At 36.2% G+C, this 72,089-nt stretch overlaps 1 long non-coding RNA gene across 1 annotated transcript; it reads right to left on the bottom strand.

Annotated features, from left to right (window-relative positions):
• Positions 1 to 28,742: 28,742 nt before the first annotated feature.
• On the bottom strand, positions 28,743 to 54,763 carry LOC106666086. Its single transcript, XR_001340383.1, has 3 exons — positions 54,564 to 54,763; positions 31,854 to 31,954; positions 28,743 to 29,004 (listed from the first exon to the last, which is right to left on the bottom strand). It is a non-coding gene; the product is annotated as an uncharacterized LOC106666086 (long non-coding RNA).
• Between the last annotated feature and the right edge of the window lie 17,326 nt (positions 54,764 to 72,089).

Below are 72,089 nucleotides of genomic sequence, written 5' to 3'. Positions count from 1 at the left end.
ACAAATTAATCAATTTTCATTTATAAAAATTCGGAAAATATCTACGAGCATGATATCTCTTGCTAATTAGAAAAATTACACCTAAGAAGAAGAAGAAAAATAACTTTATTCTGGGACTGGTGTCCTCTAAGAATAATTTACATGAAATAAATAAAAGAAGTTCCTTCTATGAAGTTAAAAGTAAAAAAAAAAAGACAGAAATCTTGGCACAATGTATACCAATAAGGCAGGACAGAAGAAAAAATTACGAGAATATTAAACAAAAATAACAAATGTTAACGTGAGGTCTCTGCTTGGAGGGAGAGGAGGTGGTTATACAGGTGGGATTTGAAGGAGGAAAAGGAGGCAGCGTGACGAATAGAAAGGTGAAGGGAGTTCTAGAGTTTAGGGGCTCGGATCAGAAAGGATTTTTCGAAGGTATGGGTTGTATGTTGCGGAAGGATAAGATCGATTGGGGATGAGCGGGTCTTACGAGTGAGATGTGAGGAGTTGAATTGGAGGGATTGTATGATGTAAGGAGGATGACGAGTGTTGATAGACTGGAAAAGAAAGCAACCTAGGAAATACTGTCCACGGAAGGAGGGGAATAGCCAGGAAAGTTGGGAATACAACCCCGACACCCGGGATCCCCGTGGAGTGCCGTACACAAATCTTACGCAACAATTCATAATACGCTTCAATCGCGCGTTCTCCCCCTCCGAGAGACGACCGTATGCCACACAGCTATAATCGAAGAAGGGAAGTATAAGGGAAGATGCAAGGAGTTTGCGGGTGGAGAAAGATAAGAGAAGCTAGGACCGACGAAACAGGCTGAGGGAGGCAATGGAATGGCGGGAAATTTGGGAAATGTGAGAATGCCAGGAAAGGTTTTGGTCAAAGACTACTCCTAGGTTTTTAACAGAAGAGCAGAAGGGGATGGGTGGTTATTTAGCATGAGAGGTGGGATGCTGGGGAGGGAATGGAGGAGTTGCCTGGACCCGATAATTATGGCGGTGGATTTGGACGTATTTTTTTGGACGGACTAGGGAATTTTTATGGGCCCACTCGTTGATGGAGTTTAGGTCTTTTTGGATCTTGAGAGTGGCCGAGTGAAGATCGGAAGGGTGGAAGGATATGTATTTGGGAGTCATCGGCTTATAGATGATAGTTACAGGACTGGATCGAGTCGGGCAGATCATTGATATAAATGGAAAAAAGGATAGGAGAGATGCTAGAGACTTGGGGCACCCCAGATTTTAGAGGGAGGAAGGAGGAGGTAAGGCCATTAGGAAGGGAGACAGCTTGGTGGCGATTGGTAATGTAGGAGTGGAACCAACGGATGGTGCTGGCGGAGAAGGAAATACATGCACGAGGACGAACCAAATGGATGCGAGAGATTGGTGCCATAAACGCAAGTTTGGACGCCCTGCGGGAGGCAATCTCCACCCCCAAAAATTACAGATTAACTGTAAAAAGGTGGCGCACAATAATGAGAAGAAAAGGATGGCCCGCATAAGTCATCAAGTCATCAAAATGTACACGCAAGTACTCATAAGCAACACTACTGGCCCCCTCCAACATCCCGACCGGACGCCTCCGCGCGGCCCATCCCGGGGGCGCATAATAGCGCCGCAAAGATCCGGTGGAGGGGTGCTAGCCAACCGCTAGGCGACAAATAGCCGCCTACCTCTGTAAGGCTCGGTCTTGGGCTTAGGAGCAGAGGAGAAACAAAGAGAAGACCTAGCGGCGGAGAAGGAAAAAGATTCGAGTTTAGAGAGGAGAGAAGAGTGAGGGACAGAATCGAAGGCTTTAGAAAAATCAAGAAGGACAAGTATAGTAACTTTCCGTTGGTCCATTGCTAAGTGGAGGTCACTGTAATTTTTAAGGACACACCTAAGCACCAGTAAAACGGAATCTCTCTTTACTCGGTTCCAGGACATGTGAAAGTAGGGGGAAACGAAACCGGCTGGCACATAAATGATAAGACATACATATCCATACTATCAAAGAATATCGAAGACAAGAATTCCCAGAATCTTCTTGCGAGAATTTCTACAAGATGCTACAGATTGAATGGACAGGTAGGAGGAAGAGGAAACACTATAAATTTTTTTTAGCAACCTGCGGTGCTACACTTCTCCGGAGAGCGATGTGTTTAGAGATCCGTGGAAGAAGTAAAAGTATTATGATTATAACACAGAACGCACCAAGAAAAGCAGCATGACTGCGAAACAGGTTTCTCCGCATGAAATTCCAGACTCAATGGGAGGTAGAGCAAATGGAAGAAGCTAACTGTAGAATACATCAAAGGAAGCAGCACTGAGTACTGCAGATTCAACGGGCGGGTGTGTATCAAAGATCTACATCAGCCAACATGGTTTCTGTAGATTCTACAAATAAGTTAAGGAAACTATAACGGTTATCTTGCTGATGGGTATACCTCTCTGCAGGCATCGTGCTTTAGGAACTAAGGAGGAAACACAAATATTACAACCGTGTTAAATAATCAAATTCTTCAATGAATTACATCTCATCGTCGTACGGTAGATTCATATTATAAGAGAAAAAGGTAAATGGTCTCTTTCTAACAGCGCTCCATGACCAAATATGTCTATTGCGTTATGCTGAAGGGTTTTTATTTTTGTTAAGGGCTCTCGTGTGTATGCTTCATGATTTGGCTTTTCCTCTCCCTGGAGTAGGAATTTCAGCTTGCCTTTGCATCAATAAAGGACATGTTCCATTATTTCTTCTTCTTCCTGACAATATTTATCTTTATATCAGCTCCCAGCCTATATTTATCCTAACGCAGTCTGCCGTCTCCAGTCAGCAGTCGTACTAACATTCTAGTCTTAACATGACTTTTGTAGGTTTAGTAGTTCTTTGTTGAACGATTTTTCATGATTCTGTCCCGGAATTCATTACCATTGAACCGAGGATTTAGACTTAACCCATTTTCGGATGGATCTATGTTTTGGCAATTCGGTATGCTGCAAAATGTTTCAGGGGCGAGAGGTGTCCTGATCGAACTTTCTCAGGTCTCTGCCCTGTATGCCCTGGTAGACAAACAAGGGTAACGGAAGCTGGAAGATAATCCGAATGGGTCTTCTTTTCTTCACTGCAGACTTAATGGGCTTCTGAAAAAAATGTGAATCAACCAAACGGTGTATGCAAGTTCAACTAACAGGCTGAGAATACCTTAACAGATTTGCTGGTAGACTGTATGCTACACTTTCCTCAGTGAAGTTTTGGTACCTACAACACAACCGTTAAAGAAGTTGGTTTCAATCGAGTCAAATAATCATAGCGAGTTCAACCGAGAAGGGCGTGCTAAACTAAACCACCTGAATTTACAGTTAGTCAACCAAAATCAAATGTACAGGTATTATACGTACGATTCCGAATAATCAAGATTGTTTAGTAGCTGTTCAGTACTTCTGCCATAAAATTGTGTTAGGTTGAATGTTTTTCAGAATAGTTTTACAATTAATTAAGGTTTTTAGTTGAGATAAAAAAGTCAATGGCACGAGCGGGATTCGAACCCACGATCTTCGGCTAGATACGCCGCTGCTCTACCACTTGAGCTATCGTGACCTCGATCCACTCGGACAACAACTTCCCATCTCAACGGCACCTTTTGAATTTTCCCTCCTTTTTGCCATTTTTCAAATGCCGTGTAATCGGATTGGATTCTCGACGACAAATGAAATGGCCACGGAGAGCTTTAGTGAAGCATACTTCATTTCAAATCAGTAAATTCACTAATTTCGTGATCCAACGGTCGTCGTCTCAACGGCACTGGGCAGTGAAGTATACTTCACTAAAGCTCTCCATGGCCATTTCATTTGTCGTCGAGAATCCAATCCGATTACACGGCATTTGAAAAATGGCAAAAAGGAGGGCAAATTCGAAAGGTGCCGTTGAGATGGGAAGTTGTTGTCCGAGTGGATCGAGGTCACGATAGCTCAAGTGGTAGAGCAGAGGCGTATCAAGCCGAAGATTGTGGGTTCGAATCCCGCTCATGCCATTGGCTTTTTTATCTCAACTAAAAACCGTAATTAATTGTAATATATTAATTGGTCAAGCGGACCACGACATTAGTGAATTTAATAGTTTTACAATTTTGTTACAAACACAATTAAACAATTTGTAAACCTCCTGTAAATACGCAATAAATCTTTAACTCGTGATATTTTCCAAACTGAGTAATAATAATAAATTTTTGTTTCAATTTCACAGTACCGTTTACTAAACACGTAAACTCCCAGGATTCAGATATTCATAGAAGCGATAGAAAACGTCTCGAGGGGGCGTTTCTTTAAAATCTTGTCTATTTGAGAGGAGGAAGACGTTTTTGTGTAAAAAAAGCAAAAAAAGTCCCGTCGGAGTGGATGGGCATCCCCTGTTCTTCTCCGAGTCTATCCTAGCATTCCATTGCGTTCCCATGCCTACCTGGTCATTTATATCCTAAACAGTCCACTTGTATGGATGGGGGCTCTAGGATAGACTCGGTCAATTAGTTTAACTTTAAAAACGCACAGAGATTGAGATACCGGCGACGATGCTAATCAACTCAAAGACTAATTGCAGGTCGGGTTTGAGACAGAAAAAAACCAAGTTGGATTTACGCGGGTCGCCGTAATGGAAAACTCAATCGTTTGTATGCAAATGCCTTGAGGTAATCGGTGTATATTAAAATCACATTAGCAAGCCGAGTGTGATTTTCAGAGGTGATTACTTGCGAATATCTAGCATCCCATTCTTTCTAGACATTTTCTATATTACAAATCAAAATTTAGAATTTCGATTTTGCTTTTTTTTCGTTGAAATTAACCTCGGCTCTCTTCAAAAAATTCGCCTTACAAAAATGCAAGGAGGAATTCCTCCGGGTAATTGGCCGGCGCTTAGCCGCGACTTAAGTGATTTCCCTCTCGTGATCCGGTCGCGTGACTCCTTCTCTCTAAGTACCCGGTGAAGTGAGAAATAAAGGTAAACGCGGGTGTGCATTAGGTACGCTTGTGCCTTTGAATAGGTATTTGTCGGAATCGGCTTGACACCGGCAAATGCCGTGTTGTTTGTTAACTCTTAACAAAAAAACAATGCAATCAGCAGTGTCTGTTAGGCCAGGCTGCGCTTACCTGACTGGAAAAAAATCCCTTTTGAAGAAGGACGTGACAGAAAGAGGCGCCTAATAATAAATCGCCTTGTTGGCCAAGACCAATGGGGAGATTATCAAAGCTTTCCTTTATTAAAGTATTACAGCGGTCATCTCATATTTCCTAGCTTAATCGTAGTTAGATCCGATTATAATTTTCTTTAAGATAATAATGTAAAAAATTTTGAATTTAATCAGAACTATCTCCTAATTTACTAACTACTCTGTTGGCAATTTTATTTCCATGCATTTATAACAACCATAATAAAATAATAATATTTCGGTTCTCTTCTGCCAGTTGTGTGGTTAAGCCTCTTTTTAAGTCCTATCCTATTCTCCCTATTCGTTGATTCCTTTCATTATGTAGTTTGAGATGGTGTTCGGTTGGCAGCACAAACATAACACTGAATTGTCATAAGATCGGACATCCAAGCAGCCGTAACACTAGGTCGTAAAAAAAGTCACATCTAAACTAACTAGTGAATGAATCCAAAATTTACAAAACCTGGAAAACACAACAACCCGACAGAATGAATGAAAAGGTAGGAAATTGCCTGAGGAGGATCTGCAAGACCGTATGTAATCCTAGAGCACTTGTGCTAGCAGAATCCTCCATCTCACAATGGGTCCACGTAAAGAAAAGTGGCCGAACTCTAGAGTTGTCAGACACAGTAAACGTTTGATTAAAGAACCCTCACCAAAACTGGCAAACATAATGCCACAGTAAAAAAGGTAAAACTCGGCGGAATGATAGGGCGTCATACAAGTCACTGGAATCTGAAAAAAATCACCTACAACATGGGTGTATTCAACGATGATCAAATTTGAACGTTAGGCAATAAGGAGGAAGAAACTGCCACCCTTATCATCATAGAATTTGAAGCAACTGATCAATGGAGATATAACCTAGAATACCAAGAAGACCAAGGATACAGATTTAATCAGACAATTTAATTTTACTTCTTAAAAGAAGAATCGAGTCAATTGACGAGAATTAAGAACTAGGCAAAATATAATAAGCCAATAGCTGTTATCCGTGGGGTAATACCAAACCCTAGCTTCTTAGTATCCTCATCATCAACATCACCGATCACTGGCATCTAAGAAAACATCTACACAACATGAGTATATTCAATGATGACCTCATTTGTAGGTTTTGCGATGAGGAGGAAAAAGTGCCTCTTATTATCTTGGAATGCGACGTAACCACACAATTTTGATCAAAAAGATGCATTTGGACAGAACTAAGGATCTAGGAAAAGTTCTATACCTGGACGATTGCAGTGCTAGGGAAAAACCCCAGCTTCCTAGCATCCTTTTCCCGCTTTAACCTTGATGATGCTGATGAACGAAGACTAATTGGGACCAATTGTGTCATTGTTGTATAAACCCATGTTGTATAATTGTTTTCCCAGATGGCAGTAACCGGTATGTAACCATACAACACCCCTGAGTTTTACTCTGTTTAGCTAACGCAAATATTTTGCCAGTTTTTTTTAGCAAAAGGTATTTAACCAAAGTTCATTATGTCTAACACCTCTAGAATTTGACAATTCTTCTTTTGCTTTTTGAAAGCCCATTCTGAGATGGAAGAGATTGCCCTCCGTATCCCAATTATATCGTAGGTTCTCGGTCTATAGCTGCTCTTGCAGATCCTCCTCTGGCAAGTTTGAAGGCTTGTTGGACACCCAATATTCCGTTTTCCCCTAGCACCCAAATATCACTCCAGTTACTATGTTAATTAACCTAACGAGTTTGAAAAAATTTATGGAGGTACTCTATTTTCCGCCACAGGCCCGCCAGGAGAAAGGGGCATCTAACAACGGTTGTGGGTTATGATCAATTTGATGTATCTCATAAAGTCACAATCTGTCTTGATGGTCACTGCTGGGCACATCACATTCTGGTCACACGTATTTCCTACACCTGTAGAAGATCCCATTCTCTAGGACGTAACTAGTAACCTCATCACGCCCGAAAACATCTACACACATGAGTATATTCAATCATGATCTAATTTGTAGGTTATGCATTTGCACAACACCTACACTGTCCCTTTTGACAAGCAGATACACATGGATAAACCGAGTGTGACCTATTCGTAGATGAGTCTGCCATTCTTTCTAGCTTCAGGTAGCTCTTATCTTCTTCAATTTATCAGTCATGATCGTTCAGTTGTTTTGCAGGTTATTCCAAAACGTATTCATCATATTATTTTTTACGTCCTCTGGAGCCAAGATTTAACAAGATACTAAGTGTTATGTATAAAAATTTCTCAATTCAAAATACAAATAAAAGTATTTTCGTTTTATGCTTTATCTTTGCCCTAAAACAGCTGGAATAAGCGGATTAGTGGATCTTAGACCCCATACGCATTCATGAAAGTCACGCTCATCGAATTTTTCACAAACTGAAAACTTTTATCCAATCAAGCACCAACTTTGACCTACACCGTGAGTTTAGCTGATGGATACAAGAAATAATCATCACGAAGAAGACGCGTTATAAGAATGGGTCAACTTTTTTGATGTATCAACTTATCAGCTGAACGTCGAGATGTTGCGGACCACGGCCAACAAAGGCCGGCCTAAATATAAGGTCGGACCGGAAGGCGCTTATTAGTCTTCATCAACGAAACACTATGATTCATAAGAGGGACAATTCAACGGAATGTTTCCCCTGCGTTTCTCGATATGTATATTAGAGGAAAAAAGTTAATTCACTTCCTTTCACTACCATTGTTGTCTATAAGGCACAGGGCATTTACAAGTCGTTACGTTTAAGAAGTCCCTTTGGAGCATTGTTACGGCTTATTGTTTCGAATTGTACCGAACCGGCTTTAATTAGTTTATCCGTTTATTTTTTCACGTACGTACTCATAATCAAATATAAAAAAATGTAAAAGAGTTCATCGGGAGAAAAATAGACAAGAATCCTTGTGAGATCCGTAGGGGAAATTTTCCTCTAGAATTGCTATTTTGTCATTTGTCAAGAGATGCAGATTAGTAGAAAATGGGATAGGTGGATAGGTAACTTGTAGAGTAGCAGATCAACATCTTATTTGACATTATGAAAACCATAATCGCAAGTTTCTGGCTTACCGACTTAAAATTAGTTTAACCTTCCATGTCATCGTCCTCTAAGACCTCTTCATCATCGCTATGATGACACAGCAAAAAACCACTCCCTTTCATTTGGTTTCCAATTCTGATATATTACATACGAGAAGATATCCTACTACTGTGTGTAGATTCTGTATTGACAGGGAACAACAAGGTCGAGGAAGGACAAGCCTGCAGGAGTACTCGAGGAGGAGGATTTATTCCCACCTGGCAAACTCTAGTCTCTTCGCAGTATAGGAAATAACATAATAATTGCTTTAAGACATAAAAGTCAATTTCATACATGAGGTACTTGATAGCAGCCGTTCCGTATCAGAAAGCTAACCCTTTTAACAGTACCGCGCTTAGTGAACAGTTCTCTTTTGTTTGGATGATTATTTTCAATTTATTGCAGAATCTTTCTGTCATCTACAGCCGTAGGTAGACTGTTGGATGTATGCAGCCTGACCATAACTGGCTCTGCCGTCTGCGTAAAAAGCCAGTCTTACCAAACTAAATACCAATATCTTACAAAATTTTAACCGACTACAAAGAAGAAGAGAAGAAGAAGAAGAAGAGGAAGAGAATAAGAAGAAGAAGAAGAAATAGCAGAAAAATTAAATACAGTTTTACGGTATACAGTTTGCTCGAAGCTCAATATGTCTCACCATATGAGAAATCAAACTCATTATAAAAGTGTACCTCTGTTTTTCATCATGTCATGGAATACATGCTATCAATGGTTGTGCCATAGTAGTTCTTAAAAGAGGTTACACTGAAATTTCTTTTCGTAAAATCAGACAGCCAAGCGATCCATAAAGCTTGGCATGTAAAAAGGTCACATCCAAAATAGTCGGTGAACGCTTCCAAAATCAAAAATAAACAACAATATTGGTTATTGAACAAGCACATAATTGACGAGAGGAGATACAGTAAGTTGTAAAACCAACTATAGGTTCAGAACCTATAATTGGGATAACAAGACATAGACTCCTCCTTCTCAGAATGGGTCTACCAAAACGAAAAAGTCCTATCTCTCAAAGTGCAGATTTAGTAAATTATTGATTAAAGAATTCTCACTAAAACTGGCAAACACAAAGTTAGACAGGTTAAAAAGTCGAGGAAATGATATGCCCGGCCTTACGACGGTCACTTGCATCCGTGAAAACACCTACACAACATGGGTATATTCAATGATGACCTCATTTTTAGGTTATGTGACGAGGACGAAGAAACTACCACCCATAACATCTATGCGAAGCAACTGCTCAATGGAGACATAACCTAGGACAAAAGTCTTACACGAATGACTTATTATTTCTTTTAAAAAAATCGAGCCAATTGTACTAAACTAAGCAACTAACTAGCAACTAAAACCCAAAAACTACAGTGCTAGGGAATACCAAGCTCCCGCGTCCATCTCTAGTATCCCTATCATTATAATCATCATGTAGTGTGATAGGATGTCGTGATATGTGTGCACTATCGAATAGGTCGGTGCCTCCTCAATTTTAACTGCACAAGCGGTTGGAAAAGTTCTACTTGACAGAATGTATTTATTTGCGTGAGTTGCTAAGTGTGTATGGATGTGTCTGCGGCAAATTATAGAGACTCAAAAAATTGTCGAATCAGGTTAGATTTAGATTAGGGATTTTATCCCTGTTTGTTTTACCAAATGGTGTATTGCATAACGGCCCTTCGCCCTTCGATTAATTAAAAAAAAGTTACACGTCCAAGGTTTTTAAAATTTCAGTCTTAGTTGATAGTTCTAAGTTACAACAAGTTACATGAGGGACCTTTTGAGATGTGTGATGGTGTCAGAAAATTGCATCAACAGCACCGGGAATCGAACCCACGACCTTGTTTTTGTCAACTCGAGGAAATGAAAGTCACAGCGATCCCAGAATTGGTAATTTGACATTTCAAATGAAATAATATAATGATTGTTAATGCTCTAGGGAGTCCATTTTTGTTAGTTTAGAGACTTGACTAAAGTCATTTTGTTGAAAATAAACAAACACCGTTGGGCCTCAACATTCCTTTAACCTGATTCCCTAATCCCCCTCGGGAGCATTCGTCATTCCGTGAGAGTCTTTATAAAATTGTTTCCCATTTGCAGAATGACCCGAAACGGAAATTCTCGCGATCACGAATGGCTAACAAAACGTTCTCGCGTGTGAGACCAAACCTGATAAACCCATTTCATCCCAATGACAGCCGAAAATGATATTCGTTCAGAATGGACTAATTACCCGCACCTCCGATAACGCGGACAATTAGGACTATCTTGGGAATTTTCGGCCGGTCCTGTTTTGCCACCTTGTATCGCGCTATCTCGGTTACCTATGACTGGCCGACGACTGCATTAAACACGCATAACAAAATGAAGAACGTAAACCATCCACTATCTGACAGCGGGGCAATAAAGGCCCCTGGAACATTAACGTGCTCTTTGTGTATGCAGCGCGTTTAGATTGTTGGTCGAGCGTAACATTTTCATTGGTCATAGATGCAAACATGTGGTGATGGAGTTTAGACCCGACGAGATAAGATTGGAGATTTTTTTTCGCACGCTGAACTATATCGGTGACCACAAGCCTCTGGCATCTCTTCCGCAAACTCCATCGTCCTCGCATTATCGTTTTTTCCAACGACTTCTTCCTGCGTATCAAATTGAGCAGGAAATACTCCCACAGTCGCTCAAAAATTGATTGTGACATTTGGAAAATTGATGATAACTGGTATTTGCAGGCTTTCCAGCCTTAAAACCTACCATGAGTAGGTTAAATAAAAACAGTTTCTACTGAAGATTATTTTTAATATTAAGAATGTAACAATTTTGGATAATAAGAATCACTCCAAAATGAAGATCTTTCATGGAATTGTACAACCCAATTTGTGAGCCAAAGCCCGCGCATCCGTCCGGCATGCAGAGAAACCTAATTGCACGTTGCAATTTCTTGTCTCCATGTAGAGAGCGCGTAGGAATGCCACCACATGTGAGAATGGTGCTTGAGCACGGCAGCGAGTATTTGGGACCGATTCTTGGAGGAAAAGTGTTGTTTTATTGTATACTGATAGTTTTGTGTCCACTAGTTACTGTTAAGTTATTTATTGTTATTTATTGGCATGAATGCGTAGTGTGAGAGAGCCGATGGAAGATTAAGAAGACTATCTCTCAATTAGGTTAGTTGTACAATAGATGAAAAGAGTGACGGAAAAATATCTAGTACTCTACCACCCTAACTGAGTGAATGGTATTTAAATAAGCAAGAATGTGTGTAAGAATGAGTGAGAGTGTGAATGGGTTTGGAGTGAGTGTTGGGTGCTGAAATGACGTAGCTGGGCGGCTGGACGGAGGGCACTGGCAACACCCGGGGTGGGTGATTCTCGAGGCCTACCAGTAATTCATTTTAATGTACGAAAGCTGGAATCGGTGGACTGAGAGATGATAGGCTCAGCTCTGTACATGCGTGTGCAGATATGACCTTATATAAATGAGTAATCAGTAATCTAGTTACCTGAGTAGTAAGTTCATTGCTAAAGAACTCTTACCAGAAGTAGCAAGAACTGAAATGGTTGGTTCAACTATGTACACGCGGGTATATAGTACATGCAGATTTAAGCTTATATTTATAAATCAGTAATCAGTAATAACCTAATTTGATTTATGTGAGGTCTTATCTATCACTAAAGGTTTTTAAAAAAGGAAAATTCAAAAGGTGGGGCTGAGATGGGAAGTTAGTGCCCGAGGGGATCGAAGTCACGATAGCTCAAGTGGTAGAGTACCGGCGTATCAAGCCGAAGGTCCTGGGTTCGAATCCCGCTTGTGAAACTGACTTTTTTATCTCAACCAATACCTTAAATACAGATTAGATATAATTAACCTTTAAAAAATAACATACAACCCAAAAAACTTGAATCTGCTAGGAACGTAGAAAGTCATTAAAATGTTACATTTAAGAAATTCAGAGGTACATATTAGAATATTAGTTGTTTTTTCTTCCAATAGTTCAAAGTTGGGAAAGACTAGTCGGGAAAGCTCTCAGAAAGCTTCACTTGTTACTGTAGGTTTTCCTAACCTCTTCAAATTAAGAAGCTTTCATCAGAAAAACTACCAATATTAAACTTTAAAATCTGCATTTCGAAACTAACCTAGAAACGTAAGTCAAATTTAAGCGTTTTGAATTAATTAAAAGCTAACAAAGAAAGGCAGCGGTGGAAAAAGACCCAAGTTTGCATTCGTGTATCTTTCACAGTTGGCAAGTATGAAGTAATCAATCAGTTTATTTTTACCAATCATAGAGTTGACAAGAATATGACATGTAAAAAGCTGTAGTAAGTAAAAGAGAGTTTTTACTAATCACCAAAAATCTTCAAATTGACAAGCATCACTCAGAAAAACTGCCAATATTAAACTGTAAAATGTGCACTTGCAAAATTCTCTAGAAATATAGGTCTACTTGGACAAGACATGTCGTAAGAACATGCTAGTTTGGAAAAGTGAGTTTTACATGCCTTCCTAGGGTTCGAATCCCGCTCGTGACACTGACTTTTTGATCTCAACTAAAACCTTAATTAATTGAATGTTTTTAAAAACAATTCTTGAAATCGCCAGCTTTAGCTTTTTCAAAAATGGATGAATGCCTAGTATAAACGTACTTATGCCTAGTATGGCCCTTCTAGAAGGTTAAAACCTTTCAAAACTGCTCTATTAATAGGGCTCCGATCATTCACAACACTGTTGCACAAACTAACCAAGATAATTCATTTCTAATTGCCAAATTTCTAAGATAAATCCACAATAAGAATCACTCCTTAGGAAGTCCCGCTCACAATAAAAGAAAGTACAAAGCTACATCGATAACAGTCTGTATCAGCCTGACCTTACTTACCCCAGAGAAATTTATACAATTTTAAGTTCTGCAAAAACAATAAACTCCTGGACTTAATCTGAAAGATGCTTCTTAAAAATCTACCACAAACATCCAAAGTTCACGCAAGGAATATCTTCAATCGGATACTGTTCATATCTCTGGACATCATTAATAGCTATACATACTCATTTTGAAACCTGGAAAGTCTCCATTTTTTCTCCAATGTTTCTTATCCCAGTACTCTTGGCTGTTAATCTGGTCCCTGCCTAACTTTCTTATAAGAGACTGGTTGCCGTTTCTACTCAGCTAGTGGAAGAAACCTGCACCTGGATAGACCACCACAGTACACACGCTTTCTCAAGTGGTAGTGTCCATTCGGCAGGTCCTAATTCCATTTCAGTCGCGATCCAGATCCTTTTATGAATTTCTTCCTTGTCACATCCCTGGTTGCTGTCCACCAGGTTTTTGTCTCATTGAGGATTCATTTTGAATGTGAGTTTTTTAAAAGTTCTTCTTATGTAACTAGGTAAAATAGGTACTCGAAAAAAATTGATGAAGCTTGACAAAATTGTTGAGTAATTGCACCATAATTTTAATCAACAATTTTTTTTATACATGTGTGGCTTACTGCATAATATTTAAACAATTTTATGTGGCCGGAACCGATCTTTAGGTCTGCCTGAAGGTTATGTACGGTAAGACAAATCTCCCTATTTAAACTAATTAATTGAATAACTTCATATTTGGTTGCTAACTGAAAAACTGTTAATAAAAATTTTATTAGCCTGTCAAAATTGTTGAATCATTGAACCTTAATCCATTATAAAAAAAATCCATTCATATTTTACAGATCATGGTCTAATTTTATCAGGCAACTAAAGACTGCATTTTACATTCTCCTTAAACTCTCGTAAATAAACAGTTCATACTAAACAGGATTTTTCTCTCTCCCTCTCTTTCTCGCTCCCTCTCTTTCTCTCTCACTCACAAGCAGTGTATCAGAGGAAAGATATTTCAATCAATTAATGGCTACAACACATTTTAGAGTTTTGAGAAAACCGACCAGACGAGCAGGATTTAAATGACGGCAACCTTGGAAAGGCCGTTGAAGCATTCCTTCTCAGTCTTCCTTTTTCAAGGAGAAAGGAAAAATTGAAAAACTTGGCCATAAAATAACTAAACTGTATTTCGTCTTCTATAATTTCTTTACCTTTTCATATTTTTATATGTTTTGTTTTTTCTTTATTGTTCTTCTATTTCTGTTTTTGATCATTTCACTGGTCCATCTGTTTTCACCATTTCCTCGTAAAAGGCCTTAAAACAGAAAAGACCAATTATATTATAATGACTTTTATAAAGATAACTGGCGCATAAACAGTAGAAAAATCTTCTAGAAGCAAATAAATAATATTTACATGGATTTTTTTGTCCTTTCTTTATCCTGGTACATGATATCTGATCATCCCGGTCTATTTTAATATTTGATTCATATCACATATCGTTGTGTGAAATATTCAAAACAAAATCAGTTAACAATTTCGAGCTTTATTTTGAACCACACGAACCTTATTGTAGTTATTTGACAGGGATAACATTTCGTACTTGGGTAGTATTAGAGTGGGTGTTCGCCAGGGCTCCATGCTGGGTTCTACACTGTTTATACCTCATTGATTGTTATCTTTGAGGAGAATTAACTATCAACATACCTAACATTTATTATTTTGTAAAAAAAAATTAAATAAAAAATAAATCAATTTAAACAAGTCGAATTAAAAAATCTTTAAAAAATTTGACTTCTTTCTTCCTGGCGTTTATGCTATTGTGCTTTATATGGACAGTGAACAACTATCATAGATCTAATTCGCGCTTACAATTAGTTTTCATAGCATATCAATTAAAATCTGAAGAAGGGATGATCATATTTTGGTGAACTGAGTCAATCAGTCAATATAAACAAGACATCCTGTTGAAAATATTTAACCAATCGTTATTATTTATTACCCTACATAAACAACATCTTTAATCATGATTTCGCCCAAAAAAGCATGATTATCCCAAGAAAAAGGTCAAAATCCAATATGCAATCATCGGATGCAGTTGACATAACTAATATAGTAAAACCATCATAGTTAAAGTACCAAAACACCCGTTATTATCAAGGGACTTACAGGTTTTTGCCCAAAAAACTATAGTAAACGATTATTTATGATTATGTGCAATAATAAATGCTTGATGGAAGGATGAAAGGTTGACCATCGTCAATACACAATTTTCGTTTAAGTAACACGAAACGACACACATGAAATAAAATTTGGAATTCAACCAATAAATAAATTAACATTTTAGCATATAATATTATTTAACTTTTATATATAAAATATAAAATAATTAATTAATGATTCATTTTTTAAGTAAGATTTTCTGGTGGTGGCCGTGATTTCTGGCGAATTAACTTGTCCTCTGGGGTTATGCTCTTAGGGAAAACCAATTCAAAAATTAACAATGCATATAATAATCAGTTGACTATTTAAATAAAATTAATTTGTTTATGTTTTTTATATAAATAAATAAACCTATGGTTCTGTATTTGCCTATATTTTTCTGAATAGAATGCAAGTTGTGAGATTCGTCCTTTTGATCTTTGTTCCTTTCGGCTTAAATCAATTGAAAAAATAACATCATTACACAAAACCTGTTAGTTGTTTATAAAAAAAATACTACAACTAAAAAGTTTATATGTATATAACTATGGGTTCGTTTTTATGTAGACTTTTCTGAAAAGTCTGAGAGTTATTGGACTCGTCTTTTGGATCTCTCTTCCTTTGGATCGCTCCTCCTTTGGACTTATACCAATGGAAAAAGATCGTTGGTTATAAAACTTTAACTAAAAAATTTATATGAAGAATGAAGAAATAATTATATTCTGAGCACGTTTATACCTAGACATTGTTGGGTTGTCAGCAAGTTGTCGGACCGTTTTGGATTTTGGCTGTTTGGGATTTAAACCAATCCAAAAATAAACACCTTTACCCCGAACTAGTTTCTTGTGAAGGCACATTTATAAAATGAATACATAATTAATCAATAGGTTCGTTTTTACCTAGGCTTTTCTGCATAGTCTGCGAGTTGTTGAACTCGTCCTTGTCTCTTGAACTCGTCGATATGACCTCGGACAAAAAATAAAATTAATAAAAAATAAAATCAATAGAAAAGTCAACACCATTACACAAAATATGTTCATTGTTTATAAAAAGTTACTTTAACTAAAAAATATTATGTAATGACTAAATAATTAAACTTGGTTGTTACCTAGTCTATTTCTGGATAGACTGCGCGATGTTGAACCCGTCCTTTGGATCGATCTAAAAGTATTTGAACTTAATCCAACTAAAAAGTTGGAAACCATTGCACCAAACCCGATGGCTGTTTATAAAAAAAAACACTAATTAAAAAATGTGTACGTAAGTATATAATTATAGGTCGGTTTTTATCTATTTTTCTGAATAGTCTGGGATTTAGTTATTGGATTCGTTTTTTGTACTTGTACCAAATGAAAAAATAAAAGTTAATGAAAGATTGTTTGACTAAAAAATTGATGTAATAAATAATCAAACTTTGGGTAAGTTTGTACTTAGACTATTTCTGGATAGACTGCGTGATGTTGAACGCGTCCTTTGGAACTATCTAAAAGTATTTGAACTTGATCCAAATAAAAAGTTGGAAACCATTTCACCTAACCTGATGGCTGTTTATTAAAAAAAAAAAAAACTAATTAAAAAATGTATACCTATATAATCATAGGTCGGTTTTATATTTTTTTCTGAATAGCCTGGGATTTTAGTTATTGGATTCATTTTTTGTACTTATACCAAAGCAAAAATAAAAGTTAATGAAAGATTGTTTAACTAAAAAATTGATATAATAAATAAATAATCAAACTTTGGGAAAGTTGTACCTAGACTATTTCTGGATGGACTGCGTGATGTTGAACCCGTCCTTTGGATCTATCTAAAAGTATTTGAACTTAATCCAACTAAAAAGTTGGAAACCATTGCACCTCACTAAATGGCTGTTTATAAAAAAAACACTAATTCAAAAATGTATACCTATATAATCATAGGTCGGTTTTTACCTATTTTTCTGAACAGTCTGGGATTTAGTTATTGGATTCGTTTTTTGTACTTATACCAAATGCAACAATAAAAGTTAATGAAAGATAGTTTAATGTAAAAATTGATGTAATAAATAAATAATCAAACTTTGGATTAGTTTGTATCTAGACTTTTCTGAAAAGTCGGCGATTGTTATCATCCTTTGGATATTTGCTCTTTTGGCATCACACGAAACCTGTTTGTTGTTTATAAGAAACATATTTTAACTCAAAAATTTATCCGTATGTGACCACGGGTCTTTTCTTACCTAGTCATTTCTGGAAGTGTACGAGTTGTTAAATTCTGAATTTTTGTTCTTTTAGTTTTAAACCAGTTTAAAATCCAAGCTATTGTTAATTTATTGCTTAAAAATGACTTACAATAGGTAATTTGTCTGGTTTTATCGATGGTTTTCTGGTTATAATACTCACAATTTTTATTGGGTTTTTATTGTTTGTTGTCGTTATACATAAACTTGGATCATGTTTTAGTTGGTTTTCATATCTTTATTTGACGATTTTTATTACCCTCTGTTAAAAGTAACATCAGGTGATTTTATTTTGCTAGTTGTCCAAAGATTTAAACTGAGAGAAATCTTTTATAAATATTTATTATTAGTAAGATAGGAAGATATATTAACAAATAATGTCTGAAAGATTAGATTGAAAAGTGAAATGATGAAAATCCGATCGCTAACGACCAGCTGACAGACTAAATTCCATAAATTGAGGATATGCACGACTTCCACGAGTTACAGTTGGATGTATGTAAACATTAAAATCCAGTCAATAAAATTTGCATGTCGCGATTTAACCAGCTGATTGGGTTACGTCAATACGAGAGGTCATTCACTCAATTAAGACTCAAGATTTTTTTTTTTTTTTTTTTGAGGGGGACTCTGGCGCCCAGACTTCAAAAGCATTATTCCGCTTGTTCACAACAATGCGTCACTGTCCTCTTATTGAAGATTTCGATAAACACCTCTGTTTTATCGCCAATTCGGTGGCGATTTGTCCGACTTTTTTTTTCAAAATCTAAGAGAGCCGACAGTCGGTAAACATTAATCGAAATTAATCCTATTAGTAAACAATAAGTGATAGTTACAAAGAAAAAAAATCGGTTCAATAATATTGAGAACGATTTCCAGCATGTTCCGTAAAAGAAATTAAATAGGGCTGTGGAGAAATGGTGCAGTGTCATAACAATAGAAGGAATGTGCTTAGTTGGTAAAATACTTATGAGAACAATGAAAACGGGCAAGTTATTGGCAAATTGCATCGGTTTGTGGGTCTAAACTGTCTTAATGCTGATTTCAGAAAATCCAGAAACGTCCGGCTTCTGGAAGCCTGGAATTGCTGTCGCGCGGAAAATAATTCAACCTTTCAGCCAGCATTGCGTTAAAAAAATATAGTTACATTTCTATATAATTTTTGTAAGATTACGTTAAATAAAAGATTAAACATATTATTTTATAACAAGCTTTCACCCTTCGAAGAAAAGAGTAAGAACGAAATATTTTCTTTAATTGTGAGAAAGGTTTTCGCGACTTAAATTTGTGCGATTTTTAAATAAAACTATATTCATTCATTCATTCCTACTCTCTCACTTACACTCTCTCTCTCTCTCCCTCTCCCCCTCTCGCAATCCCTCCCTCCCTCAAACTCTTTCTCACTCTCTCTCTCTCTCCCTTCCTCCAACCCCCTCCCTCCCACACGCACTCAATCCCTCCCTCAAACCCTCCCTCTCTCTCTCACTCTCTCACTCCCTCCCTCCCTCAAACCCTCCCTCACTCTCTCTCCCTCTCTCCCTCCCTCTCTCCCTCCCACTCTCTCTCCCCCTCCCTCCATCCCTCAAACCCTCTCACTCCCCTCTCTCCCTCACTCCATCCCTCAAACCCTCTCACTCTCTCACTCCCTCCCTCCCTCAAAACCTCCCACTCTCTCACTCCCTCCATCCCTCAAACCCTCTCTCTCTCTCTCTCTTTCCCTCCCTATCGCACTCCCTCCCTCCCTCAAACCCCCCTCTCTCCCTCCCTCCCTGCCTCCCTCAAACCATCTCACTCTCTCTCTCTCTCTCTCTCTCTCTCTCTCTCTCTCTGTCTTTCTCTCTCTCTCTCTCCCTCCCTCCCTCTCGCACTCAAGTCTTTCGCGACCTAAATTTGCGAGAGTTTTAAATAAAACAATATTCATTCATTCTCTCCCCCTTTGAATGAATATCTCTCTTGTCATTCTACCTACGTATTTTTATATCTACGTGCGTATTTAATTATTTTCGATATTATTCTGCTCGAACAGTTGTTTTGATTGTGATTTTACTAAGTTACATATGTGAATAAAAAAAATCGATCGTTTATCAAAGGGTTCCTATTAGAAACATGATATTTTTTTTGTCAGACGGAATTTCCGCTTAGAATTTTATGACCAAAATATGCGAAGTCGTGGTCTTGTTGGCGGTAAAAAGCCGGAGACACACCCTGAAAGTTAGAATCGGGATAGAAAGCGCTGGTGCAAGGAAATTAACGGTGACATCTAACTAAAATTCCAATTGATTGAATTATTGCTAATTTATTCTCTTTGAAGCCTTGCCAACCGTTGAACGAGTAATTCAGATGTATTAATGAGCTACATTTGTTTTCACATCGGACAAGACTGAATGATTCTTTAAATAAGATTTGTTTGATCATTTTCGTTTATTTTTTATTTTATTTTATTTTTTTTACGACGTTGTTACACTATATCTGTGGAGTTTAAAGATGGTCCTCTTTTGATTAAAACTTAAGGGACGTAATTATCGTGATGCTGTTGAGTTCTCTATCAATTTGTCTATGACCTTATATCCGTGGCGGCCAGGAAGAAGTAAAAGTCGTGAAGTTCCAGTAGTAAAATGAGGAAGCGACGATTCGATCCCGAGGGATAATTTACTCGTCGGTACGTAAAATGAGAGCCCATTTGGCGGTAGTGGTACCGACCGGCGAAAGGGCTTCTTGGACAGCGCATCGTGACATTAAGGAGCCACGATTTCGGGCCGAGAGTGAGAAATTACTGTAGAAGAGTACTTGTAATCATGAGGAGTGAAAAGAGTTGTCACGATTCTCGACACTCACGGGCTAAACTATCTACTTACTCCCTCACAATTGAAAATTACTTTGAAGCTCCATATTGAGCCAGTCATATGTGGTGGTTTCGCCTATTTTCTCCCTTTTCGCATCACGTTTCCGCAAAAATAGGGTTGAAATCTTGACGGGGTGCTTTGTCAGATGGATTCATCCACTTCAGTTTTTTTATTTATTTATTTTTTCTTTTTGAGCCTACATATATTGTTCATATTGCAAAGCACGCTGAAAGACTGATAAATCTCTCAAAAAAGAAACCTGATGAAAATTTGCAAGTAGTCAAGTAGATGGTTCCAGAACATTTTCAATTTTTTTATTTATTTTTTATTTGTAACCTATACATATTAGTGCATATTAAAAATGTAATCGCAGTACGGTTTTTTCACACGGTCACAGCAGTAACACTAGTGCCAGTGCTGTACCCGGACACCCCCCATGAGAAACCAGCCAATGCTGGCACTCAGTGTGTGTGTGTGTGTGTGTGTGATGAAGGGAGGGCGTACATCGTCGATTAAAGCCATGTCTCAGGATGGGAATTTGTAGAAGTTTAAGCAGTAGGGTTAGGATGGATCAAGACCTTGGATTTTAACTTATGGAGGCTAAGCCGGATCTCATATACCTAAATTAGGTATCAGCATCTCCTCCCCTCTTGGCAATAAAACCTCCGTTTTTCAGGCGGAAATCTGGGCCATTAATGTGTGTTGTAGAAATGAAAATAAAATCAATGGAAAAATATTAGAATATTTTCCGACAGTCAGGCTAGTCTTAGGTCATTACAAAAAGATTTGTCAACATCTAGACTGGTGGAGGATACTGTAGATCTTATCAATTGAATCACTTCCAGGTTTGATGAGAATAGGGTAACCCTTATTTGGATACCAGCACATAAAGGACACTATGGCAATGAAGAGGCGGATAGCCTGGCCAAAGAAGGCTCAAATACTGCGTTTGTCGGGACACAACCGGTATTACCTCACTCTATGAGCACAGCGAAAACTGGGGCATGAAACAATTTCTTAAGGAATGGAATCTATCCCCGGGACATAGGCAACGAAAGAGTTTGTTAAGGAGATTAAACCAGCAGAATCGAAATGGCTATTCTCTAACTCAAGGAAGGGAATTAGGATAGGTATCCTGACGGACCATTGCCCACTGAGAAGACACCTCTTCGTAATGGGTATTCTACCAGACCTCTTTTGCCGCTTTTGTGAAATAAAAGAAGAAATGGCAAGGCACTACCTCGCAGAGTGTGATAGGTACGCTAGGTCTAGATTCGAAACTTTTGAAGGAGAGGAGATAAAATGGTCCAAAATCTTGGGGTTTGTGAACAAGTCCAAGAGGTTTATGCAGGACACGTGACCCGACCAAGTCCCGGATCCTTCAGGGAGTCTACCCAGGCATTTAACCTCTCTGGTCTTGGTCGCCCACCTTGCATAATATATAGATCGAATCTGTTTGTTGGCAAAAGTAACGTATAGATCTTTGAAGATAGTGAGAACAATTTTCCTGAGGACTGTAGACTGGGAGAGATGGATTGCTTAGTGAAACACCACATTTCCACGCCGCATGTCCAAAGGTTGCAGTAATGATTTGTATAGCGTTAGATGAGCTTTCATGGTCAAAACAGACATCGGTATATTTAGGGCGAGAAGTCTGGAGACCATCGTCGTTTAGAATGGGACGATGTAGAGCGTGCTTGAGCAGTACGGTTAAAATGAAAATTTTGGAGGGGGGATCGAATCAGTTCGTAGACAAAAGGTATGTTGAGGCCGTTGTGGATTGTAAGGTTAAATATGTAGTAAGGAGCTTTGACAATTGTCTAAGGACTTTTTGTTGGAAGAATTTAATACGTTCGATATAGGATGGCTTGGCAAAACCCGACAGTTTCACCCAAAGTGGTCGTATTAACGTCTTGTATAAACAATTAATTCGAGCGGGATTCGAACCCACGATCTTCGGCTTGATACGCCGCTGCTCTACCACTTGAGCTAACGTGACCTCGATCCACTCGGACACCAACTTCCCATCTCAACCCTCGTGCCATTGACTTTTTTATCTCAACTAAAAAACTTAATTAATTGTAATATATTAATTGGTCAAGCAGACCACGAAATTAGTGAATTTAAGTCTTGTTTAAAGTTAGTAGAGTTTTGACAGACAGAACAGATTTGGATCCTAACTTTTTTTGTAGTTATGCAAATATTCTGAAAAGTTGTTTTCTCTTAAATCTTGTGAGTGGATTCCACGTCAGTCTGCAATCTATGCATCGTCCTAGTATATGAGTTGAGTAATATTAAAGTTTCAAAAACATACGAAAGTCAGTTGTCGAAGGTAAGACTGTTTTTTCCAAATAAACACTGAGTACGTTTTTTCTTATTCAGTCATAGCTTTAATGTTTTGGATCTGACTTTCTTTAGGTCAAAGTGGTCATTGATATCAGAGGTTGGATTGATGTTAGAAGACAAAATTGCGGTACTGCATAGGTGGATGTTGAAATGTGTAGAAAAGTTAGTAGGGAACAAGGCATACAGGATGGGACCAAGAATTTTCCCTTGTGGGACTCCGGCGTGTGCGAATCCGATATCAGAGTATTCTTTGCCGCACCTCACTCTACATAACCTGCCAGTTAAATAGAATTCCAGGATGAAATAATAAGTTTACAAAGAAAATAATATTATAAGGTAGAATATACTGAGCTTTTACATCTTTTTTTGAAAATCAATTTAATTTTCAATAGCATGATTTCTAGACAAATATGGCAATATTATTGAAGTATACCAAAAATATACATTGATAATTTTACAGCGTAACTAACTAAAGGTCGATAAACTAAGAAACAATATCTTTCTCTCTTAGTAAACTGAAATGTATACAATTCTTGTAAGAACGTTACACATAAGCACGTTCTTGTGGGTCGCCAGTTGTGACGGTTTTTCAGATAGATGTATGAAGTTTCAACAAAATTATATTACTACCCAGTTTTTAACAGGGCATGGGTAACTTAATAAATATTTATATAATTACAAGTTAAAAAACACCTATTTATGCCAATGTGGGGAAATAGAAAGTGCTGAACATATTGTGACGAAATGCGAAATTTTTAACCATAAAAGAAGAATACTAGAAATGGAAATAAAAACAAAAATAGATGATGAAAGTAAATTGGTAGAACTGACAAAGAACAAACACAATTATAAAGAGTTTATAAAGTTTATAAAGTATGTCTATGAAAAAAAAAAAACTAAACACAGCTCACAAAATCAAAATGAAAATCATCGATAATAAAAAATTCCCACAAGGGCTTTTAATTTTATGTATGTAAATAAAGAACTTCAATGTACAAATTTAATTACTCTTAGTGAACTGTTTATTTGAACTGATTGTGTAAATTATGAATGTATATAGTTAAATTATTTATTTAAAATGGTAGTTTAAAAATAAATGTATATGGTTTAATCATGTATTTAAACTGGTAGTATTAAGTAGTTAAGTTTGTTATTCATATGTTTTTATGATCACTATGTTAATTCCCTAGTCAATATAGTCATTTTATTAATAACTGTATATGTATATAATCGAATTATTTAAATAAAATGTCTTGTTTTTTATGTTAATATATATGTACATATTTAAATTGTATATTTGAGAAGTTGTATTTAAAGTTATAAATGTATATAGTCCGTTAAGGTTATTTAAGCTAGCATGTTTTAGTAAATTAATTTATTTTGTTTTCATTATTCTCATGTTTATATGAGTATACAATTGAATTACTTAAATGAAATATCTAGTCTAAGTTTTAATGTATATATATAAATAATTTATATGAAATGTTTGTTTAGATTTATAAAGGTATATAGTCTAACAGGTTTATTTAAGCTAGTAAGATCTATTTAACAATCTTTTTATTTAATTGTTTCATTGTGCTCATGTTTTTATTACTAGTCAAAATGGTCTATTTATATTGTTTAAAAATGTTCTAACCGCCAAAGATTCTCTTTAAAAATTGTTATAAAACCTCTCAGGGAAAAAAAATCCTTGTAAAACCAGATCGCCGCCCAGCGGTCCATCCCGGAAACGTTATAATATAATTATAATTATAACGGCTAAAGATCTGTGTAAGGGGACCTGCTGTGGTTGAAAAAAAAATTAATTTGGAAATTTATTAAAACAAATAATGTGATCAATAAAAAAATAAAATAAAAGCAAACGCTGTAAGAGGTTTACACCGAAAAACAGCAAAAACACAAATAACAATGAAAAATGAACTGTGAATATTATATCAACTTAGGCTTGTTGAATAGAGTAAAACCTCAATAAAAAAATTTCAATAACACAAAAATTCGGTCTGAATAAAGAATACTTGAAAGAGAAGGAAACTTTAAAAGAAATGTATAAGATTCAATCTAATAATTTATAATGTTTTCTATATTCTGCCAGAAGATGAGCCTTTTGTAGCTTATGACGTAACGAAGCGTCCAATTAATTTATTTGTATAGTTTATTTTATACGATATGAAAATTTGCGATTTTGACGGGCATATTTCTCCCGTTCTCGATCCGTTTAATTTATCTGAAATAGCGACCGGATTCTTTTTATTGCTCCAGCCATCGGGATTGCTAATCTATATCGTCAGTTATTTTTATATAAGGTTCTTTTATTCTTCTTTTGTTTATTTTTGGCCACAGGCACGATTAGGCATTTATGAAACAGCCTTCTCTCCATCCGGCCGTGGAACCCGTTCAATTATCACGCCGAACCCTCCTCTCCTCCACTCCTCTTTATATTCTTCTCTCACACCCGACTCCATCCTGATGGCTATGCACCGATATATCCCGGGTCTAATTTAGAGTTGGTACCGGATTTGTTATTTTATGGTTAGACGGGATAAAACTTCGGCTGGCTCCCGACCAGACCAGCTTTCAGAACGGTCATACCGCCTTTTGTGCTCAGGACGTTTTGGAAAACTCAAGAATATGTATAAAAAGTTTAAAAATTAAAAATATTATACTACATTTATTTGTAATTATCGTGATATCTCTTTTACCATTATACAACTGGAATTTTACATAGGTACATATACCAAACATAATATGATAGGAAAATGGACCATCCATTTCTTACACATTCCATTGTTCAACCTCGTGTATTATTAATACTTTTTAGCCTTAATGGCCGGGCTTAATATTTTGGTACAACTACATAGATAAAGGACTAAATATTTAAAATAATGAAATAAAATCCCCCATAACTTTGCGCCAACTTATAAACAGACTAGAGGAGAAAAAGAAATTTGTAGAAAATCAAATACGATTATATGTTAAGAGACCGAGCAATCGAACTCATTAGGGAAGTACTCCTCTGTCTTTCAAGCTGAAATACAACAAAGTTTATAAGATCGGGCACTCAAGCAGCCCTAAAAGCATTAGCATGCTGACAGCCAAACTAGTAAATTAGCATCCAAAATCACCAAAACCTGAGAACACATAAAAATCTGACAATACAACACTGCTTTGGTGACAGAGCAGAAAAGAATTCTGAGAATTGTATACGCAGATAAACTTTTCAACGGAGGATGCGCAAGACCCTTAACCTATAATTGTGATTACATGATCATACTCTGACTCTACCATCTAAATATGGTCCACACAAAACAAAAGAAGTGGGCAAACTCCAAAGGTGCCAGAAACAGTAAACTCATGATTAAAGAACCCTTACCAAAACTGGCAGACACGTTGATACGGTTAGAGATAGTAATATTCAGGAGAGATCTGAAAAAAAAAACACCTACACAACATGGGCGCATTCATCGATGACCCCATTTTTATGTTAGGCAACGAGGAGGAAGAAACTACCTCCCATACTATCTTTGGATGCGAATCGTCCGCTAAATCTGGTATACATAACGTAGTGAACAAAGATGACCTAGAAACCAGAATTGTAGTAATAACCTACTTCATTAAAAGAACGATCTGGTGACTTGAACTGAACCAAAGATCTAGGAAAAGTACAGTAAACCAAAAAGCTGCAGTGCATAAATACCAAACTCTAGCTTCCTAGTATCCTTAAATTATAATCATCGTTCAGTGGCATCTGAGAAAAACCTACACCACATGGCTGTATTCAACAATAACCCCATTTTTGGATTATGAATTATGAAATGAGGAGGAAGAAACTACCTCCCTTATTATCTTCGATTGTGATGCAACTGCTTAATGGAGATGCAATCTTGAATACAAAGGAAGGCTCAGGCTAAACAGTTGCAGCATTGACATTGACCTATTACTTCTTAAATGAAGGATCGAGTCAATTGCACTAAGAAACTAGCAAAAGTACAATAAACCAACAAAATGCATGACTTCGGGAGTAGCAAACCCCCGCCTTTACTTCTAGTATCCCTCTCCTTATCATCATCATGCAGTGTGAAAGGATGGCGAGACTCGCCGATCGAATACGCAATTGGCCAATACTGTTTCAAAGGTTCTACTTGCAAAAATACATATTATTTTCGAATGCGAAACAACCTCTCAATAGAAACACGAACGTACGGGAAAAAGAATCTCAGCAGTCAATCAATGCCTTACTACTTGTAATGGAACCGAACTAGGAAACTAGGAAAACTATAAGCTAGAAGACTGACGTGCTAGCTGCAAACCACCGATCGCTAGCATTCCATTATCGTCAATAATGTCCAAGTGTTTTTAAAATGATTCAAATTTGATTTTTGAATCTTCTTAATTTGCGTATTGGTCTTTATGTCTTTCTCCTGAAGAATAGCTAAGACAAGCGACAAGTGTAAAATATAATTTTTTACTCTTTGAACTAGCATGGCCCGCCTGAATTCCTCATAGTCTCCCAGAGTTAATATAATAATCAGGGGTGTCTCGGTAGGGGATGGGAATGGTAGATAAAGGGTAACAATTCATCCGGGTTAAATGAGGATTCCGCGCACGTACGCTCGAACATGATCCCGGCCTAATAACTCGAAAACAATAACTCGTCCTTATTTTTTCGATTACCATCTCCACTGGTATTTACACAAAGCCAGGCGACTTCGGTGGTATAGAGGACATCCTTGACCCCTAGCGAAAAAGAGACGAAAAGAATTAAAACACTCGGGAAGTATAATGAGGGAGGCCGGTAATAAATGTGGGTGTCGACCGGTGCCGAGATAAATGAAACAGAAACAATAAAAAGCTCTTTTTGCCGGTGGGGCATCCATGAGAAGAAGGCTACGCGCCTCTCCCGCTCACCTGACGACGTCCATCTGTATCATTTCTTAACAGCGCTGTGCCTCTGAAAAACGACAATTGGTGAAACATTTTCCATATTTAGTAGAGGTATGTGTGAATTCGTTTTATTCCTTTCCTTCTAGGCTAATCGAAATTTTGTACAAATTGGACAGCCAGAGGTGGTTTTCGTTAATTACAGGAAGACTTACAATGTCATAGTACAAATAAACTCTATAAAATAACCAAAACAATTCCATAACAGCCGAATTTTAGAGAGATAGGATTGTTATAGTGTCTTTATTTAAAATTTCAATTAATTAAGGTTTTTAGTTGAGATGAAAAAGTCAGTGTCACTAGCAGGATTCGAACCCTTGACCTTCGGCTAGATACGCCGCTGCTCTACCACCTGAGCAATCGTGACTTCGATCCACTCGAACACTAACTTCCCATCTCAACCTCACATCTCGAATTTTCCCTCCTTTTTGCCATTTTTCAAATGTCGTGTAATCTATTTGATTCTCGGCTACAAATGAAATGGCCACGGAGAGCTTTAGTGACGATATACTTCATTTAACTTTAAAATTCACTAGTTTTCGTGGTCCGCTTGACCAATTAATATCTTTCAATTAATTAAGGTTTTTAGTTGAGATGAAGTGGATCGAAGTCACGATAGCTCAGGTGGTAGAGCAGCGGCGTATCTAGCCGAAGGTCAAGGTTCGAATCCCGCTCGTGACACTGACTTTTTCTTCTCAACTAAAAACCTTAATTGGGGACCGCGGTAGCCGAGTGGTTAGCATGAGAGACTCTCACGCCGCGGTCGTGGGTTCGATTCCCATCGTCGCCTCTGGCCCTTTTTTCACAATAACCCTCCTAAATTTGAACACACATATATGAATTGTCACATGGCTAATATGCATAGTTCATAACGCAAAAAAACAACTTAATTAATTGAAAGATTAATTAAAATTAGATATTAATTTGTTTTTGCTAATAAATTTGTTGAAAATTACAGAGCCTCAATAAGTCTGAAAAATGAAGACAGCCGAGGTAGATTTGGTTGGTTTGTTTTTAAAGCGTAGAAATGAAAACCTAAATAATATCACACACACACACAAACAAATAAATAAACATTAAACTTAAAAGCCCGTTATTAATGAAATATATTCAGTCTGATCTCATGAAATGAATGTCCCGGCATCTCGTCCATGGACGTCTTTATGTAATGGTCTATTTTGTGTGTTTTATTTTATTTTATTTATTTGGTAACCACTTTTTGTTTATTTTCCCCACCGGGATGGTTTTAATTTGGATCCGGAGTCACGCTTTGATGTAGGCCTTCTTAGGGGGAATAAGGATCCTATTAACTTGTCTGAACCTCTTTTTCGTCTGTTTACCGTGGTAGCCTGAAATCGAATAAACGTGGAATTAAAAGCAACAAGTTGCCTGTTTCCCACGGATCCACTCGGACCGAGTGGTCTCGTTACGTTTCTTTGCAGACCACATAAAATATCCTTGGAATCTAATGAAAAATATGCAAATGATAAGTTAAAAATAAACAATATCAAGCTCCTCCACGCCGAAACATGTTAATATAGAAAATTATTGGAACAACCAGGATATAACCCTTTATATGAGTGCGTAAATTAGGCACTGAATTCATCGCTGCATCACAAAAAATACAAGAACAAGCGACCTCAATACCATGAGGTAATGACTAAACATATTTGGAAGTTCGACTGCATTTTACAAAGTTGTAATGGTATTTTACAACGCTTTAACGATATGTGTGGAACGTACCTGGGAATTTTAATGGCACGTGATAATTGAACTAACAGAATCCAAAATATATATTCTGGGCTTAATTACCTGTGAAATAAACCAGTTTATTGAACTAATTAAAAGATTATTACATGCATTAGGTTTTAATGTTACTTAGCTATTTGCAGTATTTTGCAAGGAATGATCTTTTTTTAATCACATACGATTATCTGAAATAGTTTTATACTTACGAATACATAATTATTTATCTTCTTAACATTCAATTTTATTGCCTTTACTAATTAAATTCAAGTACTATCAGAGCCAGCGTACTATCAGCCAGGAATTAAATGAAAGATAAATTTTATTCTCGTACTTAAAGTCCGTTTAAAAAGTAAAAAAATTACACCGTGTTAACAAAGATTCGAGCCTGATAAGTCTATTTGCAAAAGCATAAACATACGAAATAAAAATATTTTACTATGGGAATTAATCTAAAAGGGGGCCAGTTAAAAATTTATGATGCTAAGTTGTAATCACTAAGTGATCAAAAAGAGAGGGCTTAAAGATGGATGGAGTGAGGAAAGGAAGGAGCCTGCGGTAGAAAGTGTATTGCCACATAATGTCGGTGTACACGTTGTGTCAAGTTGGACATCCTTGAGGAGCCGAAGATAAAACATACGAAACTATCTATTAGACCTTTAAATTCACTAATTTGGTGGTCCGCTTGACCAATTAAATCATTACAATTAATTAAGGTTTTTAGTTGAGATGAAAAAAAGTTTAGGGCACGAGCGGGATTCGAACCCACGATCTTCGGCTAGAAACGCCGCTGCTCTACCACTTGAGCTCTCGTGACCTCGATCCACTCGGACATCAACTTCCTATCTCAACCCCCTTATTAGTTTTCCCTCCTTTTTGCCATTTTTTCATCTCAACTAAAAACCTTAATTAATTGTAATATCTATTAGACGTACATCTTATCTTCAAGCTCTTTTGTAAGACCCATGCACCCAACATCTCCGTAATCAAAAAGGGAGAAAATAAGGGATGACACTTGGCAGTGGAAAAGCATCAGCGGAAAATATTATAAATACGGGCTACCGGGGCAAGTTCAGATCAAGGACAATTGAAATAAAAATTCGGCAGGAGCTTATCCGACCAAGGAGATAGAGAAAAGAAATTCAGAGAAAGAAAAGTAGGATCAAGTCCTACACGAATTGGATGAGAGATGGGTGAATAGTTTGGTAAGTAACGTAAAAGGGAGGGAAGAGGATATGATGGAGGACTTTTGATTGAGAGGATTGGATTCTTTGGCGGAACTCCAGAGTTCGACTATTAAGTTCTAATATGCTTTGAATAGAATAAATTTGTATTTGTACATGTGCACAACAATATATACAATAATTTTAAAATGTAGGGATAGTGACATTTTACTTTGACTTCCTACTATTTAAACTAATCATTTTGATATTTAAATAGTTAAGAGAAATTCCATAATAGTTTGTGGGAAAAAATTTATCTTAAAAAAAACCACAAGCAGAGGGATGAAGTCTATATATAGAATTAAATAAATGCATATAAAAAGTGTAGATGAGAAGTAAATAAATCCGACGGCTCCCTAATAAACGATAGGGCCGGCTTTGCATTGTACGACCCGATGCTCAGGGTAAACAAGAAATTGGCCCTTCCGGAAAAATGCTCCATATTTTCGTCCGAATCCTTGGCAGTGTTAAAGGCATTACAGTACGTCCAAGAAAATATATGAGTTCAAAAAGTCGCAGTTTTGACAGATTCAAAGGGTGTGATCTCTAAAATAGAAAGAATAAAAGTAAACTGTAAATGCGATCACATAACGGCCAGCATTTTAGTGATAACTAATAATTTACTCACCAGGGGCATAAATGTTACCCTAGGCTGGATCAAAGGTCACTCTGGAATAAAGGAAAACGAGAAAGTTGATTTGCAAAGGAAGAGGTCATTGACGGTGAGCCGTGCGACTACGCAATGACCAAAAGTGACTGCCAGAGTGTACTGAACCATAGGTGGATTTCAGATGGGCAAGAGTTCCATAATTCCGTTGATGGAGGCTCACTATATAGAAGCAGATTTCCTTTGGTGCCGAAAGAACCGTGGTTTCAAGGGGTCAGGGTACCTCGACATTATTTCACCGTATTGTCTTAAATACGAAGCAACCATGGTGTGTGGGGAGCACATATGTGTAGCATCGGGCTTAAGAAGTCCCCCAATTGTGTAACATGGCTACCCAGAAGATTTAAACCATATAGTAATGGAATGTCCAAGGTTTGAAAACGCAAGAGGTAAACTGCTAAACGGTATTGATGTCCTAACGATCCGGACAGACCTTACTCTCTTGAGACGCTCGTTGCCTCAGGGAACAAGGAAGTGTATGCGCTGCTATTTTGGTTTCTGAAGGCATCTAATCTGAAAATATAACTTTAGATATACAGGATCAACTTTTGTTGTAACTTACCAATAAATGGTGGAGTAGTGGCCGGGGGGGGGGAAACGTCGGGTCTCGGCGCCTTATTTACTCGGTCCTCTCTCCATCAATAAAAACTGCATGGCTAATACCTTAAGGCAAAGTAAAACAAAATAAATAAATAAAATAAATAAATAAATAAAAAATAAAATAAATAATAAAATACATAAATAGGTATATAAATATTCTTATAACGATGAATTTGAAACTATGACAAGTTTATAAGCCAGGTACATTGTGTTTGATCCACTTATGTTTCCAATTTGCATTTGTTGCACCTATGGATCTGCAAATGGGATTTGAGGAGACACTCATACGCCTAAAAAAATTGCAGATCTCATCGTATATTTCCTCCTCTACCCATTTCATGTTAGTTCGCTCGTGTAGGTCTGTCAATCTATAATATCTGGGAGAGGCAGTGGCAAGCCGCAGAAATTTATTTTGAATTACCTGTAATTTGTTAAGATTTGTTTTACAGGTAAAATTCCATGCTGGGCATGCTTATAGCAACATTGGTTTAATAAATACTTTATTTCTGAGCAAAGGGAAAATGTTCGTATAGCCGCTTTCCCGTTGCCTGCCAGATTACTTGTGCGAGCACCAAAATTCAATTTGGTATGAAGAGTGATTCCTAGATACCTCACAGTTCTTAACCACTTAAACGACTTCCCCTCGAGTAATATATTGTGGGAGAGCAGGAGGCTACGCTTCGTGAGTAGGATACAAATGGTTTTGGAATTCCATCTAGTACAGAACCATCTTACTCTTTCCAGCTCGTTATTAATGTTTTTTTACCATCGCACTAATCCTCCAGGATGAACTCTAAAGCACGATGTCGTCAGCGTACAAAGCGAGTTGGCAGTATTTGGGAGTAGGCAAAGCATTTAAAAAGATGCAAAAAAGTGTAGGTCCCAGAATTGAACCCTGAGGCACGCCTGCTTTCATGTCAAAACGGTATGCTGAAGATATGCTTTGTATATTGTTAGGTTCAAGTAGGCGTCTGAGTAATCCGTAAATTCGGTTCAGTTGTTGTCTTTATAGTTTAGTATGGGGGTTCCATGCTGTGTAGGTAAAATCCAAGATGGCGGGTCTGGTTGGATGGTCGATTACCAATGTAATGTTTATATTCACTGGAGGGCAGTTTTGTCTTCTGACCTCACCTTATGGTTTTTTTTAAAATTAGCTTGATGTGCCAGCGAGTGCACCAGTCTGTTATGAGGTGTAGGTGTTCTTTGATGCAGGATAGGGTAAGCGTGAGGAGAGGGTGTTCAAGTTAAGTTTTTAGCGGCCCAGGAGTTCAACTTTACTAAATATTTACAATTCAAGCTTGCAAATCAGAACGTAGGAAAAAGGTAAATTGGGAGTCATCAGTAAAAAGGTAGAACATTTGAAAGGAAACAATCTTTTATGGATTTAGGTCGTTAATGTTACTGCAAAAATACGCAGTCGCTTGAGCCATGAGGGACTCCGGAAGTGATGAATTGGGAAAAGGATGTGGGCTTATTTCGGGTGGAGAATACTTGAGAACTGTCCGAAAAGAAAAAGGGGAACATCAACGGAGGGTATAGTCCACTACATTAAAGTTTTAAAAAAATCGAGAATGACAATTGTGATTCCAAAATGGACATTAGTAGTTTAAAGTTCAAGGGTTTTGATCCAAAGGATCTTTTTTTCTGATATTTCATTATTATGGCAGGTTACTATCTATCAGTTTTTATAATTTCGTCTTGCTCTTTTTCTTCTTTGTTACAAGATTGTTGAACAAGAGAACATGAATCTTATTGGCTATTTTTACAAAATATGATTTTTATGTTCTAGGATTTCTACTAGATGTTGAGCCAGTAGTTTGATCGTTTCTGATATTTTTGTCCTTCCTATCCTCATTGGTTTGGTCTGCCCTAGCGCTTCCTCTTCTCCGAAACTTCAGTGATGGGTCTGTCTGAAAGAAACGAAGAAACTACAAAAGTTAAATTGTTCAGAGTATCTCTGCCAATTCCAATAAAATAATGTTATCGGTTTTCTGATGTTGAACCATTTGAAATATGTACAAAGAAAAATGTCGACCTTGATGGGAAAGCGACACTTTTCTAAATGTAAATCAGCTATTTTCCCAATTCGACCCACTTCTCGAGTCGTCAGCCCAAAAAGGAAATTTGGGAAAATCCCTCTTCCCCCGCATACCGAGGAAATGCGATCAGCGAGTGTAGACGGAGTGGAATGCAGTTGGTAGGGATGACCGGGAATGTAGCTCCCAAAGGGGTCTGCTCGGCAACCAGATACTGACCCACCATAAATTCTACCGGTCTTCTCTACTTGATTTGCGACCCAACAGGCTCGGGAATCCAGGTCTTTTCCCTTTCAGAAACACGTCGTTCAAAAAAGGCGTTGCGCTCATTCCTTTTTTTCCCTATCAAACTGACCGAGATATTGCTATCTAAACTGAACTTCTTCCACTTACCTTTCCATGCATGAATGCTTATTTAATATGGTGATTAACAGCCGTTCGATTACATTTACCTATGTATTAGGCAATTATTTGGAGCCCAAAACTGAAAAATGTTAAACATGAATAACAATTTTGGCATGAATCAGTACAATTGCCTAAATCCATATGGACCAGTTGTTTTCTTATTGTTGAATTACAAATTAACAAAAGTACCACATAACGTAAAAAAAAGTCCGTGATTTATGGAGAGATTATAATTATTGTTAAATGCTTGACACGACTTAGAAAAAGCAAAATAAAATGATAAAATTTAAAAAAAACATAATTACATTTTAGATAACATAAATGCTTACAGGCCTTCTTTCTTTTGTTTGTCTTTCACTTAATTAAGTAGAAGGACAAATAAAAGAAAGACGAACTATCTCACTGCATTCCACATCATTATTTACTTCAAAGATAAAAACCTTATCATCGGACTCTGTCCTCAACAACTTTAATTCTTAAACTACAAATTACCAACGCAGAAGACCTTGCATATAAAGGAGCATTTATAAAGTGTGAATTTGTATTTGTGTATTTGTACATGAATATAACATACATAAAATCTTTTTGTTTTAAAGTGTGTATGTGTATGTGTGTGTGTGTGTGTGTGTGTGTGTGTGTGTGTGTGTGTGTGTGTGTGTGTGTGTGTGTGAGAGCGAGAGAGAGAGAGAGAGAGTTAAAATTAAGTGTCATGGACCTTTCTTACATTTGACGAGCATTCGTACATACAAATAAAATTTACATAATTAAAAATGCAAAATACGTATAATACAAATATAATTTTTATCCTGTATACCTATATTTTTAAATATTATTGATGTTGTACAGAGCATGACTGAACGTAATCTCACGAGAGAAAAGCATTTTAGATGTTTCTTATAAATATGTTTAGATTTACATGATTGGATAAATTGTTGTAAAGTTTTATAGGTTTAGGAAAGAATGAATTATAAAAGTAGTGGGTACGACACAACGGCATTTTAAATGCAATTAGAGGACGTTTAAAACTAATTTTTTTTTTAACTTTAAAATGAGAAACAATATCAAATAGGTATAATGGTGTTATGAAAATAGTCAAATTTTTCATTTTAATAAATAATAAATTTTTAAAATGGATAAACTATAGCATTTGTCATAAATTCTAGAATCATAGTTATAGCGAATACACATATTTATAATTACATGTAACTTATGAAGATTTTTAGTAGAAAGAAATTACTGCAAGGGTATAAGTTATGTTTTGAAGCATTAGTGCATTAAAAATCTTTAGCTTCATGTATGTATTATTAATATTAAATAGTTATTTTTAATTGTTACACAATTGAATGTATTTTGCTACAAACTTATCAATATGTGTATTCCAGTTAAATACTTATCTATTACTAAGCCTAGAATTTTTATTTCGTTGTTTAAAATTAATATACTATCATCCATTTTGATATCTACAATATTATCTTTCTTTAAATTTGCAAAATGTTGGTGATGTTCTAATAATATAGTTTTACAGCTTTTAATATTAATTGATAAACCATGATCATCGCTCTATTTTTTAAACGTTTTTACGTCGCTATTTAGTTTTAGTATGCTTTCATTTATACTTGATAATTGTGATTTTTCATACTAATATTCAGGTCATCGACCTACACACAAAAGAGGCAGTTAGTAATTTTTTTAAGGATAAACAGTAAAGCCGATTGCGTTGAACCTTGAGGGCCCAAGATTGGTAAATACCCAATTAGAATAATTGTTTAATTATTAGATCTAAACCAATTAACTACATTACAGGATAGGTTAATTGATCTCAGCAATGAAATGAGTATATCATCTGGTCCAGTGTTTTTGAATTTATGGTATTTACTTTTTTAATAATTTCTACTTTTTTTAATTTTTAAAAATGAATTTTTCTAGATGGGCGGTATAAAGAGTTGTTATAAAAGGCGCCTAATCTTTTATTTGCACCAATGGTTTAAATTTATTTGTTTATTTATAATTTTCACGAAGTCTTTAGGATATTTTGACATAAGGCTTTATTTTGATGTCGTTTATTTCTTATAAGGTTGTTATTTTTATTGCGTAACCTGCAGTATCTATACCAGTTCTTGTCAAACTTGAGAGAGAGAGAGAGAGAGAGACAAAAGAGAGAGGGAGAGGAGAATAGTACGCAAGAGCAAATGAGAGAGAGGTCAACTTACATGTGCATTGTGCATAGGTAAGATATTATATGGCCATAGATAAGAAAAAGAAAAAGAAATTTCAAGAAAGTTCAAAACCATAGAAAAAAATAGACATTAAAGATGAAGATTGAGACAAAGTAGAATAGAGATTTAGACAAGAGATAGTTACATAGCTAGATAAATATATTAACTGAGAAAGAGATAGTGAGAAAAGAAAGTGTTTTTGTGTCTATACAAAAAATGTATAAATCTATGAATTGAGAAAGAGATTGTTTGATTGATAATGCCTTATTTCATTACGCAAAGTTAGGTCTCTTGGATCTCTCTACCACATAAGTGGTGTTTGAGATATCGAAAATATTAAGAGAGGAGGGATCATTTTATATGTCCAGTAAGAGAGTAATTATTGATAATAAAATTTAAAAAAAATAAAGAACAAACGCATAGAAAAAATAAATTTAAAGTTGAAAATCGAAACAGTAGAGATATAGAGGTACAGAGAGCGAGAGAGAGAGGAGGGGAAGATAGATAGATAGAGAGAGAGAGAGAGAGAGAGAGAGAGAGAGAGAGAGAGTGAGAGAGAGAATAGAGAAATAGATAAGGTAGAAAGTTTTTAAGTGCAATTTGAATAAGTGGACTTTTGGCCAATCATTATTTTTTAGTATGTAGTTATAAAATTCTAAAATCAGTGGGTGAGTTTTGACCCAATGTGGTCATTTCTGATATGCAGAGGATGACAAATTAGGCTAATTTTGAATGCCGTTTTGTTTCGTTTTCAGATTTAAAAATTTTGCCGTAAGATAATGGAAAAGCTGATACCATTTTTATACCTAAATGGCAAGTACTTCAAGGGTGTTGCGGGGGCGCGTTGAGCCCGCAGTTAACAAGCTAAATGTCCTCATCCCGCCCAGTGCATTCCACCGGCCGTGATTACAGACTCTACGGATTCTGATTTATCGCCGCTTCACAGATATTTCTTATTTACAGCACCCTTTGGTTGATTTTTTTTATTTATTTTTCCCCCGTCCGTCCGTCCAGGACGTACCCCACAGATCGGCTTATCTCAGATAAAAGCTTTGGAAATTAACTCGTGTTTGTTGTTGATTCCTCGGTGGAATAAAAACGTCAGATTAGTACATTCAAGTGGGGGTTGGGTATTTACGGAAATGTCTTTAAAAAATCTAAGTTATAATCCAAAACCTATATATAATCCTTATAGTTGGATACTAAAATTAAAAAAAAAAATTAAAATCAGATACAAATGCTTTACACTTACTAAATCTTTATAATAAAACAATGGTAAAAAAATATGCACATCATATTAATTTACGTTATCGGAAATATCATAACCCCCCATCCGTCCAGCCAAATAATTTTTTAGACTTTTTCCTTTTCCAGTAGCTTTCTGATTTTTCATATTCCAAAAAAGTCACTTCTACTTGACATTCCTCAGTGACCATTAGCGAGTTAAAAAGTTGTAATAAGCGTCTGGATATTTTTTCTATTGCGGAGAAGACTGGCTTCCTTGAAAAATCTCGAAATACGAAAAAAGAGCCTATTGTTTCTGGGAATCTAAAATTACCTATACCTTGAAATATATATAAAAAATGAGCAGCACAGTCCTGTAACAATATCATATAATTTCTCTTTGATTTAAAAATAAGCAATTATTGAAACATAAAATTAAAAATGAAAATAACTAACAAAATTTTATGTAATTACAATGAATAAGAAGTAATAATGATAATAAATCTGTAATAACACTCAATTTAATTTATGTTATTACATTTTTGCTGGCTAATATTAGGATATACGTGGTTGACAGACAGACAGCATTGTCGAACAAAGCCGAATGGGTCCATCATGTAGAGAAAGGTTGCTCGAGTGTCCCACATAACTAAAGGATGTCATTTTTTGGCCATGAGGCTCTAGAACCATTAACATGTAAAAAGATCATATGCTTGTTATTTATCAATCTTTGAATGGGTCCAAAACTCCAAAACCAAGAAAACACAACAACCTGATAACATCCTGGGTTCCATGGCACAAACAAATTCTAGGTCAGGACCTATACTGAGAGTAAAAAGATCAAACACAGACTCCTTCATCCAAGAATCAGCCAAAAAGTGTTTTATCTCCAGAAGTGTCAGAAATAGTGAACTCATAGTTAAAAACAGCCAAACAAATTACGATATTTACAGAGTATATAACACCGGTGAGCGCTACCTATATATTTACGTACACATGGATATATTCAATGATAACCCGATTTAGGGGTTATGCAGAAGAAGAAACTGCCAACCATATTATGTACGAAAAGGAATCAATCACTGGAGACGAAACCTACGGCAGCAAGAAGAAGAATAGCAGAATGACGGAAAATGGAATTACATCTTAAAAGAAGGATAGAGTCATTTTAACTAAACTAAGGAACTAGGAACAGTACTGTGCTTAAGGAATACCAAACCCACGCTTCTTATTATCCTCCTCTTCCTCCTTCTCATCATCATGAAGAGAGCGTGGGCCACTGCAAAACTTGTACGACCCATTTCCACCTTCTTTTCTTAGTCGAGAAAAGCGACAGGGCGCATTTTCGTGCATAAATATTTAAAGGAGGGAAAATTCAAAAGGTGAGGTTGAGATGGGAATTAGTGTCCGAGTGGATCGAGGTCACGATAGCTCAAGTGGTAGAGCAGTCGCGTATCAATCCGAAGATCGTGGGTTCGAATCGCGCTCGTGCCATTGACTTTTTTTATCTCAACTAAAAACCTTAATTAATTGTAATAAATATTTAACATGAGGCAAGGGCGACATCCATTGAAGTATTTGATGATGTAGAATAGTAAATGTAGTTTTTTTTTGTGTTTGGACAAATCGTACAAACCAAAAAAGAACTAATACACTCTGGTACCTTTTCACGTAAAAGGGGTGGTATTCTTGCTGTTCATTCTTCGGGAGATATTTTACACGAGAAAATCTTCTGAAGCCATGAGCAAAACTAATAATTCCTACACCTTTCCTCTGTTAATGGTAAAATGATATTGTTCGACAGTACTCACTGTCTGTACCATCCTTCGTAGTTGTGAAACGTCCTTCCACACAAAGTCCCCTAAGGAGAGACATTCTGGGCTCTTGTAGAGGGAATTCATTTGTTGGATTTTCTTCCACCAATACCCATCTTTGGAAGAGATTTAATGGTCCTCGAGAATGTGAGATCTAATTAAAAAATTGTTTGCACTTGCTAAAGGACGCAACACATTTATTCCTTTGACGGATCACGGATTTCTCTTCTTATCTATTTAACTTTGGCTTGGGTCTTCTTTCTATTTTAATGCGAGTGTAAACAGTTTCAGCCATTGTCGCTAACGTAGTATGCTGTAGTTTGGTTAGGTAGTGTAGTTGTAATCCACGAGTTAATTATATTTAATTATTAGGACTTTATGATTTGGTAAAATAAAGAAATACAGCATGAAAGTTACGTAGGTAATGTTGCCTCGTCATGAAATAGTTACTTGTAGCATAATCATTCTCACGAAGTCCATGCAATGACTTCATTAAAGGTAAATGGTACTTTCTTAAAACAATTTTTTCAAATAAACCAACAAAAAAACATTTAAAAAAAGGTAGGTAATAGCGATAGGAACAGAGGTTCTCTTTGTAAAGAATGAATAAAAAGAGAGGAAAGTGTTCTAATAATAGGTCTGGCGGGAGGTCTATGATTTCGTAGCGGCATCGCTCTTGTCTAGGAGTGGTTTGGCCGGTAAGGTCTAGGCTCTGCAGTAGGCTAGTGGGCTAGGGCATTCCATTCATTGCCGTAGGTGCCTTCCCCGGTCTAATATTGTCTGGTCTCAAGTGAGAAAGCTCTGCTCCCGGCCCCTCTTCTTCGCGACTGAGGCCCGCCCGTCCCTCTCCAGGCCTCCCTCCTTGCCCTTGACACTGACCCTGCCCGGCTCTTTTCCCACGACTCTCCGCCCCGGGATAACTACTTATATGCGTTAAATATAATTTGGTTAATTGTTGGATTGCGATCCTTTCTTTTTTGCCCCGTGTATCCGTAACCGTTTCGCTTTTTTACTCCCACTCCTCGATAGCGGGTGATCTGATCAATCCTTGAGCCGGTCGCGGCACGCTTAGCAGGCACCTTTATCTCCATCGTCCATTTATTTATCTCGCCAAATTTCCTTAAAGACTGACCACCGTTTATCATACTTGATATTTGAACTTTACAGCTTTTTTTCTTACTTTTGACTATTTTCTATGTCTTTTTCCATTTGCGTTCCTTATTTTGCATGTGTGTTATAATTTATTCACTGCTTATAATAATTCTAATGTGTTTTTCCTAAATCCAGTCACATTAGGCTAAGGGAGTAAATTTCCACCTCCACCCAAATTTCATAGCAGATGTTTAATTTTCAAATTGTAATCATTAACCAATAATCATTTTTTAATAAAATTATATGAATTTTTTAATAAAATTATATGACTACTGATTTTAAGGAAACTTTTTTGGTTATTTTAAACCTAAATATATTAGAAATGTGTCCAGCCATTTTTTCAAGGAGCCCAAGGAGCTGAAAAAATTTTGCAGGTATTTTAAATAGGTTTCTTAAAATTGATTTTCTGCCTTTCTTACGGATATATTTCAAGTTTTGTATATATCAGGCGATTTGTTTTTTATCTTAGTTAAGAAAATAATATGCAGGATAGCATTAAATGAGATTACATATATAAACATTTACAAAAACGAAAACACACTTACATTAAAGTAAGCCAAATAATATATTTAAAAAAATGGATTGACATTATTTCAGGTCCGAAAGGATTTTAGCTTTCTCATTTAAATTTTTTAACCTTAACTTTCTACTTTTTTGTCCTCCCTTAGTCGAATCACTTTGTTAAGCAGGGTTCTAAAATAATAAGGAGGATGTAATAAATTGGAGTAGATGTTAAAAAAACGACAAGAAGCTTCCAGTAAAGTTGGCCTAAAACCTTTTTATTAAAAAATCGTGTTTGTTTTAAACACCATTTAAGACGTTGGATTAATCCATGGTTTCATCCTCATTTTTCACATTCATTATCACATAGAAAGCAAAAGTCTTGTTGTTCAAGAAGTTAGATTGTTAAAGGTTCAAAGAAAATAAATCCTGCTTTCCAACCATTGTAATAACATTGGATAAAAATTATAGAAGTTAAGAATTTTTAAGTGCAACACCGGAACTCGATAAAAAAAATTTTTTTGCCGGATTAATCCAACGAAAAAAGGCAATTTTGTTGTTTGTTATGAAAATTCGTTTTTAAGGGTTTTGTTGTTTAAGGGTGTTGAAAACAAATCCCAGTTTTTATTTAAAATGTTTTTGGCCTACTTTACTGGAAGCGTCTTTTCGTTTTTGTAACTTTTTATACGACTAATCTTATTTAATACAATCCAGCTTATTATTTTATTACCCTACTTTAACAAAATGTTTCGACCGACATATAATATCCTTGAAATTTATGAACAAAACGGCGGAAAATTAACTTTAAAAAAATTAAATTAGGAACCTAAAATAATTTTTGGTTCCTAGATTGACAAGTAAGCTCGTGCAAATATCTAATATTTTATATTTAATATAATATTTAATATTCTATTGACCTAATAAGACCAAACAAGATTTCCTTGAAATAGTTGTTCCTGCATCCGTGGTCTTCCCTTACCTTGTGTTAGTTTAGATATATGATGCCCACTGAGAAGACGCCTCTTCGTAATGGGTATCCTACCCCCCCGCTTCTCTTTTGCCGCTTCTGCGAAATAAAAAAAGAAACGGCAAGGCACTACCTCGCAGAGTGTGATAGGTATGCTAGATCTAGATTTGAAATTTTTGAAGGAGAGGAGATAAATTGGTCCAAAATCTTGGGGTTAGTCCAAGAGGTTTATGCAGGACACGTGAGCCTACCAAGTCCCGGACCTTTTAGGGATGGGGTACGAGTCTACCCAGGCATTTAACCCCTCGGGTCTTGGCCGCCCACCCTGCATAATATATATATAGTTTAGATATCCCAAAGGTGATAATAATAATAATAATAATAATAAGTGTTTTATTGTGGCCATATAGTAAAAAAAAACAATGTTTACAACGTCAAGTTACATTTTGTTTGATCTAATAAGGTCATGTTTTATTTATACATGTTTTAATTTTATTTATACATTTCTTTTAGATTTTATTTACACATTTTTTAAGTTTATTTATACATTTTTTAAAAGAAGTTTCCTCTTCCTTTATTATTTATACATTTTTTAAAATTTATATACGCATTTATAACAATATAACTCCTTTCATTTTCGCTATAAACAAGCGGGGGCCATATTTCTTACACTCTTTTTTAGCAAACCATATGTGACGTTATTAAATTTTTTTATTAAAATGAGAGAAAAAATAAAATAACTTCACAAAAAAAAGTTTAATTTATTGTTAAAATTAAAATTTGATTCCAATGTTTCATGAAAATAATTAAAGATATACAATAAAAAAGTAAATAACTTACAATTTGATATGAGGTAAAATCTCAAGTAACCTTTTGAGCCCTTTCAAATTAAATACTCAAAATAAAATCGTTCTTAATATTTATACATTGAATACTTTCAAATAGTCGATGAAACACCTTCCAAAATCTTTTGTCTCAAAAATTTAAATATTTTCTACTTATTACTACTAATTACAGTTTAACAACGATCCACTCAAAGCCCGAGCAAAATGGCGACTGATGATCCTTCCAATCACTTCCCTCTTTCTTAAAGTCTCCAGCTGACCCATCCACGACGAATCGTATTTGGAGGTTTCCTTATTCGTTTGAAATTTGGAACTTTTAATTGTGATGGGCCAACACATATATTTTTAGGCCAATATATTCTGGATGTACTTATTATTTTCCAATACTTAATTAATTATCAATGAATAGAATATTAATGTAAATAACACTTTTTTTTGTATGGGCCAAAAGTTTGTTTTGCATTATCTATCTGTACTATCTTCATCCACATATTTCGAAGTACACAGTTGTACAAGAGAAGACCCAATGTTTTTGAAGGGGCATCTATAATATAGATACTGTTTTTGTTCTTTTAAAATTAAAAAGGTAAAATTTTACCTGCTCGATCTTTTAGTCCATTATCTTATCAATATAATGACAACTTGACAATTAAAAGGTCAAGAGAATTCTGAAATTTCAACATAAAAGCGGTCGGGCGTGGATGCAACTTCACCCATTTCACGGCGCTCCGGGAAACTAAACCCTCAAGGCAACGTTGCACTTGGAGTAGTTTTCCGATTTGGATTAGTTATTAATTTTTACACGCCGTCCTTTTATTATAGCGCTTAATCCTGTGAGGAAAAAATGAAAAGAAATTGTTTGTTTTGTTGAAATTAAAGTAAAAGACTGTCAATCTGGTTGAGAAAAATTTTTTGTTTTCAAAAATAACATTTATTGACTGATTTTGTAAACGTATTACACTTGGAGTTCGTAACGTATCTAATTGGAAGAACTGGAGGGAGAGAAAGGCAGAGAGAAAGAGGAAGAAGGAGAGAAGGAGAAAGTGAGTGTGTGAGTGAGAGAGGAGAGGGAGGTTTATTATATTTATTTATAAAAGCCCGCAAAATTAGGTCTCATCGACCTTTCGTACATTTAACGAACAATCTTACATACAAAGAAAGGTTACATAATTCCAAATAAAAAACATGTATAATAATACAAATATAACTTTTTTACTGTACACATATACACATATATAAATACTAAATGGTTAGAGGTAGAGAAAAAAAAGGAGAATGGGAGGAGAGAGAGAGAGAGCGTAAGTGAGTGGGTGAGAGAGCGAGAGGGAGGAGAGAGAAACAATAGTTAGAAGTACCAGCAAAAACAGGGCGAATGGGAGAGCGGAAAGAGAAAGAGGGAGGAGACGGACAATAGTGAGGAATACCAACAGAAACAGGGTGAGCGGGAGAGCAAATGAGAGAGAGAGAGAGTGAGAGAGAGTGAGAGAGAGAAGAGAGCAATGTTAGTGAGTTAGCGTGCATGATGTACAGTACATAAATATATAAATATTAAGGAGATAATAAAAAAGAATTAAAAAATTATCTAAATAAATCGTCAGTCAAAACCGAAGTAAGAGGGTTAGAGCGAGATTCATGCATTGGTAGTGAGGAAGAAAACAGTGTGATGTAAATTAAATATAAAGGGTGAAAAATAGATAGAAAGAAAAAGATAAATAAAAAGCCAAAAGAGAGAGAGAGAGAGAGAGAGAGAGAGAGAGAGAGAGAGAGAGGGAGAGAGAGAAAGGGTGAGAGGGAAAAAAGAAAAAGAGAGATAGATAGATAGATAGATAGAGAGAGAGAGAGAGAGAGAGAGAGAAAGAGAGAAAGCGAGAGATAGGTTCTGGAATGTGTATGCTTGAAAAAGAAGAGAATAAGAAAGAAGATAAGGAGGCAGATCCATGCATAGATTGAGGGGATGAGAATGAAGTAGAGTGTCAGAATTGCATGCCTTGTTTGTTTTTTTATCCTTCTCAATGTTTCTCCTCACCTCTACTCTCCATTGTTCCATTGTTTTTAACGTTTTTCCCTATTATCTTTCTTTTTCAATAGCATTAACCTTCCCTAAAACGTATCATTTCAATTTGGAAGAACCGACCATCAGATAGATATTTATATTATTTATTAAATTTCGAAAATAACTTGTAAAAGGTCGAGGGGCTAAATAAAGTATACAAAATACACTCGTAAATGACTTGTCACTCCGATTCAATAACATAATTGAAAACGACCTGTGGAGGAAAACCTCACAAAAAGTCACTCTTTTACAATGAGATTATTTCCATTCTTTCTTTGTTGAGTTGATCGTTCTCCAGAAAAGTGAGTAAAAAAAGCCCCGAGGTGAATAGGATGCAGTTTGTCACTTAGCTCACAATGGGGATTGACGTTCCACTCAAAAGCAACACATTTCTCGCTGATTTAACGCCATATTACAATTTAATTGGCAAATGTCGGTTTTTCAGTAGGTAATACCATGTATATTTATGAAATTAGCACGTGTTAAAACATAAAATTCAATTGTACAATTTTTTTGTAATTAGAAAAGTAAGAGAGACCTGCATTAATTGACCGAACTTTCCTGTTGATGAGAAGCATATATTTAAAGATAATGAATCGTTATGCTAAAAAATGTTAACACGAGAAACGAATAAAAGCTTTTAGGCCGTTAAGATAAAATCAGTACCGAATAGTAACTTAATTTGATAGCGAGGATAAACAGGTTAAGGATAAAAAAATTCAAAATGACTGCATGAGAGACTAATATTAATAGTAAGAGATTAAAAAGATAATATGACACACACAAACAGTAGTTAAATAGATAGAATAAGAATGGGGTAAAATATCCAAAGAGGCATATGATAAACGAGAAAAATCCAAAAAGAGTGAGAGATTATGTGTGCTTATATGTAAGTGTTGGTTATGCGTGTGTTATGAGAGAGAAATGTAAAGGTCGATAGATAGAAAGATGGAGAAAGAGATAGAGAGAGAGAGAGAGAGAGAGAGAGAGAGAGAGAGAGAGAGACAGACAGACAGACAAAAAGAGAGAGAGAAAGATTCGAGAAGAATTAGAAAAAAGTGAAGTCAATGAGAATGTAAGAGTGCGTGCGAATTACATGTATGAGCAGAGAAAGTGAGAGAGAGAATGACATACAAACAGAAAGAGGAAGAGTAGGAACATCGTGATTTTGTGTTTTGTGTTGTTTTTGAACTGAAAAAGAGATAGAATTGAAACAGAAAACAAAAAAAGAAAGATGGGAGAAAAAGACGTTAGAAAAATAAATAACTACTTACAGGATAGGTAAGAGAGAGAGAGAGAGAGAGAGAGAGAGAGAAACACAGACATAGGGAGAAATAGTAAGAACAGTAAAAAGTAGAGAAGTGTAGAAAATAGTACAGAAATATGTAAAGAGAAAGAGAAAGAGAGAGAGAGAGAGAGAGAGAGAGAGAGAGAGAGAGAGAGAGAGAAACACAGACATAGGGAGAAATAGTAAGAACAGTAAAAAGTAGAGAAGTGTAGAAAATAGTAGAGAAATATGTAAAAAGAGAGAGAGAGAGAGATTGTGGGGAGAAAAATGATATCTTGGTACAGAAAAAAGAGAAAGAGAGTGAGGGTGTGTGAGAATGAGAGGGTGGGGGGGCAGTACGATATAAAGAATAAGCTAGAAACTGAGTGAGAGAGATTGAAAGTCAGGCAAAAATACGAACGTATATTATTAATAAAAAAGAAGTAATAGTGCCATAAACATACATATATATAGAGATAAAGGTAGAAAAAGGGTACGAGAGAAAAAACAACGCCATAGTGCAAATGAGAGAAAGATTGAGACAAATAATGAGGGAATGATGTGATTTCTACAAAACCTTTACTTGAATAGCGGGTGGGAGGAAAAAAAAATATTTTGTGTTGGTTATTTGCATATTTAAATAATTTATGCGACAGATATTATGAAATATGGTATATACTTGTTAAATGCAAACGGTCCCTTTTAACCGAACATTTATAATTGTCGAGTCGTGAGGACCGATTAATGAAAGATATTAATACACAATCGATGTTCATCGAATGGCCATTAGTAAGAGACAAGTGAACCATCGACTATTGATAATGGTGATGCTAGGAACAAATGAATGGAGCCAGATTCATTGTTGGGCCATCTACGGATTTAAAATACTCACGGGCTATAAACGGTGGCTGAGATGGTATCCAAGGTAAACATCTGATTGCGTCGGACGCCGGCAAATTAATATTCGGAAGGCATCGCTTTTCGGCCGTTGATGTTTCATTGTTAGACAATTTCGTATAACAATACTTATTACACCTTATCTCCTGAGGTGTCATAAATTCAATACTTTGGGACATCCTGATTTAGTATGGTTTTTATCATACTTGATAAGGACCTGTAGTCATCCTGGTCTGCCTACCTCGTTACTAGTGCGTTGGCAGACCGGACTGACTAAACACAGGTTCATTACCAGGCAACCCTTAACACATCACGTTTTCCTTAAAAGTAAATATGAAATAACTTCTAATTCTTCTTCTACAGAAGAAATTAATTTTTTTACATGATTAGAATAGATATCATGCATTCTAGAGTAGATAAGTCATCTAAACTTTAAAGTCCGTCTACAATCCGCCACACCTGCTACTGAATTTCATATTTTTAACTTTACCAACTGGATTATATATACAAAAAGATTTATATTATTTTTTTAAAATTATGGGATAATTAATTTTTTTAAGCTGTCGACTTGGTACTTACTTTATGAATTGGTATTACTATATTTGAAACACAGCCTTTTTACGCCTTTTCATCAGCGTTAGCCTGACATATTTTGGTTCTTGTGAGAAAATGCGCATTTCTCTTCAAATTCTTAGGCCGATTTTTATCCAATTTAGATCTTTTTACCAAAATTTGCAGGCGGCCGTCAGTATTTTTGTTCCGAGTTGGATTTTGTTACAGTTGTCGCATCGTCTCAATGCTCGTGAGAAAGTTACCTTAAATGAAATTTATCGGCGGGCTAGAGCTGCGAGATTGCTTTTTTGAAAACGTCCTTGGGGTATTCAAAAGAACGAGTTCATCTTAGGCCTCTCGCCTCCTTTTCTACGCGTCGGCGGTCTAACAATAAACGGAATGCGTCACACGTACCTACTTGTTATTTAGGAATTACGAAATCGTTTCTAAGAAAGGACGACAGAAAGAGAGAAAAAAGAGAAGAGGAAATGAATTTTGTCTTTTTAATTCGAGACCCGTGTCCTCTTTCCGAAAGACGCCGCATTCCATAGCGTACTCACGGTGGACATGAATCCTTCCGTTTGAACTTACAAAATCACACGAAGACCTACAAAATCGGTTGGGTGATAAATGAGAAGGCAGACGGATCCCAGGAATGGATAGAAGAAACGAAGAAAAATAAAATTCACCGAGGCACGTGGCCCTCTCCCGCGGATTGAAATTAAATTAGGCAATTTCCTGCCCAACGATATTGATATGTACTTTGAATAGTACCGGATTTCTTTTTTCAAAAATAAATCTTTTTTGTTGCTGTGTTCAAATTCAATATTTAACTTAACCCCTCAATTATTATATTTTAACATACACCTATCCGATGATCTCCCGCTATGTATCTACAGATATGTATAAATATATTACAGCTAACATGATATTAAGGGTCATAGCTACCTACATAAGTGCAAATTATTCTGAACAGAAAGTGAATGGATGAGAGATATAAGAGATATAAAGAAAAATAAACACATATAATTTATAAAAACGATAAAAAGAGAAATGACAGGTAATATGAGATGGATGAATGAGAGAAACAGGAAGAAAAGGAGAGGAGTTGAGATAGTGAGAGAGAGATAGAAAGATAAAGAGAAAGGGCGAGAGAAAGACAAGAACAAAACTATGACATAGATAAATGGAGGGAAAATACGTAGATTAGATATAAAGATAGATAGTTCGATAGATAGATAAATGAATAAGATAGTGAATAAACAGATAGATAGATGAATGGATAGATAGATAGATAGATAGATAGATAGATAGATAGATAGATAGATAGATAGATAGATAGAGAGAGAGAGAGAGAGAGAGAGAGAGAGAGAGAGAGAGAGAGAGAGAGAGAGAAGAACAAAACAGTGACATTTGTAGATAAATAGAGAGGACTCAAAGACAGATAAATACATAGATAGATTGATAGTGAGATAGAAGAGAGAGAGAAAGAAAGAGAGAGAAGAACAAAAGAGTGACATATGTAGACAAATAGAGAGGACACAAAGGTAGATAAATACATAGATAGATTGATAGTGAGAGAGGAGAGTGAAAGAAAGAAATAGAGAGAGAGAGCGAGACAGAGAGAGAGAGAGAGAGAGAGAGAGAGAGATAGAGAGACAGAGAGAGAGAGAGAGAGAGAGAGAGAGGGAGGGAAGGAGAAGAACAAAACAGTGACATATGTAGACAAATAGAGAGGACACAAAGATAGATAAATGCATAGATAGATTGACAGGGAGGAGAGAGAGAGACTCGCGTTTGTGTGTGAAGATGGATGAAACAGAGACAAAAGACAGGTAGTGAGAAAGACTTAGTGATAAACAGAAAGTGAGAGTGAGAGAGAGAAAGGACATAATAAAAAGAAAGGTAGGGAGAAAGAGAAGCAAGAAAAAAAGATTGACAAGTAGATCAACGCATGTCAAGCAAAAGTAAAAAATTATATATATATAACGTAGAAAGGGGAGCAAGATGGAGAGACTGAGAGGAAGAAGGAGAAAGAGAGGAAGAAAGAAGGTCGTTGAAAGAAGGTGACCGACTGAGTAAGAAAGAATGTGAGAGAATGTGTGTGGCATAATTTGATTAAACGAGTGATAATGAAAGTAAGAGAGAGAGAGAGAGAGAGTGAGAGCAAGGTAAATATATATGTAAATGGTTAGATTAAAAGCAGGAGAGAAAAGTAAGAGACGTTTGCGATAAAGAAAAAATAGATAAATAAATATATGAATAACATATAGCATGAATAACATGCAAGTTCGAATTATAAATATACATACACAGAGAAGGTTTGAAATTAGTCATTCGTAGAAATGAATAGACAAAAAGATAATTACGGAGAGATTAAGTAAGTAATGATAGGTATACAGAGATTGAAAGGAGGGAGGGAAATAAGTGAAGAAATAAGAAAAAAAGAGAAATAAATTCTTCTATGCTAATAAATTATTTTTTGATTGATTTACGTAATGTTCTACTACTATAAAATCATACATGTTAGCATTTAATTATTTCTCTAGTTATCATTTTTCTATATCTGTATGAAATAAATAATTGAGATTAAATCTCTTTTTTTCTACTGTTTACTCTACTGCTCTGTCAATATATTGGCACCTACCTTTTGAACTCCTCTTCTACCTCGCCATCGAATGCATAGGCAAGCTTATTTGTTCAAATCATCATATTAATCTTGTTTTTATTATTTTACAACCTTTTTTGAATTTGTATCGTGTGTTCACGTATCGCGCTTTCCTGAATAACTAAAAATTATATAAATTATAGTCTTCGACAACGAAAATATATCGTTTGTATTTCACCGATTCAAAGAAGAGCGAATAATATTAGACCTAGAAGTGGAGGTGTTATTTTGTAATTATTAATTATGCCTAGAATATAACTTTTTATTATTCAAAAAAGAAGTGTATTTTCAATATTTTTGTTGTTGTAAATCTGGTATATTTGAGTGCAAATTACGATAGCCAGGTACAAAAAGAGGATTCCAATTGCCTTCAATCCAAGATCTCTCTTTGGTATGAAATTGGCAGGTTAACAGTGAAATAAATACAGGATTCGAGTCAATCAGAATTGAGTAAAAGCCTAACGCCGCCGAACATACTAAATACACGTTTTTGGTACATTCTTCCTTCTTCTAATAACTCGTTAAGGGATATTTTAAGTAGTTCGCGTGACTGCCTATAGAAGTCGGTCACGGTTTTCGTATCTGGAAAGGAGGAGGATTCATCCAGCCAGTTCTGCATAAATGATTGAAACTTCCTGCCAGGCAACATTCCTGTCCACGGCCCAGCTGGCGGTGGCCCGGCTCGTAGCGCGGTTTCCCTTTTTTTCTATTTTTCCTTCGTTACTAAATAAGTTTCTTCATAGAGATCGAACATGTGTTTGCCTACCATTGGACAAACATTGACACACAAACAGGAATGCCGGGCGGAAGCATTCATCAAGCCTTTTTCATATTCATGTCTTGTAGGGCGATATAGCCGAACTCGCGCTCCAATGAACTCTTATTATTATGAATTTCATAACAGGTCCTAGCCTCGCTCTTTTCAAATAATGACTTTACTCTCATTACAAAAACGAACCGGCTTTGAATTGAATCAAACACGACGCTCTTACACTACACTGTTGATGTTTAGGCGTAAAAAAAAGGTTCTGAAGCCTTATGTATGACAGCTCATGCTTTGGAATAAGTTGAGAGTATAGATGATATTTAAGGCTAGCATCATGTCAAAAACTGAGACCCTGTACTAAACCGTATAAAAGTGGTCTAACTTCACCAGATCCATCAAGTAAAATAGTTATCGAGTTAACGGACATTAAAATTATTCCCGTAAACTGAGATAATCGGGTGTTTTATAATCGATAAAATTTGTGACGCGAAGAAGCTATTTTCGCATTGATAGAAATTTATTGTCAACAGAACCGGTCGACTAATGTTAAGCTTTGGTTCATCTTCCACGTGGAAGTGTTCACAAAATAATACGAAAACAAGAAACAAGTTATGCTTGAAAAGAAAATATAAAAAAGGTAACAAAATTTGAACAAAATTGAATTTCATCAATGTGTGGTGATTAGTGACCATGATTATTCAGAAATCGTGAGATGCGGTCTGGTGTGATGTAGGTTTCAGAAAAACATTTTCTTTATCGTGCCAACGTTTCGATCTTTATTGAGATCATCTTCAGCGCCTGGGATTTACAAACATTTTTTAAATTTAACAAATACATGTAGGATGTGGAAAAAAGTGAATTTATACAATGCAAAAAATATATTTTGTACATTCAATCAAAGTATATCTCACTGGCACTCTCAATACGACACGCAAGAATGGCATACTTACGCAGAAAACAAACACTTTGAGTGAGTAGAAATACTTTCTGATTTCTGAATTTTCATTATTGTATTTCTGTCGGGCCACTTTTTTCATCATCGAGCCATGCTTACCTATTTATCTTTTGCATTTACAAACAAAATTATATACTCGCAAAACCTATGAATCCAGAACACGTTCGCTTATACAAGAGGCATCTCAAAAAATTTATCTCATTAGCATCTCGAAAATTATCGTTTTCTACTATCATCACAAAAGGTCGTTCTGGTAGATTCAGAATAATGTACGTAATAACACAATAGCATATTTAGCATGCTTGTGAATATCAAAGACAAGGTCTTACTGGTGGCGCACTTGCACAATTAAAGAGGGAACGAGTGAGGTAGTGAGTGCGTGTGAGAGAGAGAGAGAGAGAAAGAAGAGGAAAAGAAAGAGAGAGAGAATGGAAAAACAGACAAGGATGCGAACGTATACAAATGAAAATGAAATAATAGTACGATATGTAGATATGTTTAAAAATAAAGGAGAGAAAGAATGCGAGAGAAAAAATCCGCCTTGAGAGATAGATTGATTGAGAGCAGAATTAGGACTGTTGGACTTCTCTTACAATCCAATAGAGGATGAGAGAGAGGCAGAGATAAATAAATATAGAAGATAAAAGAATAGATAAAGATCAATAGAGTAAGAGAAAGAACGAGAATGGGAGTAAGAGAGTGAGCGATACAGAGAGAAAGAGTAAATGAGTGAAAGAGTAAGTAGTTGAGATAGTTGTATTATTTTATAAATTGAGACTTTGTGATAGGAGTGAAGCAGTCAAAAGTGATAAGATACAATGATATGCTGTACATTAAACAAAAAATATAAATAGAGAAATAGCGACGGAGATGGTAATAAAATAAGATATATATAGACAGAGATAGAGAGAAGGAGGGAAGGTGAGAGAGAGGGAGAAAAAGAGATGATAAAGAAAGAAAGATGTAGAAACCGACAGATAGACAGAGGATGATAAATATAGAAAGAATTAAGATAGATGCAGATAAAAATTTGTACCCTCATACATCTAGCTCAACCATAAGACCTCACTTTTATACTTTTACTCTTTTCAAATCAAATTATTCCATTAAATTCTGTCTCCTTCAAAAAATTGAACAATATCGAAATTATTTTTCCTTGGTGACTAAATATTTCGTACTATGAGGATCCAAAGGTTCTGCTGAAACCTGCCCTTTGGATTTTCTTACAGACCAATAGTATGTCTTTAACCGTGATTACAACTCAGCATGTTAAACACAAGGGCAGAGGTTCCGTGAGATTAGAAATCCACTGGTAATTCGTGTGTGCCCAATTCTAAGCCTTGTGAGTAGATAAAAATCTTCTTTTCTTGAATGCTTAGTCAGCGGGATCCACTGTTTAACGTCTGCTTTAATTTTTTTAGTGTATTTCTCGGAGTGTTAAAGTAGTTTTTGTTTTTATTTCACCTTTAATACAAACATCAAAATTCAAGTGTGTAAATTGATGAAATGGGTTTTTCCCTTAGGATTACTTCATGTAATCATATATTTGTTTTTGTGTTTAAGACATTTTCATAGTCTGTCGGATGTCGGTTTATTTTGGAACTGATGAAGTAACAAGAATGCCTTTTAAAACGACGTCCTTGGATTGGTATGTCTTCCGGCGAAATTAGACCTATAATTTAAATTTTGAATTCGCTCCTCTTCGGCTTCGAGGGCCAATTAGAACGCGCGGCACTGACAGTTATTATAGGACCTGTGGGGGGACATTCGTACCATTAGCCTAGCAAAACTCTCAAAAGGCGTAACACCGCTCATTATTCAATCGTCAATTACAACAATCCATTTCGAAAAAGTGCGAGAAAATCTGACAAGGCAAAAGAGGCAAAAACACGCGAAGAACTCGTTGAGCAAACTTGCGAGCAAATGTTTGAATTACCCGTGTAATTGTTTTCACTTGAATGACTCAAAGGTTTTGACTTGTCCTGGCTAAAACGTAACCAGCTAAAACTATAAATTATTTCCCACTGCTACTTTATATTTTTAAACGTAATTCATGCGTTCGTACAAGAAATGTATACATTTCAGTTTACTAAGAGAGAAAGAGATTGTGGGTCTTAGTTTATGGAAGTTACGTTTTAAAATTATCAATGTTTATTTTTGTTATACTTCAGTAATAGTTCAATATTTGTCTAAAAAACATGCTATTGAAAATGAAATGGATTTTCAAAAAGAGGAGAAAGTAAAAGCTCAGCATGCATATATATATAGCGTGCATATATATATTTAGTTTTTTTTTTAATTAATTTTTTTTTTAACTTATTACTTTATTCTGAAATTCTATCTAACTAACTCACCGCTGATGTAGAGAGAGGTGCGGCAAAGAATACTCTGATATCAGATTCACACACGGCGGAGTCCCACAAGGGAAAATTCTTGGCCCCATTCTGTATGCCTTGTACCCCTAACTTTTCTATACATTCCAACACCATTCCACCGATGCAGTACCGCAATTTTGTCTTCTAACATCAATCCAACATCCGGTATCAACGAACACCTTGGCCTTGCGCCATCGAAAAAAGTGAGTTTGTAGTTATTAACAGTTACCAATCCAATATTTTAAAGAAATTCACAAATTTCAACATTTTTCTTTTTTCTGAATTTTTCGTGCTGAATTTTTCCATCAATTGTGCAATGTAAATAGGTTACTTACAGCAAATTTAACGTTCTTTCAGATGGCACATATCAGATTTTTCTACAGTCAGTAATTCTGAAGTTGTAAGCAATTTAGTGGACCTAAGTTGAAAAAAAAAACCAAAACCTTAAATTAATTCTTTACCGTTGAGATTTGGACAGGGGTTTATAGGAAGTTTTTTTGTTGCATATGGTGAGTAGAAACACCTGAAATTTTCGACACTTATCGCCAGTCACCATATATGTAACGCACATTCCTGCAAAAAAAGATTTATTATTATTATTATTATTATTTCAGATTTTTTTCTAAATAAAGGGGTCAATGGCATTTTTGAATTTAACCTTCAGCTGTTCTCAATGTTTGCCGATTTGGGGATTGTCTCGAGGACTTCGTCATTCGTGATTTAACGATATGTCTAATATCCGTGAGAAAGGGAGCTGGCGAAATTAATTGTTTGGACAATAGGAGGGGACCCGTCTAGACTGGGGCCAAATGACCGGGCGACAATTTTCTGCCGCTGCTTAATCCGACTTCCTCTTCGTCCAAATCTCATCTGCAGAACCAGTTTCCATTGAGATCCCTTTCTTTCCATTCAAGCCGGACCGGCCTCTCCACCGGCATAAAACACATGCCGAGGGGTTCTCGAGGGGCCCCTTTCAAACGCAAACTAGCTGCCAATTCGCACACGACTTTGTCGTAACGATTTCTTGCCAACCAGTTAGTCGCCACGCTTCCTATTCGCCCGCTGATTTCTTTCAGATGTTCCAGTTTAATTTATTGTTAAAAACCATAGGTGCATTATTGAGTGGGATTGAGAAATGCTGAAAGAAGTAAGAAGGGGGATAAATGACGGACAAACCATTATTATTTAAAATTGGTTCTGTGAATTTCATCTCTGGATTGAAACTAGTCTCGTTACTTATTCCCGAGTTGGATTGTATAAAATGTATATACGGGCGTGATCGAAACCAGCTGTAGAACAAGAAATATCATCTATACTTTACGTACCATACTTACAGTAATACTTTAATTTTTCATTACTCAGACAAATCTATTGTTTTTATGTAAGATTTATATATAATTCAATTAATTAAGGTTTTAAGTTGAGATAAAAAAGTCAGTGTCACGAGCGGGATTCGAACCCACGACGTACGGCTTGATACGCTCAAGTGGTAGAGTAGCGGCGTAGAAGTGGTAGAAGGTCGTGGGTTCGAATCCCGGTCGTGACACTGACTTTTTATCTCAACTTAAAACCTTAATTAATTGAATGATATTAATTGGTCAAACGGACCACGAAAAATAGTGAATTTATATATAATCTTGATAAAGCGCATAAAAACACAATCCAAGAGAAGAAGATTCGGTTAATAGTGGTCAAATTTAACACAGGGAACACATTAACGAATCCTAGGATAGGTTTAGGTTACTAGAAGTAACTAGCTCTTTACGACCTTGCTCAACCCGAATCGATAAGCTTCCATTTTACAAGATCCCAATTCTTTGTTAGGGGCCCCGGTGTTTTCAGGCTTTTCCAATGACACAATAAGTGTTACAATTACATAAATAATTTAAGCTAATAAGTTACGCTTATAGTCAAAAAGCGTTCGAAATAACATGTTCCTCAGTTTTTCTTCTTTCTGGCAATAACTGCACAAAGTTGTTTCTACAATTCCGAGTCTGTACATATGGCTCCGGCTGCAGGGTACTGTCGTTTTGGTGATAACACGATCTAGGTTTAGTAGTTCTGCTGTTAGTTCCTTCGATGGTCCTTTAATGAGGTTTTAAGTATGAATCTATTTTGGAATACAATCCCATTATACCGAGGACTTATTCGTAAACCAGACGGAATCCTAACAGATACCCAATAAGAAAATATTTTTCGGTACATAGAAGAAAAGTAAAAAAAAACATAAAATATGACTAGATTCCTGAGTGAGAATGAGAGATAGATAGAGGTAGAGATAGATAGATAGATAGTGAGAGAGAGAGAGAGAGAGAGAGAGAGAGAGCGCGAGAGAGAGAGAAATAGAAAGAGTGAGTGCTGTAGTGTTGAAGCCTTGGAGATGGTGATAGATATTCTCGAGAAAGAGAGGAGGGGTGTGTGTGTGTGTTTTTTGCGTAAAAGGAAGGGAGAAAGAGAGAGCAAGAAGAACAAGACAACATAAAGGAAAATCCATAGTAAAAGAAGAAGTAAAGTTAAGGCCAAGAATTTACAGGGTATGTCCGAAGAGAGGGAGTGACAGAAGTAAAAAATAAAGGACAAAACGATAGAAAAAGAAAAAAAATTAAAACCAAAAAACAACATTATATGTATGTAGAGGAAGTGAGATATATATAAATCAGTAGACACTAGATGAATACATATATATGGATAGAAAAACAAAATATATGGTTAGATAGACAGATAGATAAAATATATAGGTATAAAGAGAGAGACAGAAAGAAAGAGACAGGATAGAGAGAAAGAGAAAGAGAAAAAAAAGAGAGAGAGAGAGAGAGAGAGAGAGGGAGTGAGACATATAAATAGAAAGAGCTAAAGCTCTGGAAATGGAGGCAGATATTCTCCAGAAAGGGAGGAAGTGTGTGTTTGCATGAAAGCAAAAGGTAAAGAGAAGCAATAAAAACAAGACAATATAAAGGACAAAACTATAGAAAAAGAAGAAGAAAAAGTAAGGCCAAAAAATGACAGGGTAAGTACGAAGGGAGGGGGGTGACAGAAATAAAAAATAACGGACAAAACCGTAGAAAAAGCAGAAAAATTAATGCCAAAAAACAACATAACTACTAAGAGAGGAAGTGAGATATATATAAATCAATAGATACTAGATAAATACATTAACATGGGGAGATAAATAGATAAATATAATATTGTTACATAGACAGAGAGATAGATAAAATATATATGTAGAGAGAGAGAGAGAGAGAGAGAGAGAGAGAAAGAGAGAGAGAGGGAGAGAGAATAGATATATAGACATATAGGAAGAAATAGGATATATAGACATTAATAGGAATACAGGATGGACATACAGAAATAGATAGGGATAGAAGATGGGTATCAATATGTAGAGATATAGATAAGTAGATAGAGAGAGAGAGAGAGAGATGGAGGGATGGAGAGAGAGAGAAAGAAAGAGACAGACAGAGAGACAGATAAAGAAAAAAAAGAAAGAAAATCACAACCATGAAAAGGAGAGTGTGTGTGTATATGTGGATGTGTGTCCCAGAAAAAGGCGGAATGTAGAGAGTACAAAGAAAGAGAGTATGTGGGTTGGCACCATATTAAATGAAGAACTGCAAAGTACCGTAGTCTCTCACTGAAGATGTCGAAAAGCCGAAACGAACTTAAGTAACATCAAGTGATCCAGTACCGATTCAACTCGAGTTCATCGAATTTGAACTTTTTTTTTTTTTTTTTTTTTGGCGTTATGAACTATGCATATTAGCCATGTGACAATTTCGTATATGTGTGTTCAAATTTGGGGGGTTATTGGGAAAAAAGGGCCAGGGGCAACGGTGGGAATCGAACCCACGACCGCGGCGTGAGAGTCTCTCATGCTAACCACTCGGCTACCGCGGTCCCCAAATTTGAACTTTATATGACATATTTTCATGATAGTCGATTATTACAATTGTATTTTAGTACTAGTGGTATTTTCACTTTTAAATTTTTGTTTTCTGACCCTCTGATCCTGGCTGAGTTATACTAGCAATCCTCTGACCTGGAAGGAGTCAAGTTATTTTTGTTGACATTGTTCGGTTTTTGATAGATAATCATCAGATGAGCTACATTTAAAGGTTTTAGCCTTCATGGGACTACACTTGATATGTCCCAAGTTATAACCGCATTTTGTTTTTATATATTGTTGATTCAAAGTAAATGAAACGACGCCCGGTTCTTACGTCAATTACATCTCCGAGACTATATTAAATATGGTTCGAAATGAAATATTAAGACTATTTTCTATTTACACATGGCCATCACGAAGAGTCGGCAAGTTGTAGGAGTCGGAATGAAGCAATTATCAGATTTCATGCCTTTAATAAGGCGAGGCGAGAAATGTTTTTTGTTAACATCCCCTTTTACCCTTCGAATGACACACGGTTCAGTCGGATCGCCACAAAGGGGCGAATGTTCCACGCCCTTCTAAATCCCAAGGAGAATTTTTTAATGGCGAAAACATTTTCCATGGGAAAATGTCTCAAAAGACTCATTTCAACCCCTGTGCAGAATCAGCCGTATAAAAACTCAGTCGGGGTCGTAATCATTTAGCAACTGTAACATAAATCATTTCTCAATTTCTCAATATAGGGACTTTATATATAAATGATTAGATGGTTGTGAAAATATTATATAAATATAAATCTTTCAATTAATTAAGGTTTTTAGTTGGGATAAAAAAGTCAGTGTCACGAGCTGGATGGTAGAGTAGCGGCGTATCTAGCCGAAGGTTGTGGGTTCGAATCCCGCTCGTGACACTTACCTTTTTATCTCAACTAAAAACCTTAATTAATTGAAAGATATTAATTGTTCAAGCGGACCACGAAAACTAGTGAATATAAATATAAATTTTGTCCAATATGATTTCTTTGTTTATTTTTTCGTCTTGTAGCTCGAAGATCGCAAGGAGTAAATTATCGTCGATTTTAATGCCGGACGGGCGTTTGGCTCGGAATGCAAGTCGGGCTGCATTTAATGACAGGACGAAACCGATTAATATTCATATACTCGGTAATAGCGCGGCCAAAGGAGAAGAAGAGTGATGATATAAATCGTCTTATTTCAAGGATCGTCTCAAACCAATAACCTCGCTGAGAGATGATGAGGGGGCCAATTTGGACCGTTTTTGGATCGTTGTTAGATCCGAACTGTAGCTCCTTGTGTATCTTCGGCTAGAAAAGAGGAAACCTCGGAGTCGTAACGTGATTTCCATTCAGCTCGGAGCTAATGACCAGGGCGTGGTTTATTGTCACGCTAAAACATTCCAACGCCCCCATGCTCGTGTCTTCGACGGCTTTTCAATGAAGCCGTAACAATCCGTTCCTTTTTCCTATCCGCCGACCCTTCCAAGGGCTCCAATCGACCATATTTTTCATATGTGAAAAAGTGATTGACAAGAGTAAATTGTTCAATATATATTTAAAAAAACCACTAATCGATATGATCCACTGATCCCGTAGGGACTCTTGGGATGGCTCTCGAAAAGTTCTAGCAAAAAACACATAACCAAGCGTGTGATAGTTTTTTAATAAAAGTGCATAAAATAATAACTGAACATAACATAACTGAAATCTGATTTACTCGACTTAACAACCCAAAATACGCCGTGGTAAAATCATGATTTAATTTCCATGCCCCTATTCAAAAAATGTTGCTTCAATCGACTATGATCGAACCGAGTTTGGCTTTCCTAACAGGGCTATCGGGTCCCACCATCTTTCGCTTTCCATTAACATCCTCCTGAATGGCATCCCATTCTATTCCCGGCCCCTACAATAGATCTGCCTCTAATTAACTCCGAAATAGTTGTGCTCAGGTAGTGAAAATCGTTGATCGCTTTATCCCTTCGTCCGATTCCTTAACCCTACCGCCTAAGTAAGACCATTAATTTCATTTTTTTCGCGAGCCCACCGCTGACGCTTTTTGTCTGGAAGCGGTAGGAGCTGCCCCAGAAGCCAGACGCCTGAAAAATTGATACAAGGCCTTTAATTCCAGCCTTTTGAAGATAATTTACAACTCAAAATATCATCTAGCCTTAATATTATCCCAAAAACGAATGGAATTCGAAATCACTATCGTAGGTTAATTTTTACAATAATATTTTTGTACACGACATTAACTTTTTCTTGGATAGTCAGAGAAAGAACGAGACAGAATGAAAGATAGATAGATAGATAGAGATAGAGAGAGAGAGAGAGAGAGAGAGAGAGAGAGAGAGAGAGAGAGAGAGAGAGAGAGTAAGTAGAGAAGAAAGTGTTTTTCTTTCGATACAAGATATTGANTATATATAAATAGAGAAAGATGGTGAATGAGAGTTGCGATGGAGAGATAGAAAGAGAAATGAGAATGTTGCAGAACATAAAAACTATGAAAACATAGCGTACATATTCTCTTGATTGTTTTATAAGGCAAAATGAATATCCAAGTAAGTTCATATCGCCATGTGAACATGAGCTTGTAAGCCATAAAGGTCGGAATGTTTAATTATAGCAGAACTTGTTTCAATATTGAAAAGTGATTAGAGTTTTAAAATAATACAAACAGGAATGTCATCAGACCTGGTCCGCCTCTTCTCGCTTTGTTCTTGATCATGGTGTTCAATTAAGTTTAATCAATTTTTCTTATTTAGATCGTCAAAGTTTTTGAAATATTACAATTAATAAAGGTTTTTAGTTGGGATAAAAAAGTCAATGGCACGAGCGGGATTCGAACCCACGATCTTCGGTTAGATACGCCGCTGCTCTACCACTTGAGCTATAGTGACCTCGATCCACTCGGACACCAACTTCCTATCTCAATCCCATCTTTTGAGTTTTGCCTTTTTTGCTATTTTTCGTGGGTTCGAATCCCGCTCGTACCATTGACTTTTTTTTATCTCAACTAAAAACCTTAATTAATTGTAATATATTAATTGGTCAAGCAGACCACGAAATTAGTGGATTTGAAATACATCGGACGAACTGACAAGAATACGACTGATTCATGATTGTTCGAGAATAAAGGATCGTCAGTTTTTCTTTCTTCGTTCTTCGTTTGGTCCGAATGAACCGATCATTTTTCTTCTTCATTATCGATTTTTCAGTTAAGCCCATTTTTGGGTGGTAATTGACAAGGAAAACACAGGCCTTGACCGAAGGTACCTGATACTCTCAAGATTCGTTTTTATAACGGTGTTTTAGACCTTGATATTTCTGTATTCCCTTTCATCCCGTTGGAATGCTTCTAAACCATATTTAATGTATGAATTATTTGTCTGGGCCAGATTTTCAAAAAATTAAATGATGCTTTGTAATTTGTCTGTTTAGTCTTGATTCGGTACAATGTAACTTCGTGAGGTAATTTCCAGTTAATTTATTAGGAGAAGTTATTAAATGTTTGCCAGTAAATTAACACGTTGGGTGTTCCGTCACGGGTGGTTCGTCTGAGAATTACGTTTTCCCAGGAAAAAAATACTATTTGGTAAAAGGGATTAGCTGTGGCGCTAGCCGATCGGCTCCACTTGGAATTTATGCCTTCTCCTCTTTTAAACGGGTTACGAGAAATCATAAAAAGCCCAGCTGAATAGGCGGTTTCACCGGATCGTTATTTTACAACGCGGCCGGATCAAAACGCACCCCTAATTAACCGGGAGCGATTAAAACTAGGATTCCGCACTCGTGTGTAGCTTATTCATAGGAAAAGCTTTGAGACGTTTTTAAATTAATTTTCTGAGACTAATCGCTTATAGCCGTGTTAAATTAGGCATGTTTGTTCGTATCGAACCGATTAGAAAATGCTGATATCTTCTATTCTTCCATGAAAATAGAATAATAATCTTCAGTAAGTGGAAGGAACGCGTTTCCTTAAGGTAGAAAGGATTAACCTCTTTACGATAAACTATACAATTCCCTGTGATCAAAGATTCTGTTTTGTTTTCAGCAAAAGAATCCATATTTCAAAATCCTATCTGAGAATGACTCAGCGTTCCAGATTGTTTAATTTTATAGATTTATCTACTGTTATCTCTTATAGGAATTATTTGTGTGAATAATTGAATCTAGCCTTATTGGATTTATTGTCAGTAGATTATTTTATATATGCCCTGGCCCTATATTGCACATGCTTTATCATAAATGAAGCGTGAATAAACGTACTCAGAGAACTTGATCATACTTCGTTTATTTTTAACGCTTTACTACCAAATGATTATTTTTTTAAGAAACCTTTTATTCACCTAACCTGCGCTTACTTTGTTAAATCCAAATCTAGAATTTGCTTAACACAACTGAGTTATTTCGGGATTAAAACATACTAATGGACGGTCTAAGGTTTGCTAACCGCTGTGCACCTCTTCCATAACTCTTTTCTTGAAGGGCTGATGTAACGTAGGTAATATTATTGCTCCAAACATCAAAAATATGTAATCCAGTAGATGGTTGAAACTAAAATTCACTAACATATTTACATTTCATCATACATTTTCTAACATATAATAGGCAAAATGCATGCTATATCCGAATTTTTTAAACTTAGTTTTTCAATTATTGACGTTAAGGATAACTCAAATTGAACACAAGACAATTTTTTTAAAAATTAAATTTATTTATTAAAACTGGTTTTATCAGACCAACCATTAATTTTACAATAATATTATAGAATAAATAAATGTTTACATTTTTATAAACCCATTGGTACAATAAGATTTACATTTCACTATTCATTTTTAACTACACAAGTTTATATGGCTTTGTCCTTTTTTAATCTTCTGACCATGTTTCGGTTATGTAAGAGTTTGGTCGCTTCCACATTCTCGTGCTGGCTGAGGCGAGCCTGGTATTTGGCGGCAAATCTTTGTATTTCCGCCGTGACTTCAGGGATCTTAAGATCCCTATGTAAGTCCTTATTCCTTATGTACCAAGGTGCATTGACCATGTTACGTAAGATTTTATTTTGGAGTGTTTGTATGATTTTGATATTGCTGTGTTTGGTACAACCCCATAGTTGAATACCATATGTCCACATAGGCTTTTTGACTTGTTTATATAATAATATTTTATTTTGTATAGCAAGGTTGGAGACACCTCCAGTATAGTTGTCCATACCTTAAACCTATTTCTGTTCTTTTATTCTTCACGTGTTCTTTCCATCTCAGCTTGGCATCTAAGGTCATTCCCAGATATTTAGCTGTATTGCTGTATGGTATAGTAGTTCCATCGATTGTGAGCGACGGAACATGGTCCACCTTTTTGTTTGTAAAGATTAGATGAACTGATTTATGTTGATTTAGCTTGATTTTTCATTTTTTTGTCCATTCGTTTATCTTATTACATGCATTTTGGAGGATTTTGGTTGAGTGGGTGATAGTCGGTCCTAGTGACATCACCGTTTTGTCATCTGCAAACGTTGCAATTTTTACTCCATCTATTTTCAGAAAATCACTGGTGTATAACAAGTAAAGCAGTGGACCTAATATGCTACCTTGTGGCACTCCTGCATTTATTGTTTTTAATTTTGCATATTGATCTTCTTGTTTGACTCTAAACAGTCTGTCAGTTAGGTAGGAACTGATAATATCGACATACTGCTTTGGTAGCATACCTTTTAGTTTATTGATGAGTCCTTCATGCCAGACCTTGTCAAAAGCTTGTGAGACATCAAGGAAGATAGCAGAACAAATTTGTTTTTCTTCGAGAGATTTTTCTATTACGTCCGTTACTCGGTGAATTTGGTCTATTGTTGAGTGTCTTGTTCGGAATCCAAATTGGTGGTCAGGAATGATTTTCTTTTTTTTCAACGATGAGTTTTATTCGTTTTAATAATAACTTTTCGATGAGTTTAGACACTGTTGGTAGTAGCGATATTGGTCTATATAATTTGACCTCGTTCGCCGGTTTTCCTGTTGTTTTGATCATAATGACTTCTGCGAATTTCCAGATGCTGGGAACATATTTCAGTCTGATTGCAGCATTAAATAGGTATGTTAGTTTAACTATACCCTTTTTTGGCAATTGTTTCAGTATTTTTCCAGTGAACACAAGACAATGTGACTTTTTTCACATTGCGCTATATGCGACAACTGGATATTTATCGTTCTATTATAAGTTGATAACTCGTTATCCCGGTGGAGAAACAAACGCAGGATTTATCGCGGCGTTTGAAAAAGAGACTACACAGCTCGATTATCATTATTAAACGGAACCTTGAATGGGCTAAGATCATGATTTAATTTCTAAAAGAACTGACCTTTAATGATTCGGCACTGGAAACCAGTTAATCAAAAGTGAGAAGAGACGTTTAATCATGAGAAAAAAATGGCTTAAAAGATTTGGAGATTGCACGCCCAAAGGCCAAGGCGCGAGATGAGATAAATTCTTTTGATTAAATTTTGTTCGAACGTCCATCGAGTTGGGTTTTTTAACCTTTTAATATTTACAACGGTACACTACATAATTTGTCTATTTATCCAAAAGAATAGATAATATTTGGATTCAACAACTTGGTTTTAGAAAGTGTTATAAACATAAAAGCTTCCTATCCACTCCTTGTTATCCTGGAATCCTGTAAATAATCACTGCTTGAGAGTATTGGTACGGCAACGAATACTCAGATAATAGATGGTATATCTCCATTTTTCAGTGTGAATGTATTTATTAGCGTGGGTGTTGAGGTATGTCTTGGTGTGGCTGTGACTGAATATCGAGTAGCTCACAGGCCCGCCAAATTAGTTTAGGTAATTATATATTTGTTGTGTGATGTGAGGGACAGATCACCGCTATCAAGGTTGTAGTAATACTGCGAGATACCGCGACATCTCCAATATGAACGTATTTATTAGCGTGAATGTTTTGTGTAAATGGACGTGGATGTCAAGGAATATCGCGTACTCCACAAGCCGGTCAAAAGGAAATTAGTTTAATGGATGAATGAAATTATGTACATACTGTATGAATGTATTTATCACCAGGAATGGAAGGAAGTCGGTAGGATTATGACTATCCTACCGACTTTTTATTTAGTTGTAGGGGCAGGACCTCAGTCGTGCACCTGTACACTGAGCCCTGCCCATTGTAGATTAGGTAGATTGTAGATTTTCTTAGCGTGAGTGGGTATTGTTAGTGAGTCTGTAAATATTGAAGTATTTTTAACAAACCACGTGTGGGATGGTAGGAACGAGCAGAGATGTAGATGTAGATGTAATATTTCAGGGTATGGTATACTGCGCCCTTTAAGAGCTATTGTATCCCCTGTGCTCTGCCTAAAGCACATCGGTGAGTCCTATTTCATCAAGAAACTTGATTAATAGGCCCGGTTTCAGTGGTTGTAGTTCTTCTATGGTCACATTGTACATCCCAAAACACTTCCTCCTGCGGGCTAGTGTAGCTCCGCAGTTTGTTAGTAAGTGTGTTGGTGTCTCTTCTGCTTCTTTGCAGAATCTGCATGTGCCATCTTGGATTATTCCAATTTTCTTTAGATGTCCATTTAATCTACAGTGTCCTGTCAGGAATCCTGTTAGGATTCGCAGTCTGTTCCTGCTTCCTTTGACACATTCTGTGATTTCTTTCTTGCCAAAGTTGGTTAGAAGATTCTTGGATTGTCTGTGTCCAATAAGTGAATTCCAAAGTTCGCTCATTTTCTTTTTATCCTTCTGTCTGAGGTATTCGTTGATAGTGTGTGTTCCTATTCCACAGAAGGGTTCAGGTCCTATTAGCGGTGTGGCAGCCCCTTTTCTTGCCAGGGAGTCCGCTTTCTCATTACCTTCGACTCCCATGTGTCCTGGGACCCAGCAGAGGTAGGAACGAGCAACAAGACACTCCTCTGTTTGGTCGGTAGGAAACAAAATTAAAAGAAGAGATATAGTGAATGAGATAGAGATAAAGTTGAAATGAAACAAAGAAAAATGCGAGAAGCTTATATACGTGAGGTGCCGGCAATGACCCTAGTAGTTAGCCGGTCGAAAAAAATAGAAAAAAATAAACAGGTAGATACAACTGGGGGTCCCACAAGGAAGCTTTTTTGGTTCATTCTTGTATAATGTTTGTTTTATTGGATTTATTGGCTGTTATAAGTTAACTGTGTCTAACACTTCTAGAGTTTATCCAATTCACCTTTTGCCTTGTTTTTTGGATCCATTCTGTGAGTGATGTTGGATTCTGTGTTTTTTTGTTATCAAAAGTATAGCTTCAAGACCTATAATATAATCATGGAGAACCTCCTCTGCCAGTGGGTCTGCTTTTTCATTACACAAAATTCTCTTGTTCCCCAGTACCCAAGATATCGTCAGGTTATTGAGTTTCCCCAGGCTTTGGAGATTTTGGAAGCATTCGCTGACTTCTGATGTTATTTAATGCTACTGTTTTAATATATGCTTGTCTCTCCGATCATATAAAGAATTTTTATCGGTGTACCCTTTTTTTAAAGATTTTGTAAGACACAGGCGATGATGGCATGTATTTCGGTTTGATAGACCAATATAAACTTCCCTGATGAGTTTGATTGCTCATATTTTGAGCTCATGTGGAAAATACGTGATCCAGTTCTTTCATTTCTTTGGAGCCATCTGTATACCATATCATTACATACGATGTCCACCTGAATTATTCTTCTTCTTCGTAGTCTGTTGAGTGTTTATGTAAAAAGTGTGTATGTAAAGAGTGTTTCCAGGTTCATGTAGTCAGTCCCCATTTCTAAAATTGGATGGCCGATTTTATTGTGTTGTTGTATGCACGAAGAAATTTCCATGTAGTGAGATTTTTTCTAGGGGGAATGAGCTTTTCCTAGTTTCTCCTTGTACAATTATTTCCAATAGATGTAGGTTTAGTGCATCTGACGGACTTGTTTTCATTTCCACTGTTATACGCAGGTTTGCTAGTTTTTGAATTCTACCTACTGCATGAATAGCTTGTTTTAGCTGATCTTTGATCCACCAGATTAGTGAGCCATCGTTGTTATAAATTGGATTTTATTACTGCAGTATATAGCCAGCGGGCCATTTTTGATTTTTTATATTGCTGACTTTCTTATATCCCTACAATCGGGATAAGAGAGGCGGCCACAAGGCGTACTCCACCTCGACCTAAAAAGATCTATTGTGCTCCACTGTTAATTATAACTCACTAGCAGCTTCAGGCTATTAACCAGCCTCCACAACTTCGCCAGCTTGTGGGTTTTCTTGTCCTAGTTGCAAGAACCTGCACCTTCATAGAAAGATAAAATGTGTTCTGCGGTCTCCTCGTCTTCCTGCCAGATCTGCACAGTGTTTCTTCTGTCTGTACTCCTATCCGGTGCATGTGCTTTCTTAAGTGGCAGTGCCCTGGCAGGAGTCCAACCAGAACACTGGTTCGGTTGCGGTTGCCTTCAGGTAATTCTTTTGTAAGTTTTGCGGATGGTCCTTCTATGAATCTCTTCGCGTGGCTCATACCTGTGGAATTTTCTGCCAGGTTTTGGACTCATTAAGGATCCATTTTAAAAGTCGCAGTATAGTTCTGGGCCCATAGAGTCCATGTTGGCTCCCTTTTTGGCCAGCATGTCAACCTTTTCGTTGCCTCTATGCCCCGAATGTCCAGGGTCAGGTCATTAGTGTCACTGACTTCCGTCAGGGCCTCCATGCATTTCCTAACACTCTTTGCCTTCCCCTCGCACGAGGCTCCCTGAGAATCCCTGCACTAACATTACCACCTATGCAAGTGGTACTCTCTTAAACTTTTTCATACTTCTGGAGTTAAATGTTACAAAAAGTCCCCTGAATTACTGATTACCTCCCCAATACTTCGAACAATCCTCAGAATGCCACATCCTCTTACAGACCCATCAGGCTTCTTTTTTTAATGTATAAAATCCTCGAAAGACACCTTTTGTATTCAGAAATCGTGAGAAATTTTGTTTGTAAATGCAAAAGATAAATAGGTACGCATGGTTCGATGATAAAAAAAGTGTCCCGACAGAAATACAATGCTGAAAATTCAGAAATCAGAAAGTATTTCTACTCACTCAAAGTGTTTGTTTTCTGCGTAAGTATGCCATTCTTGCATGTTGAGAGTGCCAGTGAGATATACTTTGATTGAATATAAAAAATATATTTTTTGCATTGTATAAATTCACTTTTTTACACATCGTACATGTATTTGTTGTATGTAAATTTAAACAATGTTTGTAAATCCCAGGCCCTGAAGATGATCTCAATAAAGATCGAAACGGATAAAGAAAATGTTTTTCTGAAACGTACATCACACCAGACCGCATCTCACGATTTCTGAAAAATTATCGATTAATGGTCACTAATCACCACACCTTTTGTAACGTTTAACAGTCAACCCATTCTCATAGATTGTAGTTCCATCTGCCATTTTCTCATTGTGTTCCTCTTGTTGGTCCTGTTATTTTATTAAGTCATGTCATCTTCTCTATCTTCCTTTTTGCCTATTCCTATTCTATCCCCATTTTTGCTTGACATTTTTAGATTAATCCATTATTTTTCCCTTTTCATTCCGTTTGTGGTTGCTGCTTATGTAAGCCGAGATTTCTTTTATTCCTTTTCTTATCCAATCTTCTATCTGGTCACATTTTGTGTTTATAGACTGTTGGTTTTTCTTTTTCTTCTATTTATATCTATCTCTCTCTTTCTATCTCTCTCTCTCCCGCCCCTCTCTCTCTCTCCCTCTCTCCCTCTCCCTCTCTCTCTCCCTCTCTCACTCTCTCCCTCCTTCTCTCCATCTCTCTCTCTCACTCTTTCCATCTCTATCTATCTATCTGTCTATCTCTCTCTCCCTCCATCTCTCCATCTCTCCATCTCTCCATCTCTCTCTCTCTCTCTCTTTCTTTCATTCTTTCCATCTCTATCTATCTGTCTATCTCTATGTATCTATCTCTATCTTTTCATATCGATACCCATCTATCTATCTACCCCTATCTATTTCTATCCCTATGTATCTATCTATACATGTATTCTTATTAATGTCTATATGTCTATCTTTATATCTACTATTTATTTCTATATGTCTATATATCTATTCCTACCATTCTATTTATCTAACTATTAACCTCTGGTCCGTCTATTTTTCACTTTTAATCTGAACATGCGAGTACTTGTCACATAATCTCATTTAGTCGTATTGTACTTCCAATATAAAACTATTCACTAGCATTTGGTCATTATCATTAATATATCATTTGGTAAAAATCCCTTACAATTTATAATCGCTGTTATCAAGCGAAGAATCAATCATAAGTCACTATATGTTGATCCTGGCTTCTACAAAATTACCTGAATCGGTCATAAAAAAGAAGTAGTGTCGGAAACCGTTGTTTGTCGTTGGACACAGGAGCTCGTTGGCGCCATCACACGCCAGCTCTTTTGTGATGTTTTCTTCCCCAAACCAGGCCCATTGTGTTTGACACTTGGCGAGAAGGGACGGCCCACAAAAGATCGCGACCACCTTTCAGCCTGTTCCTCTTGTCTTTATTCGGCATTGTCTGCCCGACGTGAATGCCAATTTCCAACCTTACACAAGAATGTATTGTTTACGGTTCAACGAATTTTAGAAAATTGGCGCAATATTAAAACAACTGGTCTTTCTTTTTTCTTTTGGACGAGGGAGATTAGCTCGTTATGCTTATATCCGAAAGGTATGCCGTTAGATTAGGTTTTTATTTATTTATATGACATATTTTACAAGAGTTTCTCACATATTACTGATGAAATAATAGTAGTTAATAAGTAGTTAGTCATTTCTTACTTTTAAATAAACTTAAAACTAAAATCATTAAATTTAGTCTCTGAAATCAAAACAACTTAAATGAAAATAAGTATTACATTATTGTATAAATACATTTAACTGTAATTACCCGATTATACCCTTTTCTAAGCAAGTTAAATATTTATGAATAATCTTTCAATTAATTAAGGTTTTTAGATGAGATAAAAAACCTTAATTAATTGAAAGATATTAATTGGTCAACCGGACCACAAAAACTAGAGAATTTAAAGTGAAAGTTGAAATGAAGAATACCTTCACTAAAGCTCTCCGTGGCCATTCCATTTTTCGCCGAGAATCAAATAGATTACACGATATTTGAAAAATGGCAAAAAGGAGGGAAAATTAAAAAAGTGGGGTTAAGAAGGGAAGTTATCGTCCGAGTGGATCGAAGTCACGATAGCTCAAGTGGTAGAGCAGCTGCGTATCTAGCCGAAAGGTCGTTGGTTCGAATCCCGCTTGTGACACTGACTTTTTATCTCAACTAAAAATTTTAATTAATTGAAAGATATTAATTGGTCAATCGGACCACGAAAACTACTGAACTTACGAATAATTTTTGATAATAAATTTAAATTTAAGTTTCGTATTGATGCTTTGGTAAAAGGTTTAGAAAATTAATTATTAAAATTTGAAGAAATTCAACTTTACCCAAATTTAATGATATCTGTTTATTTTCCATTAGCACAATCCTCGATAACATATGGGATCCTAGTTTGCGAAGATACCACAACATGTAAAATTTCTACAATAATTATTGTTTAGAATTCTATAATAAAGATATTATTAAATATAAATAGAGGGTACAACTCAACTCTATCTCGATTTTAGAGTATTTGATTTATGCCTTCGTATTTGCAAGCAAAAATTTTCCCTATTATGGCTCTTCGATTACACTACAGGAAAATGCGTTAATAAAATTTATTGTTCCTAAAGTAAACTCTTCTGGTGAACCAAGCTCAACGAAAGTAGCTACTTAATCTCTAGGCTGCATACAAAGACTAGCAAACCTATGTATCACAGGGAAAATGAGAACAACCCCTACAAATTCACAAGAAATTCTGCTAAACCTATCTCCGATAGAAACATTTACGCAAGGAGAAGCTAGGAAAAGCTGATTTAGGCCCTAAAAACAATCAAATTGGATAGGAACTAAACAATTCGGGCATACTACCATAATTAGTAAAATCAGACACCCGTTCTTAGAAATGGGGATTGGCTATATGATCCCGGAAATATTCTTTACATCCTATAAAGTCTGAACGAACTATAAAGGAGAGGAAGAACACAGGAGAGCATACAATATGGTGTACAAATAGCTTTAAAAAAAACGAAGGAAACGGATTGGACGTTTTCTGTACTAGCCCAAAACATGAGCAATCAAACTCATTAGGGAAGTACACTTTGGTCTTTCAAGTAGAAATACATGCCATCAAAGCTTGTGCCCTGGAAAATCTTATAAGAGGTTACACTGACAAAAAATCTTCATAAGATCTCATAAGATCTGATAGCCAAGAGCCATTAAAGCATTAGCGTGTAAAAAGATCACATAAAATTAATCAGTGAATGCATCCAACATCTCCAAAACCTGGGGAAACACAACAACCTGATGATATCTTGGGTGCCAGGGCACAGAGGAATTTTGGGTAATGACAAAGCAGACAGTCTGGCCAGAGGAGGATCTGCTAGACCATACATAGGCCCCAAACCTATACTTGGATAATAAAAACAAATATAGAAT

The sequence above is a fragment of the Cimex lectularius genome, unplaced genomic scaffold (genome assembly GCF_000648675.2).
Source record: "Cimex lectularius strain Harlan isolate CLEC.00 unplaced genomic scaffold, Clec_2.1 scaffold5, whole genome shotgun sequence".
NCBI lineage: Eukaryota > Metazoa > Arthropoda > Insecta > Hemiptera > Cimicidae > Cimex > Cimex lectularius.
This window is presented reverse-complemented; position numbering and strand designations above follow the sequence as displayed.